Source organism: Trichogramma pretiosum, unplaced genomic scaffold, assembly GCF_000599845.2.
Source record: "Trichogramma pretiosum strain Unisexual culture from Peru unplaced genomic scaffold, Tpre_2.0 scaffold34, whole genome shotgun sequence".
NCBI lineage: Eukaryota > Metazoa > Arthropoda > Insecta > Hymenoptera > Trichogrammatidae > Trichogramma > Trichogramma pretiosum.
The window spans coordinates 328,952-390,935 of record NW_019641683.1 but is presented as its reverse complement, the minus strand read 5'-3'; the positions used below and the strand labels follow the sequence as shown (position 1 = coordinate 390,935).

Genomic DNA, 61,984 nt, shown 5'->3' with positions numbered 1-61,984 from the left:
GAAACATCAATAACATTTTTTTCAGATAATTAAGTCACAACAATATAATTCAAAGTATTTATGATAAAAGTTTGATAAGCAGTCTTGAAGCTTCACAATATTTATAAGTTTGGTATTTTGGACATTTATTTTGAAATTAATTTTGATAACATCATAAAAGTAATGATTTTGTAATGAAACCATCTTTCCAATTTCTAACTTAATTTAAGCGATCTACAATATAATTTATAATTAAGAAAAATAAATGAAAAATATTTTGAAAAAGTTGAGCTAATTAATTTTACCAAAATTCAAGATTGAGTAATTTATTATAAAAGAGAATAGGACATGTAGGATTAAATTAAGAATTATAATTCAGAAAGAATATTACAGTGGTTGAATAATTGTACATTAATTTTAATGCTAATTTAAAAAATGTATGCACCTATATTTTATTTTAAGTTTACATTTGAATGAACAAGGAGACCACCCCAGGTGTGGGTGATTAATTCTTACCAAAATTTTTGATCATGAAGTCCAGTATGCTTAGTTTGATCCCATACGCCCTATAAGTTATTTTTATAAGAAGTTAACTGTAATTATAAACATTATATAAGGAATAAAGGATTAATTTAAGCTATCGCTTCTAATTCACTCATAAAGCCTTTGGCCCAGTATGATAACTAAAAACATGTTTCTATTAATCCTTGACATCAATCATATACTTATAAAAGCTTTATGGCATGATGCACAATCAATACAATTTCATTGATTGACATTGGAGCGGTACTCACCACAATATAATTACAATAGTGTATGAGTTCAGTTTACTCATTAGTCCTTATTGATAATTAATGTTTTTGTAACATTTTTCATCATTTCATGACTTCAGTACTTGAATAGTTGAAGAAAAGCTCAAGCAGTATTGCTAAAAAAAGAAAGATTTCTCGAAATAAATCATTACATGTTCTGAAAAGTTTTGTGAGTATAAATGCGCTTTTCAAACATTTTTCATCATTCTTTTCATCAATTAAAAAAATTTATTGTTTTCATGTCCATTATTGTTCTGGGTGATGAGGACAATTTCCAAATGTTTAAGTAAAACCTTTCAAGTTGATTCTTGTAGTGAATGCGCATTTCAATATTTCGATTAATTTAAGCTGTTCAAATGAATTACTTATAGAGTAGTCCAGTCTAATTAGACCATACAGGATGTGTTAGTCTTGATGAGGACAACAAGTACTCTTAACTGCGTAACTTTTTGAGTTGCCGTCAGGGTTGGGGGACGGTGTCAGAAGAGTGGTAAAATCACATTTTCGCATCCGTAGCTTTTCCATGGGAAGCAATCGAAAAAAATCAAATAAAAGTTGTAGCGCTTGACTATGCGTTTAATTTGAGCCCAACCACGATTGATTTTGTTAATTAATGACCGAGAAAAATGCGAAAACCCCTCTAAAATGGCTATTTTTTCGATTGCATTTATTATCAACAATTTCAGTTCAATCGGCACTTTAAATACATCAAAACGTAAGTCTTTTAACGAAAAAACAATGAGCTTTTATAAGTTAAGATCGGACATATAGTTTCCGAGAAACAGTCATTTGTTTATTAAAACTCTCCCTCGAACCACTATGTCTAAATAATTGTATAATTAATCAGCATATTTACGATTCATTTTTACACACAGTTTTTTATATTGGTAAGGTTTGGATAATAAAACACTATTTACGATGAACTGCATAGATTTATTAGGCCAAATTTTTTAATCTTATACTATACATACATCATTTTTATAATTATCTATAAATATCATTTACATTTTTTCTCATTGCTATTTTGCGAAGAAGTTAAGAAACAAAAATAGGAAGGAAAATTTCATGTAGATGTGTCAGATGGGCAGGTATCTAATTTAACATGGATCAATTTTTTAATTATAAGCGAGTAACTTCTTTTTTGACCTTTGTCATCATTATTGTCGTGACGCCTGAAATATGTATTGAAAATAACGATTATTTTTTCAATGAAATAAAAAACAACTAGTTGTTTAGGTATTATAGTGTGGATTATTTAGGAATTTTTCAATTTTATTCAGTTTCTTCGCTCTTCACTGTGAAATTTGAATAGTCTATTCGCACAACTACTCCAAAATATACATTCAACATCAATTATTTATAGATCATAAACATGAAAAGTAGCCCTCATAAAAATAGTCTTAGTTGTATAGTTCATTTTATAGTTATTATTTTTCCATTTATAAATTTATGTATTTCTTTATAGTCGCACCTAGCAAAAACATCTCGTTCAATTTATTAAAATGATCAATAATCCATTCAATGTAGATCTTTTTAAAGTTGAAAAAAATATTTTTAGCTTTTTGAGATAAAATTATAAGTCATTCTTTTAATTCCATTTTAAAGGTTTTTCGATCAAATTTTCTAAATGTCAATGTTTTCGAAAACATCATTAAAAAGGGGAAAAATATTTTTCAATCTGTTGATTGCTTTTATAAAGTATTTTATATTTTTTCAGTCTATACAAATTCATTTTCATCCTCATATTTTTTTACTAAATTGTATCATCAATTTTGTTCAATTCTAATTGAATGATATACAAATAATCATGATAAATGAAATTATAAATTTCATCGATTAACTTTTGAGAAGTTTTAAATATAATATTCTATATCCTAATGGACGCATTCTGATTCAATGATGTTGGACTGAAACTATTGAAACCTATATTCGATACAGATAACAGAAAAATTTTGTACAAGAAAGAATAAGTACAGAAATAATTTACATACTTTGCGCTGTAAATATAAATTATAATAATTGGCAAAACTTTTTAATCTAAAAAATGTACTGTACATCATACGTTTTAATTTCAGGAATTTCATTTCAAATAAGTAATTTAAATATATGCAATATACATTTAATCCATGTAATATAACTTTTATTGAGATTCATACATTAATATACTATTATTGGGTTTGTAAAATTTCTCGTTTCTTATACGTTAACAATATTTTAATAGTCTGAAAAACATTTGTTGTATAGAACACCGTGTAATAATATCATTATAAATTAATATAAATACTATAAATTTCGCATTTATGATACACATTCATTGTAATCGAATACTTTGTATTTTTGATATGCTATGATAATAATTATTAGTTTGTATATTAACCGATTCTCGTAGTTAAGTTTAGAATATTGAGTTTACCATCCTTAATATAGTGAGTGGAAAATATTTAAGAATTCTAACTTTCATCTAAAAGTCTAGTTTTTTCTTGGACAAATGTAATAAATAATATTCAGTTCTTAAATAATTACTCTTAGCGCCGTTTTTTCCTTATAGCAAATTAAGTTTAGAGATTTCACACTTACATTACACTAAAATCGAATTTGTGGGCTAGTTATTATTTTAATGAACTAACAAATGCTAGTATTTTAGCACACGTAATGATTGTTTATTATTTTTAATCTCGCACTCAATGGCTTCTTGCTCCAATCACCGACTTCCAGTTCCATCACATTTTCATTCAGCACAGGGTAACGCTGGGCAAAGTATTTAAAATGATGATGACGATGAGAGTTGCAAGATTGTTATTTATTGTAGCTCGTGCAAGCTGCCAACAAGAGCTAAAAGCCAGCGATATTGAAGAAAATAAAGTATATGCGAATAAAGAAAAAACATTGAAATAATCAATTGTACTTCTTACGACTCAATTCGATTTTTTTATTAGCCACATAAATAACTATTAAGGTCGATTAAGGGTTAATGTATACACCTTCTTTTATTGAATTTTTGAGTAGAATTTTTCCTCCCGTTTTCATAGCCTTTTTCGAAACTTCAAAATTTTGATTTTTCACTGAGATACAGCTGTTTCCGTGAGCCTTTTTCTTATAATTTAAGTGTTAAATTTTTTCTTATTTTGCGTTTTCTGGCAAATTATGTTTTTGGTCACTTGTCTTTACTTTCAGTCTAGTGGTCCTATAGAGCTTTAGCGCCAGGGTCGCGTACACTTCTTCAGAACATCAATGCTCACAAACACAAGCACTTTAGGAGTGATAAAACTGATAGGTCCCTCTCAAACAGTACTTTTATTATTTAAATTTCGGCAAATAACGTAAAATTGAACAAATTTATGCTGAATTGTTTGTGTAGAGCAATATGTGAGTTCAATCACTGCTAAAGTGCTTACAGCTGTGAGCATTGATGTTCCAAAGAAGTGTAAAGCTAAAGTGGTGCTAAAGCTCAGTCGGTACCTTCTGAAAATTACGACAGGTGACCGAAAACACCATTCGCTCAAAAACACAAAAAACAGAACATTTTTAAATTGTAAAGCATACGAAAAAAGCTCGTGAAAACAGCTGTATCTCGATGTAAATTCGAAATTACGGAGTTTAGAAAAATGCAATGAAAACGGAAGGAAAAACGCAGCTTGAAAAGGCAATAAAAGAAGTTTTGGTTTAAGGTGCATGTATGCTCTTAATTAAATTTTTAAATTAAAATTATTTAATAAAACTTAAATAATATTGCAATACGCGAAAATAGAATTATAAAAAGAAAATTCATCCTTTCGTAAAATTTTTTCTTTTTGAATATTAATCATAACCCAATTTTGATTAACTTCCATATTTTGGTTTAACGAAAAAAAATTAGCATCAAAAACATCAGGAAGAAAGTGACAAGAAGTTAATACCATTTTTAAAAGCAAATACTGTCCTTTCTATAACATAAAAGGGGAAAAGGCCAATAGTGGAAATAAATATTTGTCATGGAAAGGAAGAACCGAATAACTCCACATTTTTGAAAGTCGAGTTTATCACTTGAATCGACAATATTTAATCTCCTTTAATGTAAAAGTATCAGAATAGCCAGGAATAGTTTCAATCGTAAACGAAGACGGACCAAACCAACTAAGTCCAACTGTGCGATCTCTACTATTGTGATATCTATCTTCTTCGATTAGAAAATTATAGGAATTGATATTTAAACTTGTATAAATTTTCGTTCGCGTCATTGAATTTTTCAACAGCTATCGCATTTCATACTGGAAAAAGTATTATTACATATCATATGTTCAACATACGAATTTGTACTTGACATCTATTAGTATCGCAACTCTTACTTTATCGTGTCTACAGTTTTTAACAAGCAAACATGAGCAACGAAGGTACCACTTGAACACTAGATCATAGATTTGCTCTGACATTTTTCAAAGGACTTCCTATCTAATAATAATGAAGCTCTCTGTGCATATTTTAATCTCGTCTATCTGGTAAAAGTACTTTAACGAAAAAATGCAAAGAACAAAAAATATGTTTCACATCAAAAAGTTTTAGAATTTTCCAAATAATACGAATGCAAATTTTTTCAAGATTTTCGTAATCGGTTATCACCCTGTTTCAGAGATCTTTTAATAAAATAGAAAATAACTACTAAAATAGGCCAGTAAGACCCATGATATTAAACTCAACGCAGGAAGCTTCATTTAAGAGATCCCAAAAAATTTTAGCGCTAGTCTATGCTCAAGAGTTCAGGTGATCTCTTTCTGAAATGAAAATAACAGTTCTCACAAAATTGGACTTGGGTGCAAAACTTTTCCCGGTAAAAGCGACTAATTCCATGTTTTGTGCTCCACATCCATGCTTTCAATTTGATAGATGTATAGGTATAAAACTATCCATATATAGATTAAAATATCATGCATAAATACCTCTAATCGCTCGCGTCTAGCTACAGGGTTTCATACACGTCTTCAATTGTGTTTTCTCGAAAACACGAAAACTGGAGTTAGTCGGTTCTTCCTTTCCATCATCGGAAAGTGTCCTAGAGTCAAACTATAGTTATAACCATTTTTGAAATGAAGTGTATAAAGATTACTATTGGAAAGTAATGAGAGAGTTCGATGAGGTAAGTATGGCCATTCTAAGAGCCAAACTTGTATCTACTGAAAGAATCGTATCAGCTTTTAGAATGGCCATATTGACAGCCCAACCCGTACTCATATTAATCCCAAACATTCTGTAACAGAAAACCATAGTTTGACTCTGGATCACTTTTTCCATTCAACAAATTGAACAAAGAAATTTTACGACCGGCCTTCTCTCCGTGTACAAGTACACATAAAATAAACATATTATAGCACTCTGACCTAAAAATAGCAACTTAAACGTTACTAGTTGGTTCTTTGTGCTATAAAATATCGTATGCAACTAGTGTGAATTTGTTGTATCAACAAAACTCGGAATAGCACTTGCTACCGGCTCGTGCTGTAACTCCTAGTTTTGTAGAAAAAGCATACCCATATCCATTACATAAAGTACTAATCTGAAAATGAACATGCAACAGAGTAAAATCATATTTTTGAATATAATTCCAGATACTTCTAAAGTCGCTTAAATATTATGTGCTATAGATTTCCTTTGTGTGTCCTTGAGGTAAAAATAAGATCAAAATTGAAATGTATATTTTTATAAAATAAGGCCAACCAGAGAAATAGTGTTTTATGGATGAATAGGTGTAAGATAATAGGTACAATAAACTGTCGTGGTATTTAATCCTTTATACATAATTTCATGTAAGAATGTAATCAGTTTTGAATTTACACGCCGTTTCAAATGTATGTATAAAGATTTGAATGTCTCGATGAACAATCCATCCTTTGAAGGGTATGTAACCGGCGAGACACCGTGCGTTCGTTACTCTGTTCAAAGTACTTATAATCTTTGAACATTGCTTCGGTGCTCGGTGCTCTTTTTTATGATGGAGCAAATAAACCGTGACAATATGCCGTAATGCTGGTAATTTTTTAATCAATGTCTTTTTATTGTTTTAATTATAAAGAAGTAACAAAGAATAATAATTTCATGATATTATCATACTCTCTTTTTTTCTAAATATACTATTTATATACATAATAATCATTCATATATAATATATTGTGGCAAATATCTAACTTTTTTAAATTTTTCTACTGATATTCATGCAAGTCACGTGATTAATCGGCTGTACGTTCAATTCTTTTGAGAAAAAAAATAAATTAAAAACACGAAAGTGCTTATACTATTATTTTATATCAATTTTGCATTCGCTTTTCACTCTTACTATTTTTATATATTTATATTATATATGTCAATTACTATATCTTTCCTGTTCTCTCTTGATTTTGTCATCGTTTTCGTGTTATTAAATTGTTTTTGTCAAAAAGGCTGTCATAGTTTTGCCGTTAAATGCATTCTTTGAATTTGGTATATAACAACCAAATATTTATGCATGTAAAATGGGTATTCACTGATTATCAAGCTGCGTATACTATTTTCATTATATGTTCTTCGACTATGTGTTGTCTGTTTGCTTTTTTTTAAATATGTTTACCTTTATGATTTTAACAAACAATATCATAGGTAAACTTTAGTTTTTGGACACAATAGGTCAAAAGTATACGTTACAGTTAGATATCCTCGTTTAACTTTAATTTGTCTTATTTTCCATTATTTCCACTCGTCTCCATCCATCTTTTAGTGATTTACTCTTGTGTTATATTTCTAAAATGAGTTTGAAAACATTTTTCTACCACATAGCCTGTAAGTGTATATTATATAACTTAGACTTGAGAGAGCGCGCATTCCTTCAAATATATTTAGTACAATCATCGGCTGATCCCACTCAGTTTGTTGCTATTTCAATGTCATATGTTTTACAACGTTCGTTCATAATATTATTTTTTTACGCGTCAACTATAAGAAAATATAGGGATTATAAGTACAAGTTTTTGTGTTTCACGTACTGAAAATAGATAGACTAAATTACATTTTCCTTTTTTAATATTCTTCGTTTAGTAACTTTAATCTTTTAATAGTTATCATCTTCCACCTTTCAATATAACTTTTACTCACGTATGCCAACATATTTCATTCCTCGTCATGTTGTTTCAATTTGTACTACAATATGAAATATCAACCTCCCTATCGCTTGTAACTTGGTTGTTTATGGACTTTTTGTATGTTCATGCATTAATCGTGAATTATCATCGGTTCGATCGAAATTAATAGAACTGGTGATTCTGATTAATATACTTTAATTATTTACCTTGACACGTAACATCATTATTCCGAACAAACAAATTAACCCATATCCAAGAGACTTCTTGTGTACATGCATCTACACTTTAAATATATTTATTAATTATACATTATAGGAGAGTTTTTATAAAAATACTATACATACTACAGCAACAATCTGAGTGATAACTTCAGAAGCTCGCATGATTAATGTGAACCGACGGACACGCGACATATTGCTCTCTGGTTTTATCTATCAATAATTTGTCATTACATCTATTGGTAATTTTTTATTTCTTTTTTTTTTAATTTTTTTATTTTGTCAAACTTGTGTTAAAACTTGTTGAGAGGAACGACGACATTCACAAAAAGGTTTTCATCTAGGTATAAGGTTTTATAAAATTCCAACAACTAATTGGGCGCCGCCAATAAAAAAAACTATTGTGTACTAATACCAGGCGCCCTGCTCTCGACTGTGTGTAACCGGCATTTTTCTGGATCAATAAAATTTTGATAATGCAATTTTTAGTTTTATGTTTTCTAGTGAAGTTAGAAAGAATTTTTTTGCATGTGATATTTCATTACTTCATCGTGTCATAAGTTTTTTCAAATCGATCTGCGCAATTCAATTGTAAATGCAGATCCAGAATAAATTTGCCTACGTCATCCTCATTATTTAGTTTTTACCTGTATTGCAATGTTTTTATACAGTATCGATATATTCTGAAAAATATTTTTAGAGGATGGCGTTAAGTTGTCCGGATGAGCTTTTGACATTTAACGTTATTGTACGTAACTATTTTAATATCTCAAATTTTTTTTCTTCTCCTCGTTTTTTATCATTTTGGCATATTTTCAATGTTTTTTTTCAAATTTTTTATACAGATTGCATACATGCATGCACATATATTTATAAATATTCCAGAAAGTTAATAACAAACGATTATAGCTTTTGCTATCCTTACAAGAAACTTATGATTGTTAAATTTATTCTCATTTTATAATTTATAGTAGTTTTAATCATATCCTTAAAAAAAGTACTTTTCGTTTAGTGATATTAATTCCAGCTAATAACAATATTATCTTTCCATTTATAAAAATTTCTTAGCGATTATTGCAATTATCGTATATGGATTATAATTATCTTACCGTTTAGAATCCACCTTCTTTAAACTTAATACAACAACATGATGACAGAATAATTTTTTTTAAATTTAGATATCTTTATTTACTTTGTATTCACATCTCGTGGCATTGTCAGCTTCTTTTTACAATACAACTTTCCTAGGTATGCGTGTTTTTGGATAAATTGTATGTGTTTTTTTATTGTGTTATAATAATGTGTTCTCTTTCTCGATATAAAAATACAAAAAATAATTTACAAAATTATATAAGTATGTTACAACGCGAGTTATTTGTAGATTATGTGTGGTGTATGGTATTGTATTTTAACCCTCGATTTGTTAAATATATAAATTTATGTATATATAATTATTAATAACTTTGAAGTCATAATAATCATAATCAGCATCGTATAATAATATTAGTAAATATTATTTTTGCAGAGACGATAAGAATACGTCAAGTGATCTGCTTTTTCGATAAATTTTTTATTTCATTATTATCGTTTTGTTTGTTTTTCCTGAAAAAATCGCACAATTATTTGTATCAAGGGCAATCTTCTTTGTAGACCCTAGGGCCTAGCCCTTGATCTCGATCTTTTTTAATCGTTCGGAACCAACATTTTTTTATGCGTAATTCTTTCTGATTTGTTTTGTGTATTTTTGTTTCGTGGTATCGAGCAATGTTGTATTTGCACATAAATTATACGGCATGTATAACTATAGATATAGCACGTACTCACTGTTATCGAAGATAATATGCTAGAATATTTCGAAGGAATTCAGTACAATTGTAAAGTGTCTTTTTATTCGATAGTTATTAATTTTAATAATCGATATGAGATTTCTTATGAGAACGGCCAAACAAATACTATTCGTCAAAAAATCGATGTCACAGTCGAATTGTAACAAATTTCTTACGCATTTTGAGTACGCCACATTACTTCGCGAATTATTTTTATCGTATAACGAATTTTTTCTTTTTGACGCATACAAAAAGATAAAAAATAGATCTATTATACACTTTTACGCGTTTATTATTAGTCATAGTTTTGTAGGGTACAAAAATGGAATATTTGAGTGTACAAAGAGTCTCGAGAAATAAAATTTCTAGTAATTTTATTAACTCTTATTGGCATTAATATTTATCCGTTTGCAACCTTGTTGAATGGATCTCAATTTGGCGAAGAGTACTGTTAGACCGTTCCAACTTTTTTGAATACATCGACTAACGGAAACATCTATGTGTTTGAATATGCATACAGACAATACACATTTTTTTCATGTACGCTCCTGTTTATAAGAATTTTATAATTGTAGAAATTCTTACGTGAATCTCACGTATATATTATAGTTATATATATATTTAAGAAAATCGATCGATATTGATACTTTTTATATAATGCCATATATGCACATCAAGACAGAAGTATTACTTGGAAAAATTTTATGAACTTTTGTATTATTTTAGTTTTTCTTTTTTTCTTTTTTTTCAAGATCTGTCGGTTGTCCATAATTGTATGAAATTGAATTCACACGCAAGTCTGTTTGTGTTAGTATTTCATCAACATATAGTCAATTTGTTTTTTCGTTTGAAAAGTTATCGCAAATCATGAGAGAGAGACAAGAAATAACTAATAAACGTATATATAGAAGACATTCGGATATATATTTTTTAATCATGTTAAATCAGTAATAAAATCAACTCTCTAGTGCAGTTATATATATCAAATCACTATATTAAATTTAACAAAAATATATGTATATATATATATATATGTATATATTATGTATTTATATATGCGTGTGTGACGCGCTCATGCGTGCGTATAAAAGTACAAAGGTGCTATCAGCTCGTCCTCTCGCACTTTTATGACACATGCGACGATCTCTCTCTTTCTTAAAAAGTTATAGGTTTCTAATTCATATATATGTTTTGTATGTATAATGTATATACATAGATGTACATACAAATTTATATTTATAATCAAATTTTCATACAAAATAACAATAACAAACTATGAAAAAACTCTTAGACAACTAACGCTGATCATTTTCGGTACACACGCTCGATATAGTATCATCAAATTAACGTTTTCATGTATATCAGTTTAAGGGTAACTGCATTATGTAGTAGTGTACAGTGGTATCGTTATTTATAAATATATTTATATTGCATATGCTTACAATAATAAGAAAAATTATAATAATCATAGATCTTAATACGATTCTAACGCGTTTCTTCATCGCTTTTTCACATGTAGAATATATTTATGTTTTATACTTTTTGTAACATGCAATATTATTTTTCAACATACAAAAATAAAGGAACAAACATCTGAAGCAAAAACAAAATATGATCACGATTACAAAAAAATTATTTAATGTATTTATATCTACATATAGAGATATAGATGTATCGATAGAAATATAATGTAATATAATATAACATTTATAGAAGGATAACAAAAATTGTATTAAAATGTAAAATGAACCACAAACACATCAGGTTTTACAAATAATTATTTTAAAAGGCTAATAATAAGGCTACATTATAAATAGTTAGATGTCTATTATATGAAAGTACTGGTAGTAAAGGTGAAAAAAAGGAAAACTTAAAAATTTTATAAATTACGGTAAGCTCGTGACTTTGCATCATAGCAACGCCGACGCTTTGACTAAATTGCAAGGTTATCATAGGTATAAATTACGTATAATCCGGAGCCAACAAATTATACATTTATATTTCTCTTCATTTTTTAAAATCAAAATCAATCGCAAGTTCGGTAAAAAAGTCATATAATATAAAAAATATTATAACATCGAGATAAGACATGTATCATGTAGCAGTGCAGCGCATTTATGTATAGAAATTGTATAAAAATGTTGGAAAAGAAACGAGAAAATTTTCTGCTTTTGACTGGTCGATCGTATTGTATTACTTATGCATCTCAATATAAAGCAAATGCCAAAACTGATGAGAAACGAAAAAAAGAATAGTTTAGCTCGTACATTGTCGAAAAATTAAAACAGAAAGAACACAGAACAGAACATATTTAAACATGTTGTAGTAAACGATATAATATACACGTAAAAATGAAGATGTTGCACAGCCGTGTGATTTGACTGCGTATTTACATGCAGGCATCTCGTTATAAATAAACTTTACTAGAATTTACTCCCCCAGAAGTATTGCCGCATCTTTTCATTCCTACGTCTGAATTTTTCATAAAGAAGAATGGTAAATTTACTCATATTCGTATAAGTTTTATCCAATGCAATTGAGTTAGCGTTCGATCTGTCTTGCGCGTATATAACCTCGTACTAGTAGTATAAAAAAGGAGAAAAAACTCTAAATGGAATGAACAAAACTACTTAGGGCAAAAGGCATTGTTTTTTATCTTAAGAAAATCATTGTACTTATAGATGGTGAATGATTAGATACCTTAAAAAACCAGTCTGATAGGGGTATACGAGACTTACAAAAGAAGGGCTTAGCATTCACCCTTGTCACTGCGTGTTTTCCCTATAAATACAGTACTTTTTTAGGCGATACTTTTTAATCAAGATTCGGATAAACAAAAGTTGTGTTTAATTACGCACAGGGGTGCGTTTTAGAATATTATTTTTGCACTATTAAATCAATTTCAGCCTTTCTCAAATATCTCTATTTACAGGGAAAATTTTCGTTAAAGTGTTTTTTTTGTCATAGTATTGTGAAAAATGTGTTCCTTCTTCAATGCAAATATAGTACGTTGTATACGCATGAGTTCTCATGTATTATAATTAACTTATCATATAACGAGTAATTGAAGTATATTGAAAAATATATGTATATAATATATATGTATTTATATAGTTTTAATCATAAAAATCTAATCGTTAATTTTTTATTTTTTTTATCAATTATATTTTATATACTCAGTATCGCCTTTTATTATATATATTCAATATAATAATCACTAATCAAATTTTGTATATTGAGTTATATTATCAGAGTTATCTTTTTTTGTTCTGAGTGTAAATCAATGCATTGTTCAAGTGTCAACGTTGTCTTTAGCAATAGTAATTATTTTTAGGTAACGTATAGCTGACATTCATAGAATCATTTTTATCAAATAATTTATTTAACCTCGTGGCTGGTTACGTCAATTCTCTATTCTCAATCTGGCACTATAATACGTTTGTTTCCTTTTCAGTATATTCAGGGCCTAGAGACTCTAATGTGAAAAATCTCGTTTTCTGTATGCGGTTGTTTCGTCGTTTGCTAAAAATTACTTTGCTTCAGCTCGAGTGTGTAAGAAAATAGCGTTATGGAATTGTTCTCAATTACGAGTAGTATTTTTGTTGTTGTTTATAGTAAGTTGAATAATTTTTTTTTAACATAAACTTCACTTAAAGTCAGTTTATATGTACATTTTAAATATTCTATTTTGTATAATATAATGCCATTCTGTCTCGAGTGTTGATGCCTATGAGAGTCGGAAAAAAAGTTTTGTATCCAAGCTGTAATGTCTCATCACGTTAATGTAATAAACGTTCTTCTCGAATAATGCATGATATTTTTTTGGCTTTGTTCTTTAATCGTAACATTATATAGTACTATATTCAATCTCGTTTCATTGTGTCTCATAATTTTTTCTGTAACAAGTATAGATTAATAGTGAAGGGTATGAAAAATCTACTTATCTTAATTAAAATTTTGTTTTTGCTTTATACTTGGTATCTTCACATATATTGATATACTTAATATTCATTCACCATAAACATGCATTAATACTATAGTTTCTGTGGTTTGCCTCGGCGACTCAAGTTTCACAATAATTTTAGATCGATAAACAACCAATTTAACGTGTATTAAATATAGATAAATATCGTTCAATCAGCACCTCAATTATAAATATTAGTCTATATTTTTATGTATGGTTTATTAAGCGCTTTATTTTTTATTAATATAACAATCCATCGTACCTATTTCTTCAATGCAATCATTAGGATCGTGAGATTATCTGGAATTTGATTTCCCGCCAAAGTTTATTCTGGGTACGTTAAAAGAATTTTTCGATTTGTTGTTTTTTTAATGCACACGAGGTGACATTCATTTGATTTATGTTTATTATTGCATTTAATTTTGTTAATCATTCTCACCTTGGATGTTCCTTATTATACTGATTTACTTGAGCTTCTGAAACACTCGAGTCAATTTTAATGAGTTTTCAAATATCAAATTAATGGCCGAAAAAGTTAATGATTTGAAAAAAGAATTGTCTGCTCGCGAAGCTAACTATTGGGAGAGATCCAGAGCACCCATGGAGCCATATATTCAATGAATATTCAACGAATCGGTAAAAAGCTATGCGAGGCACTAAAGTACAATCAAACGCGTACGTATTATATGCAGCAAATCGAATGAAGTGTGCGTGTCGCGCCCCGAAAATATCATGAACGTGCCGAAAAAATTGACTCGGTGTAGCAGAGTGTCACCAGCAACCGGACGCATTTCTATGTATTTCCGAAGATCGATACGAGCGCTTGGTGCCCTCGCGCATTATAGGTCAGAGCTTTGTGTCGCCAGATTTGGCCAACGTCGCTAATGTATGTAAATAGTGTGTCGAGTCGTCGCCATCGTTCCTTGGCACGTTCGACAGTATTTTTAAGCGCTTTTCTACTTTTCTATATAGTTATATACGTAGTTTTATTATACATGGCTGGCTCACGACTCTACACATATTACGTTGCTCAGTGAGCTCGATCATTAGAAAACATTTAACGTTTGTTTCATCATTATTTATATCAATTATACAATTTTAATATTTCTTCATTAATTTTACTTTTAATGTACACAATATATATTTGTATATATCATATAGCAGGTACTAGCATAGCTAACACAGTCGTACGTATCGTTTATTAGTTTTCACGAATTTTAAGTTTCATATCTTTTTTCCTTAATGCGAGATTCAACTACATCGAAGGATACTAATGCTTTCGGCAGTTTTTTTCCGCATACACACACATACGCGCGCGCGCGACTGCCTACGTATTTCATCAACATTACTTCACTCGTATATCTGGACAAGGAGTTCAAGAAATGTTTTTTTCAAACGAGATGCGAAAATCGGTACTTTTTTATTATGCTATTACCGTGTGTTGTACTAGTTTTATTTCGCCTTCAATTTTCCTCTTTTACGCATATTCCCACCGAAGACTAGATGCGTTGTTAGTTTTACAAATAATACATAAAAAGTACCCTTAAAAAAGTATACGTATATAAAAAGTATAAAAATAGACAATATATTACCCCCTTAAGAATTAAGTATAAAAAAGCAAAGAATCAAAAGATAAAAGCTGTTGCCGACTGCGATAGATTCGAACACGAAAAGAATGTACGTCTAAGTGAGACCGCCGGACGAACGAATGCACAAAATGACTACGAATACAATCAGATGCATTTTTCGTACGTACGAGTAAATTAGATAAATATTATACACATTTTCACAATGAGACAAAAGATGCAGCTTTCGCGTGCGCGCAGCTTTTTCCAAATACTTGATTTCCTTAGCCGAATTATTTACATTTCTTACTACACGATTTCACCTGATCTATCTACTATCCAAACAAGCGAGAACGTGACATATCTTAGCGAGCATAATAAGTTCTGAGGCAAGTTCGCATCTCGCTGAAAAAGCACTCGCGCATCGCAACGAAGAAGCCGCTGCAACCGCGTCCTTGAAGCTCCGCCAGAGAATCGAGAGAGCAGTTGGTGTTTCGTTACACACGTATATTATATATCTATCGTTTTATTATATGTATACGCACACTATGGCCCTGACACGTGACAAGACTTTCTTTAGATGCAATTTTTTTTATTTTTTTTTTTAACGCTTGATTATCTAATGCATGTGGAAACAAAAGCTGCGCTTGGATTTCGTGTCTACGAGCTATTTGTAACAGCATGTATCGATCGGGCCAAACGAGGTGAGTCTCGAGCCGCTTGAATTCCTGTTTTGGCGAATATTTAACAACGATTAAAAATAGTTAGATTTTAAAATAAGTCTAGTACAGAATGATTAAACATCGAGACGTTGGCTTTTCGTGTGTACATTCTCAAGCAGACGTTCAATGTCACGCACGTTTACCTTTTTGTCAATTGCTTCGCGATCGCGAGCTAGATGAAAAAATTGCACTCTCACAATGCGGCTGTTATCATCGACAGAATCGATTGTGCAACGCAGAGAGATGGACTTTACATATTGCCACAGGAATATCGTTAGATTGTTTATTTTATTTTCGAGCATCGGCAAAGCTCTTTGGTTTGATTTTCAAATAGATTGCTCGACGCAAAATTGATACGTACTGACTTTTTAATACATATGTACATTTTTATCGAGTACTAAACTTATTTAATGTTTCTGAGCTAGTGCGTGGAAGAAAGTCATGCGCGAGGTCGCGAGTTCAGCAAAGATTGATTTTGCTCATTCACATCAGGGCTCGCACGCGTCGCTGTGTGTGTTTATCCTTTCAAATATTCAATAGATCCTAAATTTATATACATTTATACGTTCCAATGTTTATACCGTTGAAAGTCGCTATTTATTGATATACGCGGCTTATTTCAAATCCATCGAATTTTGATGTTGCGTTACTGTTTTGTTGGTTTTTTACCTATATAAAAATAATATATCGAAGACCGTCATAAATGTTAAATTTTAATTGAATAATTGCTCTATTTTTATTGAGGACATGGGCTCTAAAACAGAGCAATTCATCATTGAAAACCGAAAATTTTTTTTTTTAAACGTACTCATCGCATCGCATAGGCTCTACAAGATATACAACATTAATGTCAGATTATAATGTTTCATTTATCTCATACTTTATACTGTATTCAGTGAAAAAATAAATTGTCAATCATCTTGCGTTACTTTCTTTATGCTCTCCATGCACACACTCACACAGTCTAAGTATACCGATTCATTCCGATCCTATTTTCAATACTACTGATCTGTTTCCTGTACTCGTCTCTATTTTCAGTAAATACCATTTAATAACGGATTTTTCATATATAATTTTTTTACCGTCGCACTGCGCTTATGCACATGGCATTTAATCCTCGCGGTTTCTTTATCATCTATGACAGATCTAAACGTTTATATATATTCTATAGGAGTATCCGTAATCCCTACGTTAGATAATAAAATTTTAAGTTTATCTGTTTTCTTCTCGTTTAATTCCGGGTCAACAGCTATGTTATATTATACGACACTTCCCGGTCAAGAGCACAAATTGCCATTTACATGCACGTAGGCATTTGTATGCACACGTACTCATTATTGTTATTTCTTTCTGTTATGTTTATATTCCTTCGTTCACAGGATAAAGTTTGGTTTTGCATTATTTTTTTTCGTTTCTCTCGTTTTTTGTCTTTCGTTTATACTGTGGCTGCGATCAAATCATTCTCACTTCTTTTTTTTTTACATGCCTCGATATCGTGTCTGTATAACGTGTATATACCTATAATAGGATTATTCTATACATACATAGAATCGTGACCTGCTTCACCCGCGCGCATCAGCTATTACTATGGATTTTTTGATGCATATTATAGATATATATGTATTATGTATATATATATATATATATATGTATGATATTGATATCAACACAAATATAGACATGCCTTTACACATACGTACCTGTGCAACTTGTACGTACGCGTAAATGCGAATCGAGCGATGGCCTTCGTGCGCATCGAGTTAGAGCATTTATCTCTTTTTTCACTTATTGTTATTTTGTTATTTTTTTTTTTTTTAGCAAAATTTAAATACGATACTCGGTAGACATGCGATTTAAAATTAAAATTTACAACGAATATCTTTACGGACATGTATCACACTTAGCGCACGAAAACACTCGATCGAGTTGTATTATAATATGGCCTTGCTTTGTGCCTTGCAGAGGCCCGTAGTTTTCCTTAAAGACTAATATTACGCAGCAGCAACTTGAGGCGGAAAAGCAGGCTTGGTAGCAGCAACATCGTGGGGATCAGGCGGCGCTGGCGTTGAATCGTCGACGCGAGGCAGTCACTATCAGGCGACGGAGGAGGATCACGAGACGGCACTGTATTAATTGGCAACGAGCAAGTGCTGGTAGTTGCTGGCCGGGTAGGGCGTGACCGAGCCCAGTCCGAAGTTGTTTAGGCCGTCGGACAGGCCAGACTTGTCCTGCTGGCTCGGTTGGCCAGCAGCGGCTGCGACCGCGGCGTTGCTCGGCGGACTGCCCACGGCCGAGGAGGCGACGGGCGAGCCGATGGCGCCCGCGGAGGCCGATCCGATGGGTCCGAGGGCGTTGGGGGCTCCGCTCGGTACCGCCGCGATGGCACCCACCGGACTGCCGGCCGAGTTGCCGAGATTGCTGCCTCCGTAGAACTGGTGTCCGAGACCGCTCGGGTCCAGATACGACGAGGGGAACTTTGCCGTGCCCGCGTAGAGGTCGGCCAGGTAGCCGCCGTGCGAGCTGGCGCTGCCAAAGATGTCGCGGTGCGACGGGAACTGTGGATGGTAGGCCGGTGGGGCGGCCCCCGCGGCCGCTGCCTGGTGGAAGAAGTAGGCGCTCGGGTCGGCGGCGCCGCTGCTGTGCTGGCCGTGGCCATTGACGAGGCCACCGCCCGGGGACAGGCTGCGATTGCTCGGCGAGCCCTGCTGGGACACGACCGGCAGGACAGTTGCACTGTGAGGGCCCGCGCTCGGCTGCTGCTGTTGTTGCTGCTGCTGCTGGCCCGTCGATTGCTGGCCTGGATGGTGCGGGTGGTGGTGGTGGATCTGCTGCTGCATGGCGCGTTGCTTGATGTAGTTCGAGAACTCGGTCGGTGACATTCTGAAATTGACCGAATTTTTGCATTTTTAACGCTCTTCTACGATTTCGGCTAAATTTCATGCACACGAAGCTTCTGTATCAGCAAATTTCCGAATAATCCTATTGTGATTGAAATTTTGAGTTGAGGTGGCTCGTCAGTAATCATAAAAATAGGACAGCGAGGCGTATGTCCGTCTCTTTCTCGCATTAGGCAGGCAACCGCTCGCACTGTTCAAAATCAATGATTTTACTCAAATTTTGTTTAATTACTCATTATTTAGTTCGATAAGGGGTAATTTTTAACATATCAATCGAAAGGTAGTGACTTGAAGCATAACATACTCGTTTTTGGTTAAGATCTGTTGTTTATTAAAAAAATTATGACGTAAAATGTATGAAATTATGATGGCCTCCCATAAGAGCCCGTGTTAAATTTGCTATTTTCAAAGGCTTCGTTCTCAAAAATTAGTTCGATAACACATGCTGAAATTTCTACAGCATATCAAGGGCACTTTAAATGACATTTCTGCAAAGTTTCATAAATATCTGTTGTCGACTCATTTTACTGATGAACCACCTTAAACTCGAATAAGAATAGCATAAGTGCTCAAACTCGAGGCAAAAACTGAACTACTATCGTTTTCTTAGCTCTTATCGTGTCGTTCGAGTGATTCGATTCGGGTGATTTGATCAAAAATAATAGTGCGTGAAATTTCGCATAATATCGAGGTATAAGATACGAGCGAGTGGCAACATACCTATTAGCTCGTTTGCTACTAGTTTTCAACTTGGTACTGCCGAATTTGGTCTGGGCGAATGTAGCAGTGGTGAAAGTCAGCGGTGCCGTGGACCTCGGAATGAAAGCCGGAACAGGACTCGGGGATCCCTTGAAAGAGCTAGTCAGCGGCGTGGGTGATGGCGCCGACGAGGAACCACTCACGTGGCCGTTCTGCTGATTGCAGTTGTTGGCGGATCCGTTGCTGACGTTGCTCGCCATCGAGCTCGGGAATGGTGAGGTCGATTTGGGACTGAGGCTCAGGCCGCTCAGCGAGCTGCCCACGGCCTCGATCGGTCGGAAGCACTGGGCCTCGGGATTGAAGGTTTTGGTGACCTCGCGGTCGGCCGAGGATTCGTCGTGAGGGTCGGCGCTCTCCGAGTAGAGGATCTTGACTTGGCTGGTCTCGCCGATTCTATAACTCACCTCGCCGGGGTCGACCCAGACGGCCAACTCGGCTGGCAAATTTTCCAAGATGTCTGTGATGGGCACACCGCTCTCCTTGGCGGCTCGCTCGAGTACGGGGTCGATGGGATCGCCGGTCTTGAGGCATCGGAAGGCCGAGCCCTTGAAGGGCTTCTCCGGGTACCAGTGGCCCTTGAACTTGTCCTTGAGGGCCTTTTCGAGCTCCTCGCCGAATATGTTGACTCGCCGCCTGGGCAGCTTGTTGTATAAATATGATATGACGAAGTTCAACGCCACCTGCACCTCGATGTGCATCTTGCTCGGTTTGGAAAGATGAATTTTCGGGCTGTGAGTGAGCTGCTGCCGCAAATAAGCAGAGCCGCGAGCTCTTGCTCGATCAAGATCCGATCGTCGCAGTTGACGATGTCGCCGTTACGAGTGCGTACGGAGCCAGAACTGCGTCGTCGTCTAATTTATAGCACCGCGTCGATGCCTTCCTTCTACCACACTATTGAATCTGGAATTAGAAAAGTCAAGGCAAACGTTAAAAAAGTCATGCACGTATGAATACACTTATCGATTTGTTAGCAAAAACAAATATAAAGACTTGACGATTCTCGAGTGCGAAGGTATAAAAATGTTATCGAATAGGAGCGTACATTAACTATATATTTATATATTTGCATATGTATGTGGGTGTAATCAAGCGTACAGAGTTTGGATTTTTCGTACGCCGAGGTAAACACACGTGCGTTCTAATGGGTCTGCCCTATCACGCAGGCACATGCGCGCGAGCTTAGCTGAGCACTTTTAGTTTCGGGCGTGCTCTGGCCAATAATTGTCACACGCACTTTAAGGTCAATCTCTTTCAGAGTAATTCAATAAGAGCAAGCCAAGTTATTGATTGACTATTACTCTCGGGGGTGTGTGGCACAAAAGGCACGTACGTAACTTGCTGTATAGTACTTTATAATGTGTATATAATATATGTGTGTGCGAGACAGTTATATAGGTAGGCTCTCGCACTCATCGTGTTCGCAGATTCATCGCACGAGATAACCTCCTTCCTCATCAGATAAGTGCAGAGCTACAGTAAGCGCTTATTAGCGGCCCGTTAGGGAACGCGTGCGATGATAAGTCGGCGACGTGCACCGCACTGAAAGCTGCAGTGGTAACGATGGAGGAGGATAATTATTCCAACGAGTCACCAGGGCAGAATAGCTTTTTGCTCGTCGATAGAGGGCTCGAGCGCCACCGATGCGCTTGCACAACTGTAACGAAATATCTTTTAAATTCGGCAACGATTTACATAGATATACAAATGGCTTATCCGTTGCACTTCGCCACATGACAATATTGAATTATGTAAGGGAAAATGTGCAAGCTTGGCCGATGAGGACTAAAATTGAAAACGTTTAGGAGGAAAATATTTTTCGAAACAGCGAAAGGGCCAATTAAACGATCAAACGAACTTACCGAGTGAAGTTCGATCGTAATTATACGAAGTCCTCGCTCGAATACATTACCAATTGTAGACGTCCCCGTACGGCTTGCTGACCACGAATTCAGAGTACCTGAAAGTAAGATTTTTTGGCCGCGCGCGGCGCCACACCGCTCGCACCGCGTACGGCCGCCCTTCCGCCTCAGTTTTTAGAGCAAGTTATACGAAAAAAATTTCACCGCTTCTTCCAAGGGAGGGTCTGAGTCTGTGGTGGGTGGTAATGTATTCGAGCGAGGACTTCGTATAATTACGATCGAACTTCACTCGGTAAGTTCGTTTGATCGTTTAATTANGCTGGACAACATGAAACCAGTTTACCTATGAGATGAGCTAACTCTCGGATTTTGCACGATTGAGTGTTAAGGAATTTTTTAATAAGAATCTGCAAATTGTCTTTTTTGTACTCTGGGAGTTCAATACAATATCTTTTAGTATCAAAAATGAAACCTAAGTATTTCCCCTTTTGGGTAGGAATTTCGTTTGATTTTTCATTATGAATGATAAATCCCAATTCCGTAAGAAAAAATCTTGTCTTTTTCAAATTAGTTAAACACTCCTCGTAAGAATTCTCTATGCATAAAATATCGTCCAAGTAAATTACTGACGTGAAACCTTGCGCTCTTAACGATTTCATAACTACTTTCATGATTTTAGTAAACACAAGTGGGGAAGAACATAAACCGAATGGTAAACAGAGAAACTCAAAAATTTTGTCATCAAACTTGAAACGTACAAATTTTCGGCTGTTGGGGTGTAACGGTATCATAAAAAATGCGTCTTTTAAATCAATCGAGGCTAAGTAACTGTCCGGAAAAATTAATTGGATGGCAGTACGGAGATCCTCCATTTTAAAATGTTCTACTCTAACAAATTCATTCAAATATTTCAAGTTCAAAATAAAACGGTCGGAACCATCCGGTTTTTTAACTAAGAAATATGGGGATAATACCTGACCCACAGAGTATTCGCACTCTCTAATCGCGCCTTTTACTATTAACTTTTCAATCGCCGCGTTTAATGCGACTTTGTTTTCTGACTCAACGCGCGACTTATAAGTATGCATTGTTTCCGGAACAACAGTGTGAAACGGTATCTTATAGCCTAGAATTAAATTAAGAATGTAGCTATCATCCGTGATTTCCATCCATTTTTTATAAAAATATTTTAGTCTACCGCCTACATTTATTGGCTCGTTCGTTGGTTCGGACTGTACGGTGCTTGTCTGCCTCCGCGCCCTCGAGATGATCGACCCCTGTTGTTCACAAATTGTTGGCTGTTTCTGAAGAACAGCTGTTGTTTCGGACGTCCTCCGATAAATGTATTCCCCGCAACTCGACGTCCAACGTTCGGGGATTTCGTGTTTAAATTCTTAGAAGGTACCACTGGCTTGGCAAATTCTTGCCCTTCTTTTGACAGAGCTTTGGTTTCTTTAATTTTGGAAGACAGATCTTTCCCGTACAAAAATTCATCAATTTTTGTATTTTTCAAAATCTGTGCGCTGTCTTTAGCTAATCCAGGTTCTATAAACGCTTTCCGGTTTTTGGATTGCTTATTAATAATAAGGCACAGCAAATCTCCGGCTTCCTTCAGAGGCGACAGAACGTCCTCAATATCCATTCCTTCTGCTGCGTTGTTATAAATATTGGTCATAATCGAACCAATTATGGAGAGTCCTTGTGCAGCTGTTTTTTGAACGGCTAACATGTATTTGTCTCGCTTTTTAGCTGTCTCTTTCAAAATGCTGTCTAGCTGTGGGTTCAAGTCGGGTGGAGCCAGTTCCTCTAAGGTCTGATATTTTTCAATCAAGGCCTCTTCCTTTTCTTTTGACATGCCATCGCGACAGAGAAATTGCCATATCTTTAATAAATCTTTCTTTACGGAGAGTTTTTCACCTTTTGCAGAAGAAGGGTCCTCACCAATCTGCGAGCAGAAAAGGGGAACAATAAATTAGCGTCAGAGCGCATTGAAAAAATTTTTCAATTTTTAATTGCATAAGCACTATGTTTCTAGCCTCGTTTTGTCACGCGTACAAACACCGGCAGATTTCATAATAGGCAGCAGCACGTCTTGTCACGCATACAAGCACTAGCGCGATATACAACGGCTTGTCTTGCCACTCGTGCAAACACACCGTGCAGAAAGAACAGTAAACGTACATGAACGTATGCATATAAATACGAGCACGAAACTGCCTCGAGCGCCGCATACGCGCGAGCGTCCAATAACTGTGTAATTCCTAGAAACGCGTCGTCCATGCGCCACTGTTTCACAGCGCTATACGGAGGTCGGACAGTGATCCGCCATTATGCTCACCCGTCGAGCCACTAATGCATGATTTTATTAAAATAATTTTACTCACTATTTTATTCCAATTATCATCGTCGATAGTTTCGTCATCCTCCTCTTCGATAGTTTTTCCCTCGCTTTCGGTGCCCTCAGGAGACAACGGATCTCTGGGAGGCGGTGACTGCAGTACGCCATTGTTGGTGTTTGGCGAAGCATTTTCATCACCCAATGGAGATTTATTTCCGCCGTCCTCGTCCTTATTTAGGCCAGTCTTAACGTTTTCCACCTCAGCATTCAACTTTCTAACTTTCTTGAGGAGCCTTTCCAACCTCTCCTCAGGCTCTCTTTCTCTCTTCGATTTTTTGGGCATCTTACTTTACTTTTCTAGGTTAAACTCACTATACGTGTGCAGCGTGCACGCACGAAAAAGCAACTGAGGCGGAAGGGCGGCCGTACGCGGTGCGAGCGGTGTGGCGCCGCGCGCGGCCAAAAAATCTTACTTTCAGGTACTCTGAATTCGTGGTCAGCAAGCCGTACGGGGACGTCTACAATTGGTAATGTAGAAGAGCGAGGACGCAGTATAATTCGATCATCGAATTCACGAGACTGTTTGCACACCTATATTGTCTTGAAAAAATATTGCAATTATCGAATGTTGCTGTATTTATTCGAAGCACGCATGATGAGCTCAAGCACGATAGCACGACATAGGTAATTTGCTTAATGCAGCCCTCTCGTAATCAATAATAAACACACGAGCTGGTTCGATGAGCTCCACTCGAGAGATATTTCACGCGAGCCCAGCCGATACCGAGTTACATTATTTTTATTGAAAATAGTTGGCAAGCCGGCCGACTGTCCGCACTGCAGTTGATGAGAAACGACGATTGAACGATCAACGCAGCTGCACATATGTACCTACGTCGTACGCACACTACGAGTAGACCGTCGACAAACATCGTGCATGTGTCGATGTGTAACAATGCCCAGCAGCGCAGAAAACTAGATTCGTCTGGCAGATCGGGTGACCCAGTTCTTGGCGAATCCATACACGTGCGCGCGCGCGCGCGCCAGCTACGTCAACGAATTACGATTACTTAGAGGCGCTTTTACGCACGAGCCTCCGTTCGAGCCAGTCCATCCCACGTACTACAACTTGGGCGCGCGCGATTACTGCAGACAAAAGGTATCATCCTATACTGCACGACTAATCATTAAAGTTTCCTTTTAATGGCGAAACGCAGAAACGCCTCTGGATTTTTCCATTTTAAAACGATTAGCTTTTATGCGGCCAAGAAAATAGAAGCCGTGTTCTATACGGCTAGGGGAAGAAAAAATAAAGATTCCGAACGGAGCACACGCGATTTCTCCCGTATATTTGCAGCGCGCAAAATAAAAGAACTGCTGTACACGGTGTCCGAGAGTAATACACAGAGTGCGCGCGCGTATTTAAGCACAAGCCCTGCTTGGATATTATACGTACTATAAATTCAGCCAAATTCCACACGCGTATGGAACACAAGTGGATTTCAGCGACAGATTAACACTGGTTCGGAGCTTCCCACCGCCCACTGCACAAGTGCCGTAATCTTTGCCGACAACTTTATCACCCGGACTTGTCTCTCCATATACCTATGTACTACGCGATCTGCCATTTATCTGCATATTTATGCGCGTAAAAATCCCGCCTACGCTTGATGGCAATAATTTTACTCGGCTCGCGAAAAGACAGATGCGCTTCGAAAGGACGAGTTAGCTCATCTCCCCGATGTTTTGCAGCCAAAAAAAAAAACCCGCATGTACGCAAATTTAGTCTTTTTAGCCGTGCATACACTATCGAGCTGTTATACTTGCGTTAGCGTATTTTTTTATACACGAACGGTTTCCAAATCCTTTCAAGATGCTCGTGTACTACTTTATTCCTTTTATTTCTAACCGCTGCGACCAACTAGGAGATTTTTCGCTTTCTCGTTTAGGTTTTTCTATTTTTGTCAAAAACTACTTTCAATCGAACTTTTGTGCGCGATATACTGTATCTACTTTCCTTGATCCAATCATCTTGAGCAAATCTTTTATTTTTACTTTCTTTCGTGGAGAACATTTTTTCTACAGTGTCCAAAGGGGGTACTCACGCGTCCGAAAGTGCTGCGTCTCATACAAGCTCTCCTGCACTGCAACCAATTGCTTTGTAGAAAAAGTTTTCTTTAGGAAAGAGCAAAATCTGATAAAAGCATTGGAACTGCTACGGAGCACCTTCGCAACTGGCTATATTTTCATTGTACGTGACTCTGCGACCAATATACAACGTTCCATAAATACGTATTTGGAACGAAAATCCATTTTCGCATCGAACACTACTGCATTTTTCAATAGATCGATTAAAATGTTATAATTGTGAGAGAAGAGTGATTCAAAATACACCTCGTGTCGAGCAGTCGTACATAAAATCCAGTGACCAAAAAAGAAAGAACTTTTGCGAAGAACAGCAACAATGGCAGTTTCCGAATGAAGTGTGATTACAAATTTATAAGTACAGTGAAACCTCCCTTAATGGCCATATATCTAAAGCCAACACCTCCCTGTAATGGACAAATTTTACCGCCTCACAGACAGAAACCTTTTGTTTCTTCTTGATAAAAAACCTTTGTGTTGTGTGGGATCAGCACTTCTTAATAGCGGATACCTATCAATGCCAGATACTTTAAATAACGGATATTTTTTCGTAAATGTGAACAGATTTACCAGACACTTTTCAGCTATTTCATATTCCTTATAGTCATACAATTTTTAATCAAATATCTAAAAAAATTAAAAAATACATCTAAAATGAAACAATATTCGTAATATTACTTATTGTTAGAGTCTATTTGTCAATTATGGAGTATTTAACGCATAATCACAGTATTTTAAACTTTTGTTCTCAGTTTCATGCTCCAAATACTTTATACATTAGGATGACAATTAATTACCAAGTTGCTTAAAATCTCGCTCCCAAGCTTTTTTTAGGATACTTGAACCTAAAAATCATTCAACGATTTTTGGGATTAAAAAATAATCTCCACAAACTCTGCATAATTTGGCATACATTATTTAACGATTTTTTTTGTCTTTTGCCTATTTTGATGAAATTCATTCATTGATAAAAAACGCAAAGTTTAAAAACATGTTATTTTGTAATGTTTCATCGTCAATTAATCTTTTCGATTTTTTCAAAAATGACATTTTCGGTTAGAGCATGATTCAATGGCCGTATGAATAGGTAGTACCTCGGGTTTTTTTTATTTTCAGGTTCAAGCAAACAAAAAAAGCTTAGAAGCAAGGTTCCGTGCAACTTGGTAATGAAGCTCCATCCTTTAGCTGGAGAATGTAGAAGTAATAGTAGCACTATGTTTATGACTCGTATCCACGAAATATGACTTCAAAACGAGACTTTATATACGTGCATCTCCCTTCCATTTATATAAAATGTCCTTCTTTATTTCATTGGGTTAAAGCGTCGCTACTCTTGTGGCCGAGCTGACCTAGAGCTCGTTTGTTCGTATTCGCGCAGTGTATTACATTTCGGTGCTTATATACGCGCGACATGGCCTCTTATTTATATGTCTGCATAATTTTCCTATAAACATTACGCGATTAAAAGGTGCACACGGTGTTCCGAAAAATTATATAAATATTCTTCTATATCGAAGCAATTTTACATCGCGATTGTTGGCTCTTCGATCTCAATCGCGAGCAATTTAAAATATATTAATTTAATTCTCGTCCAGATCTGAGTCTCAAGTGCATGAATATAATCCACTCACGAATGTACATATATATATACAAATGGTTTTTCAATATCTGCATGGATGAAAATTTAATTAGCTATACGATGACCTATTTTGTTTTATTTTAATTCCAATTATTAAATTTTCTTAGATATTCAAATGTTGAAAAACAACGATTCGGTTTAACTGGTCGGTTTACCATTTTGTTTGTGAAAAAATGTTTTATGTCTCGTGTGTAAACAAATTTTAAGTGTTAGCTTGAAAATTCGACAACCACGTTATTTCAAATCCTTTATTAAATCGTTTTATTCCGCTGATAGATCAATTTGTTGGTAATTTTAGAATTGCGGAAGGTGTCAATGAGAGGAAGTATCGTCTTGGTTTCAATTTTTTTCGCGTTTCCTACGAGCTGTCATAGCTAGACACGTAATAACATGAATTTGCAATAATAAACTATTTAAACCATACGCAAAGAGAATACATTAGGAAAAGGATATAATAAAAGTGCTAGCCAAATAAACGTGAAACGAGTGAAAAGATGAAATAATCAGAGTCGAGCTTGGCTCAGGCTGCAAATCTCTTTCCGTCATGGCGCATGGGTTATTACATTTGCGAAAGCTGCGTGTCTTCTTTTCGAGATTGAATGGAGGTCACGTGCCCTTCGATGCTGCGCGCGTGTCGAATACGGTGGCGCGCGAAGCGGCGCATCCGCGATCCCCCGCAAGTCAATGGAGCGATGCTTCTCTCCATATATACAACACCCCGGGCGTGCGCTCGATCTCGATGACCTGGTTTTCAAGCTCCGCAAAATATATACATATATAAGCTCACCCCCCTGTCCGCTGCCCCCTGCCTCCTCCCCTCGTCCTCCCCTCTTTCCTTCCCTCTCTATCCACATCGTTCCCCTTTCCCGCTGCTATACACATATAATATAGAGCACAAATACAGTCGCACGAGTGTTTCGAACGCGACAGAGTAGTGCCGACGGTAATTATGTTTTAACTAGCTGTACTATTCCGATACTTGATCTTCAGCATCCCATTTATTCTCTGATTATTTGATCGAATCGAAATTATGAGACAGGCAGTTTCGAGTGTTTGATTTTCGATCGTGGCGAAATTAAAACGAGTCCGCGTGAGGAACAAAAGCAGCTCGTACGCACGCGGGCTCGAGTATAATCAGGAAAAAACAACGACTTTAAAAGAAAGCAATTTAACCATATAACACAAACATTTTTTTTCTCGAACTGTGGCCTGTCAACGGTCAAGGACAGTTAACGACCTGTTCGTGCGAATTCAAGAATGACTAGATTTCAAATCTAACTGTCTCGCGCATTAAATATTAGACTTGATTCGCACGCAAAAATAAATCGTATACCCGGTATTCATAATAGGCAAATTTACCTGCCACATATATTTCTGTTACGTAGATACAATTATATTATTTTTTTCTCGAGTTTGAGACTAGCTTCATGTAATCGCATGTGTGTTTAGAATACGTCAATTAGCATGTACAGTTACACATCCGAGAGGTAGGGGAAAAAAATGGTAGTTGCGACCGTTTGAATTATTAATAATGTAGCTCGTTGGAGATTCAGCATTTTGAGCGTTTCATTAATACTCTTGCGGCTAATCTAATTTAAACGTTATATTTTAATAAATAACAGAGTTAAAAAAGCAAATGCAACAATTACGTTCCGTTGTTGCTTTTTCTTTTCAATGGTCGTGTTCAACATGCGTCTAAAGTTTCAAGCTATTTTAATTATAATAATATTGCGTGTCATTTGGTTGAAGTAGCGCACGAACGTCTATTTCATTTGGATATATAGCGCGATTCATGAAAATGAATAGCCTAAGAAATTGCAGCGATAACAGAATTCCATTTAACGTGTTCGAACGTCACCTTTTTTCGCTCGCGCCGCGTTCACAGGATATGTCAGCGCATTTGACGTTCACTCTTGCTTATACAATAATACACTCGTTTTGCGCGATAAAAATACACATGACATGATTAGGATCGCGTAAGTAAATATATTCGGATATTAAGCTCCGATCGATAACGGATTGAATTATCATCAGCAAACGGTGTACACAATGTCGGAATTCGTTTCCTCGACGCGACTCATCACAGCAAAAAAGCGAGAGAATTAATTCAATAAGTGTCGTAACAGTAAGCTGCTGTGGTGAGAATAAATGAATAATACCAGATATTGATACGCAACGAAATCAGCTGTTTGAGATAAAATTTGGCAGATAGTGATTCGCCGGCAAAAATAAGTGACACACATACAAGCGCAATAATCTGTGCCAAGCGACAAGTTTAGAATTGTAATTTTGTCGTCGTCCCTCAGATACTGCAGAGAGAGCAAAAAGAGGAATCGTTAGTTTTCTTTACCTACTGAGACTACAAGACGGTTGATGATTGGCAGGGCGCAGTTTACGAGCACATACGTAATAATTTTAGTCGAGCCTAAACTTTTGCAGCTCACCAATGACACGTTTAACTATAAATTATATTTATGAAAAGCAGCAGCAGCACATTGACACATCGCTGCCCCGCACAAACTCACAAACTCTAATAGAATTGCACTGTTAGCAGCTCATCGATCGCCGATGAGCTTTTGCCACTCGGTACCAGTTGATATATAGCTCAAGAGCTCCCGCAACGTCACCGGAACGAAAAAATGAAACGAACGAACACGAGGAACGAGCGCGAGAGCGCGACTCTAAAGACTTGGTATAGATCAATATGAAAGCCCGGAGAGGCGAAGGCGTGTTACACAGGCCGACTGCGAGACTGCTCGGTATTAGCTTGGCGAGCTTCGCTTTTCTGCTTTTGCCCTACAAGCCTCCATTCCGTCCGAGCGGCTGGCATCGTCGCCGTCGTCGTCGCCGTCGTTGGCGCGATCCTAACTATATATGAGTCATTTCACGTCAAGTCTCCTAGCGGGGCGCCCGCGCGGCATTATTAATCGAAATTGTTCAATTTGTAACTCACCAGAAAAGCACCTAGATGCACCCAGAAAAAATATGTGCCATATCATTTTGATAGGAAATTTCCTCAGCTTTCCGATGATGAGGTCAGATTTTCCAAAATTTTCCATTTTCCCCGGAAAAACTTGACACAAACTTTCAAACTCAAATATCTCAAAAACGGCATTTTTAAGATTTTTTTAAATAGTTCCAATCGAAAGCTGAGGAAATTTCCTATCGATATGCAAGTTTTCAGAGAGTACTTTTGATAATTACTCAATGAAATACAGCGACGAACGTGTAAAAACGTGACATTTCGGCCCGTGCGGCAGCTGTTCCCGCGCGCAGTACCCCGCGCGGCGCAAAATGTCACGTTTTTACACGTTCGTCGCTGTATTTCATTGAGTAATTATCAAAAGTACTCTCTGAAAACTTGCATATCGATAGGAAATTTCCTCAGCTTTCGATTGGAACTATTTAAAAAAATCTTAAAAATGCCGTTTTTGAGATATTTGAGTTTGAAAGTTTGTGTCAAGTTTTTCCGGGGAAAATGGAAAATTTTGGAAAATCTGACCTCATCATCGGAAAGCTGAGGAAATTTCCTATCAAAATGATATGGCACATATTTTTTCTGGGTGCATCTAGGTGCTTTTCTGGTGAGTTACAAATTGAACAATTTCGATTAATAATGCCGCGCGGGCGCCCCGCTAGGAGACTTGACGTGAAATGACTCATATGTGACAGTGGCGACGGCGGCGGTAGCAGCGATCATCCCTACCCAGCCTCGACTGTTTGTACGAACATATATAAATTGTCATGCGATGCGTGTAGAGAGAGAGAGAGAGAGAGAGAGCTAGGAAAGCGTTTGGGGGAGTATCCCTGCGCCAGCACACGCGTGTATCGACTCTATGAAACATACATACGAGTAAAGCTTTACAAGTCGAGCATTGGGTCACGAAAATTTATCTCAAGTGGACTGTCATATCAGCGCTGTAATACGCACGCGTGTCTACGAGGTTTACTTTTTCACCGCTACAGAGCCCGAGGGAAAATGTCAGGTGGATTTCTGTACATGCTTGCGACCAATCGTTGAGTTAACGTCGAAGCAAGATATCACTCGAATATATTTATGGAATATTGATGCTCTATTATTTTTTTTTTTTACTGTCCGTGTTTCTACTGGAATGCATTATCAAGCAAAGATATTAATGAAAAGTTTTTGTCGTTACTTGAAAAAGTACAAGTAAACAATGCATTTAAGAAACTTTCACCAAACTCATTGGCTCGAGAGCTCTTGTTGCGAATAATTTGCAAAACGAGAGGAAAAAAGGGCAACATTTTTTTCGAAACTTGACGCGTGATATTTTTGTTTCTTATTTGCTTTGAACTTGGGTGTCAGCGTTCACTTTTTGCATTCAATTTTCTTAATTAGAGCGACCTTTGCTGGGTAGCTGTCGGCGGCTAACTCGCCGCAACGTGTTTATTTTGCCTCTCCGAGCGTTTCTGCGCTTTAAAGAATCGCCTTATGTACTATCGTTGCTACCACTAGACGAGAGAGCTGTTACGAAACATCGTGTTAGCAAGTCCAGGTCAAAGCCGTAAAAATTTCACGACTAGGTATACACACATTGTCCGTTATAAAAAATATCTCGCGCATTTGCTCTCTTACATATTTTCTGCAGCTTCTTGTATGTGCACACACTCTTTACAGTTTCTATCGTGAATCTTTTTACTGGACATTCGAGGTTGATTGAAAATCGTCAAGCTAGACTTTGTTGCGTATACACCTAGTGACGGCCAATTAATTTTTTTCGCCTCCCTCGAAAGAACGATACGAACGTGCGCGCTAGTAATCGTGTTAGAATGAAAAAAATAAAAATAAGTAAATAAGGGAAAAAAGAAAAGGGAAAAAAGGGAGGAGGATAGTATTTATCCACGTCAGTTGTGCTGGAAGGAAGGAAAATTACACTTGCTCAGGCGTGGCGTGATATAACGTCCAGTAGTAAATGCAGGCGAGCGCTAGCCCTTTTAAGAATATTAAAACTGACGCTAACGCGACGTAAAATTATCTGGGAAAAGCTCTTTAACTAAAACTTTTATCTCAGTGCGCAGACTTATAAATCCATTCGAAAACTCGTGCTGCTGCTGCTTTATACTGCTGCATATTACACTTACGCGTATGTGAGATAGGTAGCAGGTCGTCGTTGTCGTTGCATAACTGGCACAGGAATGTAATTTGGAATAGATTAAAAAACTTTTGGATATCCCGATGAATGCATTTACGAAGCCGTCGGGCTGACGCGCGATATTTCAGCTTCTTAGAAAAGCTCGCATGTGCTTCGATACGAAAATCCTTTAACTTTGGATGCTTAAAAAATAATATCCCTCCACGAGAGTAATTTGTACTGCTCAAGATTCGGCACTGTGTGCATAACGAGTAAGTTAACAATCTCTGGGGCTCTGCAAAATTGCAACAAAAAAGAGGCAATAAAGTGTATAGAATATAGTCATAAATATAAGGGAGGCCTGTGGGCACGAGAAAAATAGAGACGTTGAAAAAAAATGTTTACAACTAAGGTGCTCGGGAAAGCGTATATCTAAAAACCCATTTGGTATATATACGTAAAGATTATGCAACTAGTGACAAAAGTAACGAGAGAGTATGTGTTATGCACATTTTTGTCAAGGGAGTAGCTCGTCGGCGGTGACGGCTGAAATGCATTTCGGGGTTGTGTACAGCTAGCGAACTAGTCTTTGCATGTCTATTTCCGTGTGCTATATAGTTCGGTTGTTACTCGTACTCTACCCGTGCCACGCATCCATAATACAATCGTAGAAATGTCTTCCGAGTTGATGTGTGTATGCTGCAACAATAGAACGTGTGCAAAAGCTAGCAGCGGAGCAGCTGCCGGGAGCCTTGAAATCAGCCGTCATTGCCATTTAAGCCAGTGATTTTCCATCTTGTTTTATTATACTTTGCTGCTACTGCTGCTGTGCTCGCAATGAAAATGGATCACGCGAGCTTAACGAGAGAGCTAAGGCATGATTTTTCGCATTACAATTTTTCAAGGCAAAATCATTACATGCGCACCTCGTTTGAAAAATAAACACATGTATTAAATAGGGTTTTCTACAATCTCACATTATTATTAGAGATTTTTTGGTACAGTATAAATACTAACAATGTGAGAATGTAGAGATTAGATCTATTTTTGAAGGCATGTGCGTGTCTACAGAATGTATGAGTCGTAACTTGTTTACCGTGGATTAAGCTTTAAAAATAAACCGTTTATTTCTCGAAAAAAATTTGATCTCTTTCACGCATGATATAATAAACAAAAGCGATTTGATGAAAATTATTATTGTTAAAGTGATAAAGTACTGTCATCTATATCATTTCTTGACGTGTGATAATTGAGAACTTGACTTATGTTAGTATGAACCAGCGAATTTATTAATTGGTTGTTTCAACATTAGCCTTAGAAAACCAAGTGAACTTGAGAATGAACTTATGAATTATCGTTTAAAAATAATATACAGCAACGCACAACTTTTATTAAACTGAATAATGTTTTAAAAATTTATTCTTTAGGCTACCTCAACATACATTTTATTTCCGTCGAATAAAACTACAATATTGCTTTAAGCAGGACGACTAACAAAAAACTTTATATTTGCATTTATGTAACGAAAAAAGAAAGTTTCAAAGCACATGATTATCAGCATCGACTTTGCCTCAGCTGATAATAATAACGAATCTTGGATATTTACAATAAACAGATCATTCACGTCCAGACAATTAACACATTTATCAACGTACTTCATTCCGCATAATAGATATATTAATAAATGTCATATGAAAAACAAGCACTAAAAAGTATTGTTATAATTGTGACTTGAAAAATTCTCAACAGAAGCAACGATACCATCAATTCTGTAGACATAAGAAATTTTACAATCCATTGAGTTCCCCCAAAAGAAAGAATTTACCATCTCGTCTGGCTTATATATTGTGAGATGACGTAAAAGCAACATCAACATTTGAAGTGGATTGAGTAAATAGGCTTTGCCGATGACGATATTATGTAAACGCGTGTGACCATACATGTGCATAAATACATGTTCACGTTCGCGTGCGGTTAAAGCTCGACCGAAAAATAAATTTTAGACCCTACTACGACTTGAAGCGTGCGAATATACATTCGTTTGAGAATCGGTATTGTTGTGCGTATTTGTGAGAAATGCAAAACGGCAAAGCATCTTTGCACGTTGTGGTGAATTTGAATTTCAAATAAATATCAATACCAGTCGTGCACGCGTTTGACTTTTGATACCGCACCCAGCACAAACTTTCCTTTTGACCGCAGCAGTTGACAGCAGCATCTTTCCTCATTGTGTGATCAGCTCCTTATAAAATCTGAATTATTCAACATCGATTTTTGGATAGTAAAGTCTCACTTGGCATTTACGTATGACCACAACGTAAAGGGAGAAAGTACACGAGTGGAAAATTTATAGTCATCCTCGTGTGCGCGAGCAAAAAATGCACGGCAAATTTGGATTACGTTTCATATACAGCATATGCGCGCACTGCACAATAAATACAGCAGGAGGTGGTGGGCGCGACGCCGTGACTTTTATGACTGAGCTTATTAATCGCTCAGCATGCATGCAAATAGGAGTATGCGTTATGGCATTTGGCGCGTTTTTGGAGCGCCACAGCTAGTCACAGGTATATACGTTAGAAATTTTCCATCTCAGCAGAAAATTTTAGCTAAACGAGTTGTTTGAGCTGTTGCCTCGTTGCCGACTGCTGAAGACATTGTATGCGCAATCGGCCAATTCGCGCGAGCCGTTGCGCAATAGTAGAGTCATCGATCACTAAAATTAAGCGAAAAATGTAATTAATCAAAAGTTGAAAAGTACACGCGCATTAACTTTTACGTTTCAACATTTTTTTTCCAAAATCCAAATATTCGAGTTAGAGATTATTTTGCTGTTTTTTTTGCCACGGCGTTTCGAGCACGCTATAGCCGAAAAACTTGCTGAATGGCGATAAATAGCATTTCTTAGGTCGGCGATTCCCCTCTATTATCCATACATAAAATATCAGTCGAGCTCATATTTCTTGAATTTACCCGTCGAGCTAGCCTTACGCGAAGCGAGTGTTTGTGCGTGGGAGCGCAAACTTTCCGCCAAGAGCTGGAAAGGACAAACAGGAAACTCTCGCTCAGAGCCGCGTACACATTGGGAGGAAGGAAGCAAAGGTTGGACGCGGCAGAGGCGCGACTCGAGCGTAGTAGCAATACGCGCGCATAGGCCGATCGATCGCTCGCTCGAGCTCGCGGAAAGAGTTGCCATGGAGCTAGGCGCGCGCGAGGCCAAGAGAAAAGGAAAAAGACACAAGAAAAAAGAGAGCAAACGCGACATAATAGAAAATGCATATCAACTTTGCACAGCCGATATAAGTAATCTCTGAGCGTCGCGAGAAGAAGAGACAGTGAAAAAAAAAAGGTAGTGCGCAGTGTCACACAGGCTGCTCTCGATGTACACGAGCAGCTGCAAGATGCCAACATATAAAAAAACGTTCACATAACACGGCTACTTTTAATAATTAAAGGTCTCGAGTAATATTTTGCGCCTATCAAATAGGTATAAACACGTGGGCATCGAGAGAAAAAAATTGAGCAATAATTTATTGCTGCTACACATTTGTTATTCTGCCAAGTGGAATCAGGCTCGGGTGAACGCGATGAAGCTATGTTGAATTGCATAATTATAGTAGATGAAAAGTGTTGAAAGTATATTAAAGATTCGCTACAGGAGATTCATCAGTGCTCGAGTTATCAGGCCCACGATTAGCTTCGAAATTCTGACGGACCTAGTTGTGGAAAGTCACGTCCACAATCGTCGAATGAATTTCGTTGGACTTGTCTAGCCGACGATCAATCGTGCAGCCCAAACGTTGTCGTTATGCTTACCACGTGTGCAGCTGCACATCAACACAGTCACTCGTATAAATGCATTACGTAAACGTGTAAATGTGCGCTGCATCAGATAGAATAAAGACAAATGTAGACGCATGTATTGCGGGCATGGCAATCGATCGATCGACTTATTACAAAGGAGTTTGATCGATGAACAAGTTTCGATAATGATTGATGTACGCTGGGGACGTGCGATTAAACGCCGCGAGCAGCATCTGCACTTTTATGAATTCATTGCAAGTATAAATCCCGTGCGCGGCAAGATCTATCAATGTCTTTTGCTCCCGAGCTTATTTTCACTTATCAAGCGCCACATGCCAAGCTGCAGCTTTTATGCTTTCAAATTCTCGTATGTAGCCAACTTTAGTCTTGGCTCAACTCGTCAGTCCATGTCGAGAAATTAATTTTTTTTTAAATCGATCCTCTCTAGGGCAGTAATTAGACTGGAGTCTTTGAGCTTTTTTTCTTCCTCTTATTTCAAGTAGATATGTATAAAAGAATCGTTGCAAGAGTGCGGTGCAACGAGCGCAGGCATGCGAAAACGTCGATTCAGTGCAGAGCATTACTCGCTCACGCAAGCCACTCGCAACGCTACATAGTGTATAATAGGCAGTCGATGTGTATGAGCAACTTTGCCTCTTACAAAGTCAATTTTCTCAACTGGCTTGCAAATTCCAGTATCACAAGGCAAGCATTGCGAGCAGCTCGCCAGCCACGTGTCTGAAGTCGCGAGCGAGCTTCTTCAGCTTCTTGCTATACCTATTTATATATCAGAGCGTTCAGGCAGTTATCCTATCCGAGAACTCGTCGTCGGGCAGAAGGAGATGGCTTCTCGTCGATAGCATATGCAGTACCCTTAGCCAAACGCGCCGTCTAAGAGTAGCCGATTTGCAACATACATAGAATACAGACCGAGAGAAAAACAAGCCGGCCGCAGCTGCTTTTGTCGTACGCTGCTGGATCGCGTATATGTACCGAGCTCGGCTCCACAGCGATTCCTGTTTCTCCTATCTGTGCGCATATATAAACAGGCGTTTCCCGAACTTTATCCGGCCTCGTGCGTGCAGGCTATATATCGCAGAGCATCGACGCTGCAGCTGCAGGTACGGCTTAAGCCGCAGCTAGCTTGAAAAGCTCCCTCGGTCGAGCTTACAAACATTCGAGGGCATTGTCTAGCCGGAATTTCACTGTACGCGATCGAGCTACGTGGCCAATTAAGAATATAATCATATTTTCGTTTATTAAGACTTGAGCTCAAAGTTGTCGTGCGCGCAGCTTATTACTCGCTCGAGTCTTTCAGACTACTGGCAGCAGCCGAGCACTCTTGCAGGATTCGATCGAGTTGCGCCAACTCGCCAACAAAGATGCACTTGTTTGTATGTGTGTGTGTGTGTGTGTATGTACAGCTATTTGTGTACCTATAGGTGCCGACTAAGTATATATTCACAAGTTGCGGGGCCGCCGACTCGCGTGTAACTGCGCGCCCGCGCCTGGGCGGCCGGCAATTAAAACTTTGCTGCACAAATTTGTTAAGTCTGACGCGTCTAGCTGTTGGCTCAGAAAAAGCCGCGAGCTACAGAGAGGCAGCTCCAAACTCGATTAATTCGAAAACAAAGCCGCGCTAATTATGCTGCAACGGCGATGATTAAATCACGCATAGCACACATAAACACATCCAAGAGGGCGGCCCCCGCGTGAATAAGGTACTATTCCGAAGCGGCCGAGGCCTACAGCTGCGCTGAACTTTGAATCTCTAGTCCAGCAGGAAATATGCATGTGAAAAAGCCAGAGCTCGACTCTTTGGACTCTGTGGCATAAAGCGTATTGTGGAACGAATCTGCATCGGCAACGATATAATAAACACTCGAGTTCGTATCGCGTTGTTATACGTTCGTTGCCACCGTCGTCGTACGAGTCGCGCGCCTCAAGGTAATTGGATCTACCAGCGTGCATATAACTATACGCCATACACCGAAGCTTCCATATCTTATGTGTAAGTATACGTTGCATATGATGTACACATAAAGCTGTATGCGTGCGCCGTGTTTGCGGTATATCTATATTGCATACAAATGCAGGCGCGCACAGAGCGACACACGAACGGGGCCAAAGTTCATGAGGTATCTTGTCTACGCAAGCGACACGAGCCAACCAACTATACATAATACCAATATAAACGAAAAGCTGCGTAAGCGATACTTTTTCACGTTGAACCTATTGGTATTTGAACATTCTACCTAGTCTGGGCAGAAACCCTTGTTCGACTCGTTACTAGCAACTCGAGCGAGTATTAATATTGAACGAGATACTATGTCACTAGATCAACAAAATATACGTATATATTTTTTTCTTTAGTTTTCGCCATGTATACTTTGCATTTTTTCATTTAATTTATTCAGTAGTATTTCCTATCACATTTTTTTTAGGTGCTTTTTATAATATTTTTTTGAAATAATCCAAAACCGAGCGAGCGTAGGCAAGCGAGATATGTCGCTAGTTACTATTGGATCCGAGCGATACTGCAGCGCCACACTTTTTCGTATTAATTCTCATAAGAGAAATTTAGTTCGAGCAGTCGACGCTGCATGGCATTTCTAGTGAGCCTTTGGCACCCCTATAGCTCGGAGTGAATTACAAACGAATAAAATATAAACATTTTCATTTTCATCAACAGCTCAAATAATCAGCTAAAATAGAAACATAATTAGAATTAAGATATTGCTATTACGCCACGTATAAGCTAAATCTCCATCCCACTCCAATTCATCTACCGTTTTCCAATAGTGTCCTACCTGATAGCTTATTAAAAATGAAACAGCAGGACAAGTATAGAAATAGCTGCGATTATGCTTCAATTGCGTTACATTGGCTATTTATGCTCCAGGAATCACAGTTATTCAACAAAGTGTATGAATAATAACGTGATATAATATCAATGTGTTGAGTCGAAGCATCAAAGAGAGACTGTGGCAAGCAATTATTGCGTGCTGCTGAGAAGCACAACAGTTAATGAGCTACACGTTCCCGAAACCTTCAGGTACATTCGTAAATTTTATAAGTAAAAAATCCATCTATAGCCGTTAATCGTTGGCTATAACGTGTCTAATTCCGTTTTCGCGCTCCTACAGCTGTATGAGCGTGTACGTGTGTGTGTGAGTGTACACAACGCGTACCTGCGCCGTGCGTTTATGATTATGTATATTTTACAAGTGAAAGGAGAAAGTGTATCTAAAAACTTGGATCGATCTTGCTGTAGCAGCCAACTGCCTGCAAACCATTCGTCTATTTGGTCTCGTTTTATTCGACTCATCCTGCAATGACGCGCGAGAATATACGTGTTTATTGTATCTGCTGCATATACCTGCCCGCACTCGTTGAACAAACTCGAGTTTGCCATACTCAACGATAGACACACTAGTCGAGTATCTGCCTGTACTTTGATAAGATAGGACCGGAAAGCCCCGCACTGCATCGCTATCGCCTGCGCTTATACACGTGTGTCTGGGACTACTCCGATCGTTGCTTGTATTTACATTAAGCTGTCTTTCGGCTGTTGTATTCATGTGGTGCATTGTTATAATCGCATGATTTTACTGTTTCTGTTATTAAAATTATACCGGCTATTACAAGTATAATTTTCGCGACACGTACCGTTGGGTTGAGCAAAATTTTTAATTTCTAATCGTTGGCAAATTTCTATTTATTTGGAATTGAAATATTTCACGCGCAAAACTGTACATTTCGAGAATTGCGTAATTTAAGATTTTAACGGCACTTCACATCCGTCTGTTACGCGAGCTCGAGCTCATAATGCCCGTACATTAGAATCGCAGATTAAGCTCGAGTGAATGCTACGAGTCGCAATTTGGCCAAATGGCTTTTTAAATCGTTTTTAATAAATAAGATCGAAGGCCATTGTCGTTTGTATAATTGGAAAATTCATACGCACGCTCTTGCGAGCGATTAAAAAGTTTTGCGCTCGCGAGAGCAAAATAATAGAATTTAACGCCAGCGCATAATAATGATTAAAACGCGCTCTATTAGATTACTTCTCGGGCTAAGAATTCAAATTAGTTTGAATGCGAGCTCTTACATTCTTCCTGGGTGAGCCCGTACACACACACACACACACACACACACACACACACACACACACACACACGAGCGTAGCCACGTCGTTACGATAATACAGCTTTCGGGCGAAAACGAACAATTGTAAAAGCTTTTGCAAATTTACAGATTCTGATGGAATTTTTAGCGACAGTTGCAAAATTCACTTTATACATTGACATAAATTGCTCGCACGTCACCTCTCGCGCGCTGCATTTAATATTTCCGCATGCATTCTTTTTGATGTAAATCGAGTTTACTTTGAATACATCACGTGGGATTTTTCGTGATGTGTTCTTAATTTCAATTAAAAATTAAGGATTTCAGTTTTAACTAGCTGTAGAACATCTCAGGTGTTCAATTCTTTTTTACTTGTTTTATTAAAAGTCAAGTTTAATACAGTCTTGCTAGTTTATTTATAATTAATTGTTTATCACACTAGTATTCAATATTAAATATGATGTATTTGAGAAGCAGTGGTCATATGAAATGTAAATTACAACTAAAGCCGAGAAAAGAATGGCTTTTTCTGCTTCACATGTTTATGCCCTTTAAGTCTCTACGATGCCGAGTGCACACTCACGTATTGTAGGCAAGAGTGGCTCGTAACGGTTATTGCTCTATGTCACGCTTTAATCCGGAAACTTCGAGACGATGACGGCCACGCGAGATACGCACACTCTAATAAATGTATACACTATCTGACTTATATATTCGCGTATACAATCAGCTGAAAGTCATCTCACGTCTATACGTGACATGTTTTTCTCTCGCGTTTAATTTCGCTTGGACCGCGTCGCGCGTCTTGCACACGGAAGTTTACGTTGCGACCGATAAATTTGTCTAGCTCGATACGCGCCAAATTCGATAACCAAATTTATATTTAGTGTGCAGTCAATTATCTATAAATAATATGCTTGTGAGTAATATTTTTTCCTCTACTTAGGTAACCAACATCTGATCAATTCATTTTTCGCCAGCAATAAACAAGGAACTGCCGCGATTTCCTTAATTCAAGTGGAAAATTACCATATTTACATGCACGTAAGACACTACTTTATGATTCGAACGGAAAATTAGCGTTTATTAGAGCATTTTTCAACTAACTGTGTATAAAACACAGCTGCTGCAGAGTCACGTTAAGTAAAAATTTGAGCAGCAACAGCGACAATGTAGCCAACGGGGTTTTTATTCAAAAATTGTTGCAGTATTATACTCAGCATGGTTTTTCAATTCGAACCAACACGAATAAATTTCGCAATTGTCCGCATGAGACCATTGAATAAGGAAAAAAGAGAGTACATGGCGAGGGCATTAACATATACTCAAAAAACGTTTTAGCCTTTAAGCTAAGAGTCCATTGAACTTCCGATCGTTTCCTCCGATGTGAATGTACATATTTTATGTCACGTGTAAGGAAGCATGGAAAAAAATAAACATGATCATGGGTGTAAAAAAGCCTCATGAAGACATGAGTATGATGTTTTCTGTCTAAAAAATTACAATCATTTGATTTGGCAAATGCAAAATTGCTTTGTATAGCGTGGGGATACCATTTATTTTAGCTTTGTTCTTTGAGGTAATATTAATAATTTTTTTCATTTCTAGTCAGAGTCTCTATTTTATTCGAGAATGAGAACGGTACAAGTGATTTTTTCAGTTACTTTGGAATCAACATTTCCAGTATTCACAAAATAAACGTGCAAAACTTTTATCATTCAACGTGAAGTATTTCATCGCGTAATCAACACACATTTTATTTTTCTTCAGGTAAAAAAAAAATATTTTTAGAAATGCACCTGCGAGTTAAGGCAATATTTAACCGGAATTATTCCATGCAGATTGTTTCAATAAACTGCTACACTTACCTGCTAAAAAATAAGCAAATGAATGGAACAAGAGATAATTTTTGCAATGATAATAATAATTGGTAATAATAACGATCTTTATTCACTTTGAACTCTGACCAGAGTTAATAAATAGAGATTAAAAAACTCTAATTAATTTGTGATGTTAAGTATGAGTGAATAAATATTTTTATCCAATTTATAATGACAATAAATTCTTCGTTCTTCATCAATTCTTTTTTCAAAAGGATATTTTTATTTATGTCACTTCAATTGATAGTTGTTAATTGACAGTCACAAGATTTTCTAGCACGAATCATATTATCGAGTTAAGAAGTTAGTACGGCAAACAATTTCGGAGTTCACACTAAATTAATTCGTGAACTGTTTACTGCACAGATATTTGAGGTAGACATCGTGCAATTTCGTCTTTGCTACCTGCTAACAGACACCAGTACACTATATCGCAAAATAATGTTTGAAAACTAACGTGCTAACGATATTTGCTCACACAAAAAAGTACGAGGTATCTTTTATTTGACCATTATTCACTTGGAGCAGCAGCAATTGCAGACCGGATAGTTTAAAAGTTCAAAAAATCCATACAGATCCGTACTTATACATTATTTCGGCAGAGTTTCTAAATGTATGAGCAAACTTAGAACTGTTCTCAGAAGGCGCGAGTTTCAAAAATTGATAACCACGCAATACTCGTACATTGAAAAGTAAAAAATTATCGTCTTCTTAGGCAACAAGATGGAGAAAAACCACGAAATGCATTATTAATTATATATTTTATCTAGAAAGTTTAGACTATGTGTATGTTGGAAGCAATGAAAAAAGATAGAAAGAAAAAAGACTTTGGTAGTCTGAGCCTTGCAGAGATTTGTAAGGCTAAAATGTTCCTCTTAAATTCGAGTGCATTGCTGCCACTGTACATACACACTAACTAGCCGCATTGGAGACTTTGGGTTCGCGCTAGCTCTGCACCACTGCTACTCGGCTATTTCTAAAACTAGGCCAAGCCAAGAGGGAGAGAGAAAGAGCAGCAGCAAGCGAGAAAAATAGCGACAGAGAGAATACGTGCATGTACATGTTTGTCTGTATACGTGTGAGATCAATATGAACGACACCGGTATAATGTACAGAAAAAGCGAGAGCGATATAGACAGAGAAAAAGAAATTTTTATAGATATATTTAACCGATAACACCAACAACAGACACCAAGGGATTTACAATAGCGGCTTATTTACCTTTATATAAGGTTGATGCTTGCTTCACATACTTGACTACCACCTTTTTTCTCTTATTCCACCAAAAATCTGGGTGAATGTGTCATATGTATTTTGTGCAACTCTTTAGTTAACAAATGAAGCTGACGCTATCGTTTCAAATATACATATATAACTTACTAGAAATAAACGAATTCGTTGGAACTAACCATTTGGTGCTATCGTTACATGAAATAACATAAAAAACAAAATATTGCATCATTTTAAACACCTCGATTTAAATGCACTGTGTGTGCAGTTTATAGGTCAATCTTACTATATACATTAATATTGCAATTAACTTGAAAAATTAAAATGTAAGCATAGTAATTGAATGAGCTTTTTATCAAGTTAAGGTAGATTAAATTAAGAAAGTTATGTCGCACTCTATAATTAAAATATTCGTTCACAAACGACGTATAAAGGTAGACAACTTATTTTATCCGAGTTTGTAAAATTAAGCTCTAATTATAATTCTTGAAAGCTCGTCTACTATTTATTTTCATTTCTTAATTGAAAAAAAATGTCAAGTTATTGAATAGGACACAATGCAAAGTTTTAATAACTCACTCAACGATTTGAGGAAATTTTACATGACTTTGTGCTTAAATTTTTACCAAATAAGTTCTATTTATTGTAGAGTGTGAGTCTGAATAAGAGTCATAAATTATTTAATGATTTAGTAATTATGTAAAAATAATAATAATAATAATAATAATAATAAATTATTAAGTATTTTTAAAGTTGGGGAAATATTATCTGCACCAATTGACAATACAATTTTTTCCTACTCAAGCCTAAAACACTCGCCTTTGGCTCGTGCTACAATCCCTCCTTTTGCTAAAAAACCATAACTGCACCCGTTGAGAATATACTATTTGTCCCAGATGTTTGCGCTTCATTTCGCCTTGATCTTCTTGACAACTAAAATTGTCTGCATATGAATAAATAAGTTATCTTTAGACGTTTAAAAAGATAAGCGCAAACCTATATACGAGTATAACGTCAAAAACTATTATTCTTTCACATGCAACTTTGCGAGTTTGTCCACGCAGTGGTAAAGTACAACGATGTATAACGTAGCTACGAAAGACAACATCAAGGACGTGTGACACGTGCAAAATGTTGTATGTGGATATATGCATATGTTTTATGCGCTCATGAGATCTCTTACTTGTATATATTTTATTATGTAGCAGGTGCAGGTAACCAACATTAAATTATTTTACTTCAATTATTTTTTTTCGTTCGTATGAATCGTAGAGAGCGTTAAATTCTTATACTTATTAGCACTTACGAGTGATGTAAAGTTTTTATTTTTGCTGTAGACAGATGAAAAAACCTACCAGCTGTAACAAAAATGAAAAACAAATTATAAGTTTATTTTCATGAGAACATTTTTTTAAGAGGGGGTTCTGATCTAGCGACCCAAAAAGTTACGTAATTTTCGCAATTTTTTTCACATAGAAGGAAGTTGATGAAGTAATCGAATATGTTAGTACTCATTAAATATATTGTGAATTATTTTCACACATTTTTATGGACAAAATTAACGGAATAGTTTACTAGTTATATGCATTCAAAGCTATATCATAAAAAAACACCTTCACGGACGGCAAGGTAACGCATCCCATTTTTGTCTGATACCAAAATGAAAAAGACGACGTTTGCTGGATCCTGCACTAAAATCACTAAGACAAGTTCAAAATTAACAAAATGGCGGGTTCGCAAAAAAAATTTTTTTTGCATTTTTTTTTGGCTCTAAAAAGTGCTGTAACAATAAATTATGAAAATTTTATTATCTTTAAGATAAAAAAAATTCATATCTATATATATATAGTCGTTTTTGAGATATCTAGCCAGCCGTCTCAGAAAAAATTGTTTCGAAAAAAACGCGAAAAAAAAATGGTAACTGCCATTGAGCACCGTGTCAGCACTTACTCTCAATCCTGACTTTAACTGACTAATAATCAGAATTTACATACCATTTTAGCAAGGAATTCTTGGAAGTATAATAAATTTGAGAATACAAAAAAAATTAATATTTTGGTCGAGCTTGATGAGAACCTCCCCTTAAGATTCAAAAGTTTCCTGGCCTGGGTATCATCCGAATTAAAAGTAATCTACACGATGACAACGAATCCAGTCAAAAGCACATACATCACAGGACTTTCCAGCGCTCTAAAATATCATGTGTTTGTTTATGAATTTGTTCTTCGACTCATGCACAATCAGGCAAAGAAATGTACAAGCCAACAATTATTATATTCGCGGTCGTTTTTGAAGAATGAGTGTGGATAAGACCTAGCTATTCTCTTGTCGTTGATCAATAAGTTTGCGCAACGTTTCATTCTCGCGATGTCAGTGAATGCTCGGTAATCTGTCAACAAAAAGGTACTCCTATTCCACTAAATTAACTCCGACGTACATCGTGGATGATGTATTTTAAAGTTGAAACGTTTATGATTTGCGCATGAGAGCGAGAAAGAGCATCGATTTTCATATCTTCCGATTGGAAAAACACTTCGAAAAAGTTGCAACACGACCCGACACAGTCATGCACACATCGATGTACATACATATATATAAATTATTCACATTTATCTCAGCATTTTGCATGAAAGAATTCATACTCTTATCGCGCCAATGCAATGCTCTTTATCTTTTTATTGGCGCCGTAGCAAAATAAAAAAAATAATCCACTGAATAATTCCCGCGGGTCAAAGGATTAATGACAGTTTTTCGTTATTATCGGTATTTTGTAAAGCTCAAACTAGCAAATTGAGGTGTAGACGAATTCTTATAAATATAACGTATTGTATATTACTGATCACTGATTATATTTGGATTGCTCAGAAAATCACCAGAGATTTGATGGTTATATGATTACAAACAGCACATGCACCTCGAAGCTGCATAGAACGGTGGATTTGGGGATCAGCTTAATTGTCTCGAATTATTTACCGTTTCTTTTTCAATGCGATATTTTTTTATTCAAGCTTGTGAATGAATCTAGCACGCAACAGATGTAAAATATGAGTCAGCTAACAGCTAGTTAATGTACCCTTTAAATTAGAGGTGAAAATTTTTAGTGGTAGAGTTAAGGATTGCACTTTATAAAAAATCAATATATTATATGCAGTTTTAGAATTTTTTTATATTGCTCGAAATCCCTGCAGATTCAATGAAATTGAAATCCACCTTGACCAATCACCAATTGAATTGGATATTCGAAGGTATGCTTATCGAAGAATTTATTTATACATCTTTCTGTGCATCAGGCATCGGAATAATTGAAACGAAGTGATTGACACGCACTTTTCTTGTGTAGCTCAAAGCTAGCCTGAATCGCTACCTTTTACGGAACGAAAATAATACATTACTAAACAGGGGAAGTATCTATCGTGCACGAGAGTCAAGTTTGATGTCTGCCCTAGCGAGGATTGTATTCACGGAAGTGTAAGATTGACAAACTCCCGTGCGAGTTGCGTACTATACTTTTTATCATAGTGAGCAGGGAATTCACTTGAAGATGGCCAACCGTGCAAAAAAGTAACAATTTCCTCTCGCTGCGATAAAATAGTGAGAGCGAATTAGATGTACTCAAGCGCCTAAGAGCACGTGTAATTATCGCATATAGTCGAGGTAAAGACAAGGCTGATAAGCAAGTGATCTGAGGCTTTTTTTTCATTTCGTGGATGCATATATAACTTTTTAGCAAAAATTGACTTTTTCATTTTGGTCTCAGGGCCGAAAAGGTTAGTTTCGGCATAAGAAAATTATTATAAAGCGCGATGAATTTAGTAATTTTTTCGTATTATGTTCGCGAGAGTGATGGTAGTAGATACATATTGTTGGGTCTTCATCGTCATATCTATGGTCGATTCTCAGTGAAGTGAATGAACAAAGGAATTTTTTTTCTGCAATTATATAAAACTTGTTGTTTCCTATGTCAGAAATGTCCCCAAATATTATTAAAATTTTTGGATTCACCTAATACCTTTTTGGAAGGCCCGAAGTTGACATTTTTCGCATTATGCGCTCCTGCCCAAAACCCTTAAAGTCGTAAAAACTGCCCTTTCGACGTTTTTTGCACGTTTTTCGACACTGATTGATTTCTAACGTCCGTTATACTTTGAAGCCCATTAAAAATGTTTTTTAACACTGTGTGCGCAAAACGCGGGGTTTTCAACCTTAAAGCGACAGAAAAACCATGTTTCTCGCAAGCAGAGTTAAAAAATATCGTTTGCAACTAGTCCGCGAGGAAGAACCCTCACTACGCTCGGGTGAAAACAACTCCTGGATGAGTTAACTGCTTCGCGCACTTGTTACAAAATATACTGTTTGACCATTTTTCGTCTTAATCACTCTATACTGAGCTAGGAATTATTTGAATTTTGCGATATTTAATTAAATATACAAAAATACGAAAAATACCAATTTTGGGCCTATGAAAAAAGGTTATAGATGGTTCAAAAAATTCTAATAAAATTTGGGAACATTTCTGACGTTATAAACAAGTTCTTCACATTTCCTTAGAAAAATGGTTTTGACTGAGAATCGGCCATATGTATACAGATATGTATTTTGTGCTGGCTTGCACATATATCGCACTATATACAATATACGTAGCCTGAAGTGGGTAGCAGAGAAAATGGGCCAGTGGGTCGTCGCTTCCTCTTCACGCTACAATGGAGCTATGCGATGATTAAGATTACTACTTATATGTACATTCACACATGGGATGCATCAGCAGCCTAGAGTGCAGTGGTCAATGCAGCGGGCATTATACGCGTACTGACAACTGCACAGTGCACACGTATACGAGCTACCACGTCGCTATACATACACACACGTAATTGACCGCCAGATAATTTATCCCACGCATTTGTCAAGTCGACGTATCGACATCGTCTGATGACTTATCACTTGTTAAAATTATGACACAATACATTTTAGTCAAAATATCGCCTGGATAATATTCTAGTATCCAAGTATAAATAATCATTGAACGCGTCTATATAGTATATATATTCGTAAGCGGATAAATTGAACTTCAAGACGCTTGAAGCTTGTCGTGTATATTATAAGTGAACTATGTTGTTGACGGTAAGAGCACGTTCAAACACCTTGAATTAATGCATTTCTGACTAATTCTCCTTGACACTCGAAGCTATTAATCGTGTTTGCACGATACCATTACTCATAATGATTTTTCTTTAGCACCAATCGTACACGTCATGAAGTGCAAGTTGGGAAAAAAAATTAAATCATTGAATACTTTTAAGAATGGCTTAGATCGAAAAACCATACAATTGCCACCTCAACTAAATTGCCCTCCACTCGCATCAAAATTACATTTTTTTATATCTAAATGGCGCTTTAATTACTTGAAACATTTGAGAAAATTCAAAGGTGGAAAAACATAATTTCACAATGGTAGCGGCCTTAATGATTATGATACTTCTGCGCGGCCATTGACATTTTCTTTCATACTTACTACAGGTACCAATAAATTTTCTATGGTATTCACGAGGGCTTTTTAGCACATTTTCAATTTACACGCTCGGACGTACTCATTTAACTTTACGGCTCATCTAACTTTACACCCACGAGACGGTGGGCACTCGCGAAAGAGTTAATCGCCAAAACTGTTAAAGGAAAAAAAAGAAGCACGCAGGTACGGAGCAAAAAGCTAAATATGGAGTAATCGGAGACTTTCTGCAAAGAATATATAACAGCGCTTAAAAGTAGCAGCAGCTCTTGCGCCTGACTTATACTCTGACCCAAACTTCTTCTCTAACGAGCTCAGCTGTAAGATAGTATATATAAAGCATACCAACCTATCTTTAACTGTGTTTTTTTTCACACAATTCGATCAGTGTAGCGGTGCCCTGAGACGAGCTTGAATCTGCTACACGAACACACACGAAACTATTTATAGATGCCAAGTTCCAACACGCGTATAGCTATTTAATTACTTTTATGGGATATCCTATATTTATACATCATCACTGACAAATTCACGGTGTTAAAACAGTGCATTAACCTTTACGCTACGTGGACTCAAATCTGAGGAAAGATCACATGACTCTCAATAAATGTAGAGGATGCACCCTTACCATTATTTTTAAGAATATATCATTTTGTTTCATGAAGATTATTAGCTAAAAAGTAACTCTATCAGATTTATTTCTGGTATGGATACAAATTTGCTTGTGCATGAAGCTGAATCCAAACCTGAAGTATTTATTTTCATTGTCTTCGTGGAGATAATGCGGTATAGTCTGGAAGCCATTCAACTATCGAGACCGATTAAAAGTTTAAAATGTAAACTTAAAGATTACAGTTTATTTTACAGGTTCGTTCTAATGAATCATTTTAAAATATCAGACGAAAAAATATTTGTACAAATTGTAAAAACGGCCAAGAACACGTCGATGTTGTATTTTTGTCTATTTTGATTTGTTACGGTAACATTCAACGCTCTCGTCGTCACCCCCTCCCCCTATTTCTCTCGAACTTTCATGATATATCGTAGAAAGCTCATCACTGGCGCGCAAGCATTGGCTGGAGTATTTAGGTCGCGGCAAAATTTCGCGCGCTTGATAGTATACGTTTGTGTAGGTGTACGTACACTTGTGGATGCGTGCATGTAACGGCCGATTTCTCGAAGCTCCGCTCATGCTTCGAGGGGTTGCGAGTAGTTTGCCACTGAGCCTAGCTGCCTGTATACATATACGACAAAGCTCTCTCGCTCTCTCTTTCTCTCTCTTACTCCGTAGTTGTAAAATACCGGTGGCTTGGTGCGCCGCGACCTATATAAAACTTGCAAGCTTAGCGAATGTGTTGTATGGAAGAGCTCCTACTTTCTTGAGCGATCGATAAGGCATATAGTTATATAGGAGGAGTCACTATACTATAAAGGCAAGTTAAAGCCGGGCTGCGTGAGTGTGAGTATGTGTACGTGGAGCTAGTGGCGTTGCGAAGGTGACGCGTGCGCGTTTAGCTTTTTTCGCGTGCAGCGATAAATATTCGCACTTCGCCTGTGATGCCGAGTGTAGAATTTTCATTTTTTAGCCATTGTTGTTGTGTGTATGCTCACGCTCGCATGTGTATACCAATTAGTGATGTAAAAGTAGCATAAATAATGTCAAGATACGCGATCTTAACCGATGCTTGTTTCGTGACGTAGCGTGCTCTAGCTAGCTGCCTATTCTATATACCCTATTATATTCGTGCTCCAGCTCTAGCACCCCCCCCCCCCCTCCTCTTCCCTCCTTCCCTCCTTCCCTACTCACGTAGCTTACATATGTTTGAGAGTATGTTGTATTTTTTGTACTGCAGCGCCACGCGATCTACCATAAACTTATAATTAAACGTCTACTGGCCGTGTACGTGCACGTGTACGTGTGTCTATTGTGCACACTCGCAATACGTAAGGCTGAGGCAAAAGCTGTGAGGGAGATAAGAGTCACTGATAATTTCAATCATAATCATGCGCGAGGTAATAGCTGCGCGTAACATAGCTACAAGTGGCGCATACCTACTGAATTCTTGCGACTTTTTTTGGAATACTGAGTAGTTCATTATTGTGCTTCGACGAGACCCTAAACTTAACCTGACTAGTAGTAGCTGGTGAAAAATACAATAGACCTCTAATTATTCTTCCAAGTGAACGAAAAAAAAGAAAATTATAAATGTCAAGGCTAAGCGAAAACCGTTTAGGCCAGCGATAATAAATATACTTGGCTATTACACGTAGTATCGACGGCTCAACTTTTATTTATACTTTATTTCAACCAAGTATAACCTGCGCGAGCGTGAAGTTTAATACTATAGTTATTATGCTCGTAAAACTTCAATGAAAGGCGATTTTTGTCTATTTATATTTCACGCGAACGAATGTGTCAATGTCTATGTGCACCCGCACATTCATCATCGTCGCTGTTTAAGTGTACTGCGCATTTTTTGCTTCGAAAAAATACTTGTACTTTTGGCTCTGCTTGTAAATTTAATTCCGTGTCATTGGAATTTGACCTGATGCGATATTAGCTTTCGAAAAAGTGCGATAAATTCAGTGCAACAACAAGGTGTGATTAATATACGTATGTACGATTCAATAGATTATTTCATCGAAATATAATACGGCATAGAAAATAAATGCACGATGTACATAAATGATGGTTAGATCTAAATGATTTATGGATAAAATAATGTATACGGTTTAAATAGATTAAAAATAATGAAAGGATGATGTAATTGACGGAATAGTTATTATTATTTTAGCAATGTACCGATGGCACATGAAAACAATTTCTATATTACGACGTTACAAAATGATACGTGATCTAATTTCCATACTCAGTTGAATATCGCGTTCTCTCTCTCTCTCTCTTTCTCGTTTGACGCATTATGTTGTCACACCATGGCAATGTGCATGTAAATATAAAACCGTCGTGCACGCCGTCGCTCTCACTTTAATTATTGAACACTGCTCAATAGCTTGTAGCTGTGCAACTCGGTCGGTGATCGCGTGGCTTGAGAACACAACTATTATCGTTACTTATATTGACACTGCTGGCCTGCTCTATAGTGCACAAAAATTATCTCTTTTGCATGTTCGACTCGTCGCTGCGAATAAACGGGTACGATAGGGCTCCGGAAGTTTGTCATTGGTTTTGGGAAGTCACCAGCGAGGTAAGCCCCATCAATCGGAGCTGATAAGAGATGCGAGGAACCGAGATTGCTATATTGCTTGGCTGAATTTATTGTGGAAGGAAACTTTTTGCACTTCGGTTCTATCGCGAGAAAATTTCAAAACCGCAATAACAGAAAACCACTTCCTATTCATGCGAATCTCCAAGTCGACTTTATCATCGTCTGATTGGAATATTACTATTTTTTTTTTTTGATAACACAAAAGACGAATTTAATTATAAAACTACGCGGATGAGTAAAATTTATGGGAATGAGCCACATGTCTCTTTATGCAAAGCATAACATAAGCCACATCCTTACGATCACAATTATACCATTCATCCTCTTCGTTGCTCGAGTCATTCGCTCGAGCCCTATTTTTATTCTCATAATATAGCTTTAAGTTATACCGTTGTATTTGTTGCTATTATAGTTGTTATTACTGCTTCTGCTTCTGTTTTTGTAGCCTTAATGTTGAGTTGAAATAGATCGGAGCGATCTATAGCATTGCAGTGTTGGCTGTGTTATTGTGGCTTTCTTCTTATCCAACGATTATTCAACATCAGCTCAAAACTTAGTTTCACTTTCTCGCGCGAAATTGGCTGGCGTGACAGCAGTCTTATAGACCGACGATACGCTGCTGCTGCTGCTGCTTCATGCTTGGTTTATTGTCTGCTCATTGTTAAAATGCACCGTTTCTTTCTTTCTATCGGTGCAACCTTTTTATGCTAGCCATAAATTGATCGCTTGGCCGATACTTTAATACAGTCATCGTTTTTGTCCGCGATAATGTTGCACTACGTATATATTTGACTCTTGAGGATTTCCACTGGATGAGCTTCCGGATTTTTTACTCGATTAGAGATTGACGGCGTTCCTTATAAAAATTACAACAAACATAATTACCCTAATGACTGATTATTTAAATATATTTTCGTGCTCGTGCAGTCACGATAAGACGCAAGTAGCTTGATCGAAATACGGAAGCGATGATGCTTCAGAACCTGTCAATAATACATCAGCAGCTCGTTGTTAAATGGCCTATGTCATCGTGAAACTGCATATTTTAGCAAAATTAAAACCAAACCCAAGGTTTTCTCGCTTTTTGCGGGCTATATTTTTCTTTTTTCCTCTCTTCAGCCATGACTTATCAAATCACCGAGTGGTGCAAGTGTTATTTTAGCGATCCGTTTAAGAAATGTTTTTGATCGTTTACGGCTAAAATAAAAATACGTTATATTATTATGTAATTGGTAGGACTCAAACATCAAATGATGAGCATGGCTGCCTATGATGACATATTGGCCTCCAGATGAGAAACGCAACCGATATCGAATAATTGTCTATCGTATAGTGAAGCAAAAGCTCGCGACGCTTTGCTTTATTCTAATCATCTTTAGAGACTAAGCCTTTGGCATGTTGAGTACATGTGGCTGCGGTGATTCGAGTTTGCATGTATAGGTATGTAATAATATATAATGTACGAGTATACACCAGTGCCTCGCCGCATTTTGTTTTTCGAGAGCATGCGCGCGCTCACGAGGGCAAATAATTATCTCGCATCTATTTTTGTGCATCACCAAAGCCTCGTCGAAATGACTCGGAGAGCAGAAGAAGCGAGCGCTAAAGAAATCGTGCCGCATACCATCGTAAATGTCTGCTGCGAAACTCTTTTGTGACGATGAGTCTTTTATTATTATTGTTTTTGCTCCGAGAAGAGAAGAGAATATCTCGCGCCGGATTTCGTTTGTTTTATTTTCTGAAGAACTTTTGGAATGTCTTAGTGTTATTTTGGAAGTGAATTTTGGAAAATCTTGGCTTCAAAGCAGTCCCATAAAAAGTTTATTAATTAGTAAGCGGTAGAGTGATATTTTTTCAACCACGTCGACTGAAATCACAAGAGCATTTTGTATTGACAGTATCGATACCACTAGGCGAATTGTAGGTTCAGAGCTCGCTTTTATTTCCAATACAACCCTCATTACTTAAGCTGATAATCATTGGGACTGTACCCATAAGCAGCCATTTGGCCCTGGACGCTTAATGTTAGCGAGAATTTTGCCTAAAACGTATGACTGCAGCAGCTGCATGCAGAAGTCCGAATAGGCGAGTCATTGCGTCGCACTTGCTATTTTTGCAACTGCAAGAAAAGTGTAGTGGTAGAGAAGTGTTGGCAATCATCGTAGCGCTGCAGAGAAAACGATGAAGAAAATTAGAAGTGTCACTCAGTAACTACAGCTGATGTTGCTACTACTGTTATCTTATTAAATATTACAAGCAACGGTTAATTCGCTTGTCTTTTTAAATTACCCAATTGTATGTTTAAATGTGAATTGAAAAAATTTTTATCGAAATGGGTTTAAATTGTAAATAGCATTATGTAAAAGAAAGAGTGTTAAACAGTCTTGTAAGAAAAAACTGTTCTAAAGATAAAAATTCAATCATCCAAGTAAAATAGAAGAAAGAATGTTTGCAAGTAATGACGATTGCATATTGCATAGTACACATGAGCAGGAAGAAAGTAAGAAAAGTTTTACTAGAGTCTAAAGTAGGTCAAATCTCGCGCAGCGCCAAATTGAGTGCTCCACGAGGCTATGATGTCTCATTTAGACCTGGCATATGTAAAAAAGGGAGAAAGAGTAAAAACTGCGTGAGCTTCGATGGAATGATCGTAACTTAAATTTCGAGTCACTCGCGCGTTGCCCAGCACTGGTCGTCACCTCTTCCTTTCTACCGTGCCTTTGAAAATTTAATTTTGCGCCTCAAGCTATGATTTATAATCTTGCATTTATTTCATTTCATTCTTGGAAAATTCGTGAAAATTTTGTTCTTTCGTTTTAAAAGTGTTATTTATTCTTCTTCGACTTTCAGCTTTGAGAAATAAATTACTTCTGTAACTGAAAATCGACATAATTGACATTGACAAACGAGAACTTTCAGTGCAACAGCATTAAGACTTGGATTATGTGATTGACTAAAGTTGGTGAAAATGTCTAAAAAATTTTTTATTTACAAGCTATTTTAGAACATACAAACTATTAAAGTAAAAATAACTATTTTTTTATCAATACTTTCCGAAGGTTTGGACATTAAAAGTAAAATTCAACGATCAGATCGTGAAAAATACGCATTGCAGATGCATGAGGCTGAATCAGAGAGCGATAAAAATCAGATTTGGAAATGTGCTGTTCGAGCTAGCACAGCGATTTTGAGCTGATTCTCCAATTTGGGAAACTTGTAATGCTCGCATGAAAAGGCTTGAACAAATTTATATTCATATATGCAGCTAAACCCATCGGAAGAATTTTCTTCCAGTTAGTCGTAAACATTTTTTTTCGTCGAATACTTGCAGTCAGTATTTGAAAAAATTAGCTCAACTACGATTTCGAAGAGTAGTGTTTATTTAATGGTTTTATTTAGGAAATGGAAGTTTGTTCAAAATTGTTGAGAATGTAATGGATTATATCATGTTGTATAATTTTCATTGAAAGTTATTCGCTTTTGGTACTCTGTATAGGTAATTTCACGAAACTTTTCCACTGCTCCGAGTGCGCAATAATATCTTCATTTCGTGCCAAAGTCGAGAAATCGGTCTCATGAGTTTGTTTTACTTTGTGCCTGTTGTAACATTGACAACTCAAATAATGGAACACTTTGGTAAAAGTACAAGGCTCAACCTAGAAAAAGCTGCCACTCATTACATTTGAAATAGAATTCGTGAGATTCATATCTATTTGATAGATGCCTTGCTGGCTACGCGCGAAGTGCAATGAAAAATGATTCTCTTTTATCTCACCTATATACGGCAAGGTATCCTTATTTAATAAAAAAATAATTTATTAATACGAGGTCTCTGATGTTGCTGCTTCCGAGCTGAAAAAATACAAACACTCGGAAAATAACGAATGATTAATTTCTCGTTGCATTATAATTTTGAACTTGAATTATCGCGCGCAGAGCTCGTATCACAAAAATAACTAGTCATGTTTTATACATAGGAGGCAGAAGAGAACCGCTGCCGCCGTGGCGTTATAGCTCGATGACCTTACAAGAGGACGACGAGCTGCGGCTAGCCCGGGAGTTAGTGCGCTGCTGCAAAGCCACTGCCTCGTCATACATGCCACGACGACCGTAAGCTCGCTGCTATGCATTATCACGGTGTAGGTGTTTTTACTAGATTATTGTTACGTGTAGACCTTAATTTTTGTCCCTAATGCTGCAGTGTGCCTGTATTTGCATTACACAGCTGTTTATACAAAAATTGCACGACTTTAAATTTCTGGCTCCAATAAAATTAAATTTGATACTTTTCATTGGTTATAACTCGCGAACATTTCAAGAGTACTCCTTGAGTGCGAAAGTGAAATGCTGTATATATGTGTATATGACTGAATGACGTTGTTTGTATTGAAATATTAGCGTCCATCTATAAACGAAATCAATACGGCAAGCTCGAACTTTCGAGCTTTTGAATTTTTGATTTCACACGTCTAGTTTTGGAGGTGAAAAATATTTTTGTTATTTTGAAGATACACTACATACAGTAGGGAAGTTAATGCGTCATCGCGACTCGGTGTATCATTATTATTAGCTTTGTTTATATCTGGCCGCATAGGATGAACTCATTGAATTTTTTTGTAAATATGGCACTGTGAGCTCAGCTGGAAGCGAGTGCGTGAACATGCGATACTCATCGCTGTTTTTTCGCGTCTCTTCGAGTCACTATAAAAAATATATGCGCGCCGAGCTTAATGTCACAATTGCTGCGACTTTGCTTTCTTGTATACTCAGCAAAGAACACGACACGCGGTCAATATAGCATCAAACTGCAGTTTAAAATTTTAGTAAACGCTAGTCTTTAACATAAAGGTAATTCAGTGGGGACGCAGCACTCTTATCTCAGGATGAAATACGATGAAGATATTACCAAGTAGGCCAAGTTTGTTCAAGTCCCATAAATCATGATAACGAGAAAATCCCTTGCCGTTGGCATTGTAAGTGTCCTCGCATCTGTGCCTCTGTGCGTGCGTAAAAATATGTAACAAGCTCGAAATTTCATATCAATACTCGTTATTCTCGTTCGTGCAACCTGCATACTATAATTAAAACTATGGCAGTGTGTTTTATCTTGCTTATAAAAAACGATACGAATTAAACTAAAATATTAGAGGGTAAATGGTCGAAATGTCAATTGGCTTGCACATGTGATTGGGCGCGCTGGGAGCTGTGATATTTAGCAATTCGATCGGTGCGCGGAGACATAGAATTTTTTTTACACGGCGCGCGTTAGGCATGCACCAACAGAACGGGGCGATTGCTCGCCGCAGAAGATAATCTTTGGCTCTTGCGAGAACGATCGAGAATCGGAGCAGCGCCAGGCTGTTTGACATTTTACGTCGCGACTGCGTGCGAGCGTGCGCGCAAGAGCTCCGATAAAATATAAAAATATGAAATAATCCTTATCGTTCGCGGAGTAGCGTGAATTGCCGCCAATCGCGTGATACGGATCTGGAGATAAAGCGCGCCATGTCGAGCAATGCGTATATACATTGTTACACAGTCAGAGTTAGGTTGCTGTCAATGGGTGAGTTTCAACAATAAACGCGCTGCAAGAGCAAATTTTTCCAATGTGCGCGCGAGCTGCTCTGTGTCGCACGAGTGCAGCGCCAGTAATGTCGATAATCTCTGCGTGACCTTGCATTTACGTAAACTATACATAGCTGCAAGAAGAAACAACAAGTATATCCTCGTAAATGTCGAATTGTGTAATTTCTCTTTCACTTTATCAATCGTTTATGGCTTGTATGGACTTTTATCAATTCGTATGCGCTCGCGGGGAGTGAAGTAATGAGCGATGCGGTCTAGACTAGATACCGGCGGTATTCGAGAGCCGTGCGCGCGTCACGCCAGCGTTGGAAAAAGTTTCAAGCTTTGACAATAGTCGAATAAGTCGACGAAGCCGCCGAGTCATACGATATAATACGCACTCGCACTCACACAAGCGCGATATATTTCTGACTCCACTACGCTAAATTGCCATCCAATAATTTACGCGCTCAATTATCTCTCCCGCAGGCTTTTCATTCGGTTTATGTAGGCACGCGTGCGCACACGGCGTTCGAGAGTTTATATTTACACGCGCTTGTATTTGGACAGATACTACGTTCCGTGTGGCCAATTGAAAAACTATCGACGCAAGCGCGATATCAATGACTTGGGCGCTCCATACGTATTGCTACGGTCTTTAATCAAAGCCGCTGCTAATCAAGCATTCCTCGCTGTAAGGGCGCTGCACTTTTTTTCATCGTTCCGGACTTTCGTTTGCTCGATGTATGACAAATCGAACGCGACGAGGCTATTCTTGATAATTTGGTCGTTGAATTATGCAAGACGTCGTCGAAAACGCGCGCCTAGCGGTCGAATTTAACATTTTCTGCGCTTATGTATATTGCTATAAAAGGAAGACGTTTTAATCAGAATTTTGGTTGCTTGCTTTTTCACTCTTTCTCTGCGCAGTAGAAAAGACACATTTATTTTCACATCCAGGAAGAAGTATCTTTGGCGTCGCTAAAATTACTCACTCGAGCTACATATATAGACATTTGAGCGTATTATATATAGATGTATAAATTTATAAATGTATATTTCACGCGCGCTTAAAAAATTCACATACAGAGGCATCAACGTAGACACGCGTCCGACTGTCGATGTTTAATCGAACAAAAATCGTACGTAATTAAGACTAGAACTTAAAAAAAAAAAAAAATCGGCTCACCTGTATACGTGTGCGAAGGCAGACAGTCGTGGAATATTGTGTCAAGAAGAATGATAGACTGGGCCAGGCTCTTCTTTTTCCCTTTTCTCTGTTCTATAGCGAGGATGACGTAACTCCAAAGATCAATTGTTGGATGCACACAAACACGAGTTCGAAATAATCTGTAAACTTTAGTGGTAACCTCGCTCGCGCACATACACTGATTCGAACTCGACTTGAATCGGTATACAGACAAGCCCCGTCGTAGTAGTAGTAGTAGTAATAGTAGGAGAAGTTGTAGTAGTAATTGTAGTAGAAGAGAAGATAGTAGTAGTAGTAGTAGTAGTAGTAGTAGTAGTAGTAGTAATCGTAGTAGTAGTATAATAGTAGTGGTAGTAGTTGTTGCAGTCGCAAGTTGCAATGACGACGCAAGGACGTGCTACTGCTGATGCTGCCGCCGATGCCGTTCAACACTCGTTGTAAGAAACGTCGTCGTCGAATGCACACACGCGGTATAATTTGTATTGCAAACAATAATGCTACCTCACTCGCGCGTTGACAACAATAACAGTGTATGCGAATGAGTTTGAATCGTCGAGATGCAGCAGGCTTTTTTCATTTATTTCTCGTATTATGTAACTTGATAATTAATCATAACAATGAGGAACTCGGATTGTTGTATGCATGTATGTGTGTATGTAGCGTGTAACTGTCACGTTGCTCCTTTTTAATTTCTTCTACTTGTTCTTCCGTCTCTCTGTACTAATAAACTCGCTGGATGATTACTTGTCTGTCGTATGTACAAATGTACTTGTATTTATTATTTAATATATTATATATTATATTGTATTATCTTGTTACAAAAGTAAAAAAATGAAGCTGCGATGAAATTGTGAAGCAGGCGACGATTCAAGGTTCTTCATTAATACACTGACAAGGTGAACGAACATATATCTATGTATGCACATGTATATAGATACAAATATCGATTTTTTTATATGTTATTAATATGTATTATGCTGTCTACGAAGTGATCAGCGTGAAAACTGCAGCGAACCCACGCACGGACACACCAACAATTATATCTTCTTGTCTCTGCTGCTGCTGCTGCTGCTATCTCCCCGTACACCTTTAACGGTAACGATCCGTTATTATAAACATGCACTCACTGCACTGACCGATGGAAACTGCTCTTTACACGCTGCAATTTTACGTTACTTTTTAATAATAAATTGGGCGACGATTACGTGGCTTATTCGATTTGAAGTTAACTGCTGACCTCAACTGACTGTAGCTTAAACGGAGATTCGTTAGATACTTTGTCGACTTGACAGATTGAAGGAAGAGACTAAATTCGTACTTTCCAGCTGAAAATACGTTGTTTTGTCGTTTCTAATGATAATGATGTACATAAGCCATGAATAATGTCCAAATCTACACACATTTACTCTTGTGGTTTGTGTATATATATGTATATGTCTATATATACATTTACGCACTCTATATCTATGTATATATATGTATAAGAAGAAACAGCCACGCGACTCTATTTAATAATGCTCAGCTCGCGAGTGCCGCTGCGAGACTGAAGCGTGATAACGGCGAGCGGGGTGTCATGTGCCACCGTGTATACCACCACCGCCACACTCTAAACGTGCACACATACAGTTGTCGAGGTGGGAGCAGCAGCCACGGGTCCCGGGGAGATATTCTCTCCTCCTCTCTCTCTTTCTCTCTCTCTCTCTCTCTCTTGCTCTTGCTCGTGTATATATGTACACCGCTCACGAGGTGGGGCTTTCGAGCGCTCGAGGAGAAGTTCGCGTGCACTCGCAGATGCCGCTGCTACCTCTACTTATCGAGCTGGTTTCTATGAACGTGTGCATCAACATGTATGTGTATGTATGCTTGCGAATGTGTGTGAGTGGGTGAGCGCGTGCGTGTGTGCGTTTGTGTGGGAGTCACAACGCTTACGCTCTGCCCTGCTCTGCTGCTGCTGCTGCTGCTGCGCTTTTTGCAAAACTACGAGCTCGAGTCTCTGTGTGTGCGAGTAAGTATAAAACGCCCGGTGACACAGTTACGATATGAGAGAGCGAGAGACAGAAAAAGATGCTGTATTCGATGCAATGGTTTTTTTGTCATGTTGTATTCAAGGGAGTAAAAGAGGGAGAAAGAGGGCTCGTGTGATTGATGAAAGCGTGACCTGATTTCGCTACTACTAAAACTGCTACAACTATTGCTACTACTACCATTGCCGCGCGCGCTTCTGTTTGCACTACTTCAAACATTTTTCGGGGCTTTTTTAAGTACTCGATTATTTTATTTTAAATTTCATTAACAAGCTGCTCGAGAAAGGATGAAAAATTCTCTAGAGTGCGTATGTTTTTCAGAACAGTTTACAAAATAATAGTTGGATAGTTCGTTTTCATTGATATAATTTTTATCGATATAATTTTGTTTTTCATGCACTTTAAGCCCTGTAAAGAGTCACTTTAACCGCTAATTTTTATTTCTTCAATATAAATAGTAATTATGTACATTTCTCTTGTACTATAATTAAATTTTTCATAATTATAAAAGTAAT

At 37.1% G+C, this 61,984-nt stretch overlaps 1 protein-coding gene across 4 annotated transcripts; it reads right to left on the bottom strand.

Annotated features, from left to right (window-relative positions):
• Window positions 1–17,511: 17,511 nt before the first annotated feature.
• On the bottom strand, window positions 17,512–60,975 carry LOC106648551 (protein Tob1-like). Of its 4 annotated transcripts, XM_014365515.2 has the most exons (5): window positions 60,683–60,975; window positions 59,425–60,604; window positions 45,296–45,298; window positions 19,786–20,724; window positions 17,512–19,048 (listed from the first exon to the last, which is right to left on the bottom strand). In XM_014365515.2, exons 4-5 carry the CDS (start codon window positions 20,520–20,522, stop codon window positions 18,298–18,300), a joined length of 1,488 nt encoding a protein of 495 aa, XP_014221001.1. In that variant the 5' UTR covers window positions 20,523–20,724; window positions 45,296–45,298; window positions 59,425–60,604; window positions 60,683–60,975; the 3' UTR covers window positions 17,512–18,297. The 4 variants fall into 4 exon arrangements, with proteins under 4 accessions (XP_014221001.1, XP_014220993.1, XP_014221008.1 ...); XM_014365507.2 differs by having other exon boundaries at window positions 59,425–60,975; XM_014365522.2 differs by lacking the exon at window positions 45,296–45,298 and having other exon boundaries at window positions 59,425–60,975.
• Between the last annotated feature and the right edge of the window lie 1,009 nt (window positions 60,976–61,984).

Bases quoted from the DNA above. Each gene is read 5' to 3' on its own strand.
- LOC106648551 (XM_014365507.2), bottom strand. From the start codon at position 20,522: ATGCACATCGAGGTGCAGGTGGCGTTGAACTTCGTCATATCATATTTA. The intron at 19,049-19,785 runs GTATGTTGCCAC...GGTCAATTTCAG, and splicing joins AGTAGCAAACGAGCTAATAG to AATGTCACCGACCGAGTTCT.